Consider the following 72,089-nt stretch of genomic DNA (forward strand, 5'->3'; position numbering starts at 1 on the left):
AACTTTACATTTTTGACAACTAGCATGAACAAAATACTTTGACAGAGCCGCACTCATCATATGTTAGATGCCTAGGCTTCACTCCTTTCCTTGTATAGTATATTCTCTTAGTAAACGCTTAGCATTGCAAATTCTATAGAAAGGAGGTGTTTATTGCAACACAAGTGGGAACGTTTCAACTCAGCAGGATGCTTTGTCAATCTCAAGCTAATTTGGAGTGCTGAGCGTGCCCCCCACCCAGGGAATAAACGATTATGATCAAAGATTTTTAGTGGAAACCTGTCTATTATGTAGGCAGGCAATTCCACCTAGTGGCCATATTTTAGCACTCCAGTGCAAGCTGAAAGAAAAAAAAGCTTTTGTTAGGAGAGGAAGAAACTAGCAACATAATCTTTATTGCCATACCAAAAAGTGTTAGTCCTTGATCTAGCCACATATCTATAGAGGCATTCAGTGACATCGAAAACCCACCCCAGGATGCACTGTGATTGCTACAGAGAGCAACCTCAGACTGAAAGGTTCCCCTGATGGTGACGTCAGTGGGAAATTATTTTTGCATGTTACCATTTTTTTCACATTTATTTTACTAATCACATTCCATTGTACCTGTATTCAACCTGTAAGGGGAGCCAGGATTCTTAGAAGGGTCTGGAGAGACCCTCTTGGAAACTTTTTCAACTTTTTTTTTTTTTAAAGCACGTGCCGCCATCTTCCAAATGGCACTCCAAAGGTGCGGGGGTTTGATGTCTGAATGCTTCGCTATCAAGGCATTTCAGCGACACCATTGAAGTTGATCGCCTCCTATACGCTTTTAAAACAGATGTCTGTGGTGGGTATTGAAACCCCTAATGTCGATCTTGGTGTTGCTGAATGCCTTGACATCGAGGCATTATAGCAACACCTTTAGGGTGCAGAAAGTGAACGTAGATCACTTTCTACACCCGTTTAAAGCCATGACAGTCCTGGCACGTCAATTGTCACTAACTGGATGCTTGTGCATTATGTGCCCGGTCAGTCAACCGTCATCAAGAGGTTAAAGTAGTTATATATAGCAATTTAAATATCCATTGCATGGTTAAGATCTTTATGATGTTGTATTGATGCCCTGATGTCACAATTATATTAATGAGGCCACACTCCAAAGATCTTTTATGACATGTTTAAGATTGTTTTAGATGTTTTAACGATGCCCCGATGTGTCAGGATGACATCATAATGATGTCAAACTATGTTATGTCTGTCCGTGAGCTGGTAAACTGAGTAGGTTCCTATTCGCAGGAAATTACACAACAAAAAACGAGGAGATGTATCCAAAAGGTTAATGCAGAAATCCAGGTCAGGTCACAAAGCTGAGGTTGAGGCAAGCAGCAAGAATCACAGTTCAGTTGAAAGGCAAAGGGTCTGGTACACAGACAATCCAAATAGTAATACAACACTGAGGTAAAGGTAGTAGAACCAATTGTGTATAGGGAGTTCAATACCTTTGAACTTGGCTGAAAAGATGCATCATCATGGAAACCTTGGATTGTGTTCCTCTCAGTGCCAGCATTGTCGGCAACAAGAAGGACACATCGCTGTGTTTGCAAGCAGGGAGCTGGCGGAGCCGCTACAGAGTCTCTGTTCACCACGGGATCAAGGAATTAGATAGGTGCCACCTCGGCTATCCCAAAGGATAGCCTTTATGACACACTACAAGTTTAATATATTAATATAATGTATAATATATATATTAATATAATGATGTTACATTCAAAGGATCAAGACAAGATTAAAAAAAACTTCAAAATGACATCATGATGATGTCACACTATAAGGATCAAGACAAGATTAAAAAAATCTTGTATGACATGTTTAAGGTCTTTTTTTAGATGTTGTAATGATGTCCTGAATATGTCAGACATGATGATATAATGTTAATGTCTCATTTCATGAATCAAAACAAGATGAAAAAGATCTATTTGTAGATGTAAAACTTTTTAGATAAAGTAATGGTGCCCTGATGTCAGAATGATGTCACACTACAAGGATCAAATCAAGATTAAAAAGTTATTTTATGACATGTTTCAGAAGTGGTAAAAATGCCCTATATATGTATAAATAATAAAATCATGATGCCATGCCACAAGGACCAAGACAATATTAAAAAGATTGTCTACTGCATAATTAAGATATTTTATACAATGTAAAGATACCAGGGTTGTATTGTAATGATATAATTGTTTGTCACATTTAAAAGTTCCTTTTAGCTTTTGTAATGGTGAGGTAATGATGAATGATGATGTCACACATGAAGTATGAAAACAAGATTAAAAAGTTTTTCTATGGCATGGTTAAAACCTTTTATAGATGTTGTAATGGTGCATTGATGTCAGAATGACATAATATGTTGATGATGTCATACTCCAATGATCGAAACCATATTAAAAGCATATTTAATATATTTTAGATGTTGTAATGATGCCCTGATGACAGAATAATTTAATGATATAAAACGATGACATAGCAAAAGGTTACAATGATAATGCACAGCATATTTAAAAACTGTTTAGATTGTTGTAATCTAAAGCATATCTAAGACCTCTTGACAACCTTCCCTTTGGTGAATAGACTCCAATGGCAGTGACATCCTAACCATGTATTAATTAATAATATAGGGAGGGTGTTGTGAACACACTGCGGGCATTGGTTCTAGCTTGTTTTTATTTTACTGCTCGTATTTCTTTCATCTCTTGTTGCAGTCACACAGTCCCTTACTATCTTTCTCCTACTTTATCCCCCCCACCACCACCAAGACACCCTAAAGTATGTAGGGAGTAGTTATGAAATCAATTGCAACACTTTCCACATCCACAGCATTCCCTGAGCTGAGTGGAGGTGAGGGTACCATGCGCAGAGAAAGGCGTTTGTCCGAACATCTCCCCTGCAAGGTATTTAGCTGGGGTGGGCTGAAAGAAGCAAATGCATATGGGGGATTTTCCAGACTTCTGCCATGGATTTACAAAATGCACAATATGAAAATTTAAAGGGGCCACACAGCTACTCATAAGCAATTGCAATTGATGACTGGAGTGTCCCTTTAAAGTGAAATTATAAATGCTCCAACTACAGATTCGCACATTTCACTTCTTTATATCCTACTTTGATTAAAACAATAGTGTGCTGTATTCTGTAGATGATCTTACTGAAGTTGCTGCTGTTGGAATTGGGACGGAGCCATGGCTCCATCTCACATTTAACATTATGCAGGATCAAAATCAGGGGCAATTAAGGTACATTCCAGCCACCATATGCACTGTATTGCCTTAAAAGGCTCATCCTTGGTAAGAACATGAATGGAATTAGCAGAATTCCCTATTATATCACCAGAAGTACAATGACAGAAGTCATGATTATGACATTGCCTTAATGTAACTGCAAATTCCTTTAAATTATTCAGGTGAGATTGTTCCACATAAGAGACGTGCAGAATGTAATGGCAATTAAATAAGAATCACAGCGCTTGTAATATTATCTTACCGATTCAAGATAATTACAAACCATTTGAGTATTAGCGGATCTGTAGAGCGAGACATTGCTCACTTTATGCGGCTTATCGCCACGACCAGGATAGCGAGATACGTGCTGTTCTTATTATTCCTTCATTTGCAGCCGCCGAGGACTCCTGTAATCTACCTGCTTCCCCAGACATCAGAACACTTAACTGGATCCACCTGCGCAGGACAGATTACGGGAACAAGGCGGAGGGGGCAGTTCACTTACCAGGACCCTTGTGTGATTATGTTAAAGGGACATTGATGCTTTGTTACCTATACAAAGCTTTTATCTAAAATGCTACTAAACACCAAACATTTTTAATGGCTTCACACAAAAACACCAATAGCGCCTTTTAATGGGAAGTTGCACCACAGTCTGGAGTAAGGTTGCCATATTAGCCATTTTTTTCATTAAGCTATGGACCACCACCTGCAACATCCCTCCCCGCGTTATACGGAATGGTTATAAATCCCACATGCATGTATGTATGTATGTAGCACATGCCAAAATTACGTGTGTCCTATAAGAATACCTGAAACAGCAACCTTAACCTGGACCACATAATGGAGGTAATAAAATTTTTCCTACCTTTCAGCAGTCAGGTGTGGGTTGCTGTCTTTGGTAATAGGGAATCGCCTAGAGGCCTGTCAGAATCTGATGTCTGTTGCTTGGAGGGTGGTGTAGAAATGCACAGGACCTCAATGTTTCTCACAATCAACCGGCTGCAATTCCATTTAAGATGTTGGGTCTCTTTGCTGAGGAGCATTTGCCTACCCTGGCTTGTTATTACTACCTCATTTCCGGTTTTAAAACAGGAAGTGGAAGTGGTCAACTGACATGCAATTGGTGCAGCAACAACTATTAGCATATTGAACATTTTAAGTTTACCTTTTGTTAAAACTGGGACTAGCGTATAACATGTACAGACATCCCGAGTCAGACAGAGTAACTATTATTTTATCTGCAGACTATTTTTGCTAAAACAAATCCCTGTTTTCTGCACAGACAGCGTGCGCCAGGTTTGTCTGCCTCAGTATGGCCGAGAGATTCCTGCGGGGACAGAGTGCTGGGTCACAGGCTGGGGATGCACACATCCAGACAGCAGCTTGGATCACTAGTGATATAGATCAGAACACAATAGTATGGTTACCAACACTACTGATTTGGGTCAGGTCAGTCCCAACATTTACTGTGAAACACCACAATACCCTCAATAATCACAGTCTTATAATAGAGCAGAAACTGACTTTGGAGGTAAAAATCACCTTCATTCCTTTTATTATATAGGTGGCGATGTGGAAGCTGCTGGACTGGTCAGGGGTGATCCTCTGATCTCCCGAACTATCCAACCATGCACACGTCCCGCCAACAATAGGCAGCTTGACAGGTTTGCTTACCTTTGTAGTTGCAGTGAAAGTTGTGCCCTTTCTTTTAAAAAATGTTCTTGTCAACCATTGGAATGATCCGATCCATAGATATTCAACTTATTACTAAAGTGATAAGACCACTTTTGCACAAAGTTTATACCCCTAAAATGTATAAACCCCTGCTGCATGTACAGTATTTGTTAATTTTGTTACATATATAAAGGGATTGTAACAGGTCAGAGCTGTAAGATTACGGTATTATGTTATTAAAGAAAGCAATAAAGTGGAACACACCTATGTAAATTCTCCACAGCAATTTCATTCCCAGTAAAAAATGTATTTTCTGTGAAATATATCTGTTTAATAGGCAAAATATTAGTAAAAATGAACAATCGGCTTTGTGTAATATATAGCAAGAGACCCACAATTTGCTTCTTTAACCTTTACAGTACACGTGCCCCAAAGCCTGAAAAAAGCTATGGTTCTCATTATAAGCACCAAAAAATGTAACAGCTCCTGCATCTATGATGGCGACATCACTCCCAGAATGCTTTGCGCGGGATACCTGGATGGCAAGGTTGACACCTGCCAGGTGAGAGACTGTTACTTAGAAGTTAGCTTTGTATCAGAAATAGTTGGATGAATTTAGTGTTTGAGTGTGCGGAATACCTAAACTTGCCATCTAGCAACAAACCATTGTGAGCTATCTATTCAAATATGTACGTTTTATTCATGATTATCTGACATCTCTTCCAATACTTTCATTTCTATGTACACAGACAAAATTATTCAGATCCTTTGCCAGTTCTCACATATTGCTGAAATACATAGGGTGTGTTGAAATTTAATTCAGAATCAATTATTGTAAGGTTACATTGTCTATTGTTTGATTTTATAAAGAAAAAATATTAAACATGTCTTTTGCATTAGAATATAGTCCCCATACTCTGGAACCTCCAAGTTTATGAAGATGAAAGAAGCATTTCAGCATTGGCCTCCAACTATGAGCCATTAAAGTTGCTGTGATATCTTAGGATAAAGAACCTTACTATCCACCATGCTGTGGATCTGAAGGAAAACAAAGAGCATTCTACAGAGGTTAGAGATAAAGTATTCCAAATGCATTGATGCACTATAATCAACTTGAGCTCGCGCTGCACATGATACATAGGTCTGTACGATCCGTGTAAGAGAGTAATGTGAGGGAGATGACGCGTATTCTAGGTATAGGTTTTTGCATTAGGCAGAGGTTACATTTGGAAGGTAGGGGATTCCAGCAGTCAAGGGTTGTTGGACCATCCATAATAGGCAATTGTAATTATGCAAAAGATATAACTGTCCTGTTATTTATGAAAATGGGTTACATGGTAACTGATTCCAAAACTGTCTCAAATATTAATAACAAAATTATTTTTCAGAATCTGAATTATTACAATATTACATACAGAGGACAGCAATCATGATTACATTCCTAGATACAGCTACTGTGCTTTTATATAACATGTCCTGCAACTGGACCAGCCGGAGCTTGTGACCTCTGAGCTCAAACAGCAAACCTATTCAGCTGTGCTCTGCTGACCTGGCTTTCTTGTTTCATTAGATAACAATCTGTTCGCTGCTGACTGTTTAACCAGAGGCCCTGTTTGAGATACCTTTAATTATCAGCAACATGAGCAGAATGCCTTCAGATCCCCCTGCCTTCCAACCCGAATGCACATTACAGAAGTGGTGGGAATGTAAAATCTAATAAAAAGTGGACTTTTTCTTTCTACTATGTGCCCTACATGTATAGAGACAAAGATGGGGAATAAGGTAAGTGCAACGAGTAAGAATATTTCTAAGAATATTTGTATTACTAATTTAAAGTCTATGTAGCTTTAAACATTTATAAAACGTATTTTAGTGTTTATAATAAGAAGATGCAAAATTCTCAATTCAAACATTTCAGTTTTACAAGATATGGATACAAGGATACGAAATAAGTAAACAAATTAAGTAAAATTTTGCTAAGTCTCATTCTGTATGTAAAATGATGTAATTAATCCCAGAAGTAGTATTTGGTATATGTTTATGAAGTGATTGTATGATATATACGTTATTTCTCACATTTTGTCCATGAGATTCAAAAAAATACTTTTAAGAGTCTTTTGGGCAGATTGAGAGTATCATGGGCCTGGTGCTGAGGATTAATCGAAACTCCTCGGCATTGATGTGTACCGGATAAAGAAGACAATAGTGCTCGGCAGATAATATAGGGTAGAATTTAATGTGATTGGAAAATGATGGGATTGGGAGTACATCAGTACACTAAAAAAGGCATCATACACGGGACATCTGAAGTCACATTTTAGTACCACTGATCCTTTTTAATAAAATATGCAGATTGAAATAGAGTAAATAACACAAAACCTCTCACTGATTCCTGGGCCTAGAAGGTTTTGTCCTCTGAAGTGACTACAAATTCAGGAGGGCGTTTTATCTCTGGATAAGTAAAAATTAAATAGTAATTTATTCCTACGATAAAGTACCAGGAAACAGATAACCAAATACACACCAGGACAGGCTCTGCCACACCGACACCCAAACACACACCAGGACAGGCTCTGCAACATCGACACCCAAACACACACCAGGACAGGCTCTGCAACATCGACACCCAAACACACACCAGGACAGGCTCTGCAACACCGACACCCAAACACACACACACCAGAACAGGCAATGCCACACCCACACACAAACACACACACACCAGGACAGGCTCTGCAACACCGACACCCAACCACACCAGAACAGGCTCTGCCACACCGACACACAAACACACACACCAGGACAGGCTCTGCAACACCGACACCCAAATACACACACCAGGACAGGTTCTGCAACACCGACACCCAACCACACACACCAGAACAGGCTCTGCCACACCGACACACAAACACACCAGGACAGGCTCTGCCACACCGACACACAAACACACCAGGACAGGCTCTGCCACACCAACACCCAAACATACACACATCAGGACAGGCTCTGCCACACAATACCCAAACACACACACCAGGACAGGCTCTGCCACACTGACATCTGGACGGGCTAAGCTACAAAAAAAAAGTATTTTCCGTACTGCTTTGTCGTGGACTCCCACTTTTGTGTTTTTGCCCCCTTGTGTATCGCCCCCAGCAGCAATATGTGTATTTATGCCCCCAGTCTGCCCCTCGCTTTAGTATTGATTTATGTAAATGCCCCAGCTGCCCCGTCTGGGGTATTGATGCCACCAGCCCAGATAAAATACTGCCCTGCAGTATGGGGGATGTATATCTAGCTAGTTGGTTCGAGGCAGGATTTTATCTGGGCTGGTCAGCAATATGTAAAAGTTATGTGTCCTGGAAAACATGGCTGATGTGGTCTCCCTTGTGTACTGCCAGCTAGCCCCACATTTTATATTTATCCCACCCCCCCTTTAGTATTGATTTATGTGATGCCCCCAGCCAGCACCCCTTGTGAATTAATGCCCCCATACCATTGCATATTGCCCCCTTTGGTATCATGTCAGCCAGTTTAATAAACTGCTGAAAGCTGTGATGGTGATGCTATACCTTTTATATACTGTTCAGCCCAACTGCATACAGATTTCTAGATATGATAACAACTTCCAGTTGAATCTTCAATAATATAACATGCTTGACTCTCACATTTTCCCTCCAGAGCCATGGATCCTTGCCAAAAATTAGCATCAAAGAAGATTTGGAGAACATGGAAACCTCTGTTAAAACAGGTAGAATCATTCATAAATCAGAAGCGTTTGATTTGTTCCTGTATAAACTGAATAGCCATTGAAAACATTTCTCCTTGCATGTAAGATCAGTCTGACATATTGGAGCAGCCTCCCCACTGAAACAAATGCCAAGCCAAAACTAGAGCTGACTGGCAGTAAGAATATCACAAAGCAAGAGATGTGTTTGGCATAACACAACTCCTGCAAGGCAAATAGTAAGTGGGGTAGTGAAAGGGGCAAATTGGGGGGGTTCAGTAGAATCTCTATGTAGATTTGCAAGAGGGACATCTTAAATAAAAGGTACCATGCCATCAATAAAGTGCATATGATGGCTGGTGTGTCCCTTTAATGTCTTTGTGAGAGATGCACTCAAAGGCGGTCTGGCACCTTTATGCCTTGGGAAGGTATGCAGGAAAGGCTGAGTTACCCCCCCCCCCCATTGCCCCTTCTTCTGAGAGATCAAAAGAAGACAGGTAGATTTGAGTATCATCTACATAATGATGATATTGGAATCCAGAGGAAACAGAAAGATTAAATAGGTGGGTAACTGATTGACAAATGAGGGGGGAGAGAGATGTGATGGTCAAGGGGACAGGTTTTTAGGTGACAGGAAGAAAGAAGAGTGGCTAGCTCTTCTTTAGTTGTAGGGGAAAAGACAGTTAGTATGCGATGAGCAGGGGGGTGATGGTGTAGGAGGGGGTTGCAAAGACACTGTCTTTGAAGTGGGCAGCAAGATCTTGGGCAGTGAGAGAGGTTTGTGGTGTGGGTATGGAGGGACAGAGAAGGGAGTTGAAGGTAGAAATAAAGGTGTTGTGGGTTGGAAGAAAGGGAGTGAATCATGAATTTGTAGAGAATAAAGTCTTCGCTCGATTTTCTGAAGTAGCGTTCAGCTGTGCAGCAGCACTTCTGAAGAAAGCATGCAATTCTAAAATGCCATGATTGGCGTCTCAGTTGTTGAGGGTAACGTAGGAGCTGTCGAGATGAGACAAGTGTATTGTTATAAAAAGAGGCTGCTGTGTCTGGACAGGAAAGGATTAATAAGGAAGGTAAGAGGTTCCAGTGAAGCTGACACTTTAAAGGGTATTGTCTGGCAGCAGTCTTTAAATATAAGGTGAGAGCTGCAAAGTTGTTTTGTTATAGTAGATATGTTTGTTCAAGAGGACCTTTTTGGACAGCAATCCAACAGTTTGCATTGTAAATGTATTTTAGTTATGATTACTAATTAACCAGGGCCTGCATAGATCCAGAACACTTAAATTGTCAACTTTTAACATAATGTTGACATCTCTGGAAGCTACCAAAGTTGTTTTTTAATTACCACTGGAATTTTCAGAAGACTCAATGGGTTCATTTTAATTACCTATTTAACAAATTAGGTAAATATTTTCAAATCATAAAATAAAGCATTAATTATACTGATTGTCGAGGTTTATGTAGTGCAGGTGTAAGCAAGAATTACATTTAATGTGTACTGAAAGGACAATACAGTATGTTGAAACAGTGTTTGTGTTTGTTGTCTTTTGATAAGGTCAACTTATACCATTTGAAACATTTTGGTGTTTTCTGCAAAAAAACATCACTTCACAATTAAATCTAATGGAAAAAATATACTATGGTTCAACATTTTGAGGTCAATTAGCCGTTTTCATGGAAAACAACAACATTTCATTAGCTAACACAACATGCCATTGGAAGTCAGGAGTGATGGTTACTGATGAACGGCCTCTGTACGCATATGAAGCTATTGCATTAAAAATCAGCTGTTTCCAGCTACAATAGTAATTTACAACATTAACAACGTCTACAGTGTATTTTTTATCCATTTGATGTTATTTTAATGGACAAAATGTGCTTTTCTTTCAAGAATGAAATGTAATGACAAATTGTGGTGTATTTGTCTACATTAAACACAATGCTGTATACATTCATGTAGGTTAGCATTGACAAACACCTGTTTTTTCTTCATTAAAGCTGATTCTGAGATGATTCTTTATGGCAATGCTAATGAAGCCCGTTCCTCCAGTCACTTTTATGAATCTGTGTTTCAGGCTGAGCGATTAAGACTGAACCATTCACATATAATGTTGGGTTGTGTGTGTCTGTTACGCTTGGCGAAGACATGTTACCAGGAACTGTAAATGAATACATAAAGTGTATACATGGCAGGTAGTAGAATTTGTACATGAAAAGAGGTAAAATACTAGCATTTAACATACCTAGTTTTCAAAAATATATTGCTTGATGGGGTAAATTGAATTGGTCATCTTCAAACATGTCCCAAATAGGACATGGGCACATGATGACCAGATTTGACAAAATGGTTTTGAAAAAAGAATATGCTACCTGTACTTTTTGCCCTATACAACAAACAGAGCATTGGGTATTTTGAAACACAGGACAAACATTAGACTCATTAGCTTTTTTTCTATTTTACTTCATAGTTTATTTTTTATAGTAAATTAAATAAAGATAAGAAATTAGTAAATTACCAAAGTAATGGTATCAAAGAAAGCCTAAGATAAACAATATATAATGTGTGTGAATGAGAAATGAGAGAGAAGAAAATTACAGCTAAACATGGGCACAAAAAAATAAAGAAAAAGCTTGGTCCTTAAGGGGTTAACATTCCATTACCAGCAAAGATTTGTATCACTAGACATTGGAGGAAATAACCTTATGGCTGGAGATAACTGGTCAAATTAAAACTCCAAAACTGACTCATTGGATACAAAGGGAAAAAACTGAACAAAATATTGCATATAGATTTAACAGCTTTATGAGATACTGTACCCATGATCCAAACCAGAATATATATATATATATATATATATATATATATATATATATATATATATATTTTATTTTTTTTGACATATATGTGAATTTTATTACTACCTTAAGATATTTTAGCATGCCAAAACTAATGCCTTGTTTTTACCACAGGAAAAGCTGGTGCTGCTCCCTGCGGTGTGCAGAAGAGCCTGGTCCTGCTGATCATTGTAGGCGCCCTTGCAGGGATGGCTGTCGGAATTTACTTTCTAGGTACATTTATTTTTCATTAAACAGTATGCGGTTGTGGTATCAGAAAGCTAACAATATGTTGTGCTTTAAAATTTTTATATATCAGCCGTAGATTTTCTTGAAGCCTTTGATACTGCATGTACTTACTTACTTACATCACTAAACCTGTAAAAACATGTAAACATAAATCTCTTTGTACACAATGCAGTAGGTGTACAAACTATACTAAGGAAGACATTGTATGCAGTGCTTTTTATAAGAAGTCCAGCACAGTAACACTTTAGAACACAACTTATTTCAAGATTTAACTACTTTTATTTGTATCTTTATGTGGGGATTAAGTATTTAGACAACCCTTACCCCAGCTTTGGTTATAAAAGGAGGCTATTGAGAATGTTTGTTTGAAAAACTATAATGCAGTACCGGCTGCTAATACATGTAGGCATTGCAGACATAGGTGCGAAGATGGATCGTACTGCTGAGCTGCTAGAAGAGCAAAACACAACAGAATAGAATTTGATGGCGGCTTGAATTTATTCTGTCGATTTGTTCTACATGCTGTATGACCTCAAACTTTAGTTGATCCTTGGACTCACAGTTTAAAAATACTATACTGCTTGAAGGCATTTCTTAAACAAAAAATTTAATAATGACAGGAAGACATTGTATAAAACTTACGTTGTAGGAAAATACCAAGTTGAAAAATGATGCCACTAAACACAGTTTTTGTGCTATCCATACAGATTAGCAGATACTCTGATCAGCCATAACATTGTGGCCACCTGCTTAATATTGTGTAGGTCCCCCTTTTGCCACCAGTCGCCTAGCCATTGCAATTTGGCCCTTGTAGAACCTTACTCATTTTTCCTGCTTCTTACACATCAACTTTGAAGACCAAATGGTCACTTGCTGCCTAATATATCCCACCCACTGACAGGTGCCACGATATCAAGATTATCCGTGTAATTCACTTCACCTGTCAGTGGTCATAATGTTATGGCTGATCAGTATAAATCCCATTTTATTCTAAAATAATCTTAGATGCTGGGTAACCTCAGAGTTGATTAACATAAAGTATTACAAATGTAGCCAATCTTTCCCTATTTTACTATAGTGTCCTAATTTTCTTCCCTCGATAACTTGCCCTAGAATCATAGTTGGATGTTAAAGGAAGAAAGCCATAACATTTATCATTGTATTGTGTGTGGCAGATCCAGCTCGTAGCGCTATTTAAACCCAGGTCTCACAAAAATGCCAAATTCACTAAACTGTGTTTTAACATTGTTGATTGGTTCCTGAGACATGAAACTAGTATTAACACTGGTGAAGTGTTATGTGCTTTAGTGCAATGCATAGCTTGGGTAAACTCATCAGGAGAGAAGGAACAACAAAATTAGGATAGGCTTATGTGCTCCCTCAACACACAAACACCCCTCCATCACTGGGCCATTGCGATCCTATGTAAAGATGGCTTGGCCTTGTTAACCCACTCAGATTATGTTTTGCTATATCAATTTCTCTGAGCATCCGCTGCTTAGAATAAAATGTAGATGTTTTTCCCAAGGAAATACAATTAAAGAGTGTCCACCAAGTCCTTCAGCACAGTGGCAGATATCATTTAACATTGCAAAATCATACCAAGGGAATTAGAAGAACTTTGTTATTATCAGATGCTGACCAACTATGGTTTGTTTTCAAACCAGTATATATTACATATATTCATTGAAATGGCTTCATAGTCAAAGTTCAAAAGAAAATATCTCAGAACTTCTTCTTCAAAAAAAATCTTCATTTAAGTAACAGAGGAACGCATTTTTGGTGAGGATGGATGTCATTTCTCTCTCATTTTATATAAAATGGTTCTACAGCATGAATAATGTAGTTTATTTTTATTGTTTTGCACAAGAAGGAACAGCTGAAGTACATTGAACTTGCACGTTTTTTCCATTTTCTCTTAGATTTAGCAATGAAAACACAGATCCCTTCACTGCTAATGAGACCTCTGTAGAGAGATGATGGTTGGTTCAGTTAAACCCTTTGCCAAAGTCAACACGGAACTAAACAAGCAGTGGAGTCATCAATGCCTAAATTGCTTACATTTTAGCTTCACTGCTGCAAATGCTTTACAGAAATGTATTCTTTTAGGAATTAGGTGCAAGTATAAAATATTAACTGCATTTTTTACATGTTTTCAGTGCAATATTTCATGAGACCCCACGTTTACCAAAGCTCTGTTCCTTTGCAAGATGCTGAGGTGACTGCTCGCTGCAATGACACAGACAATGAAGTTGCCACTCTCCCAGCTAGAAAAGGTTTGTAGTTCACTATTGCATTGATTGATTTTGTATGAGAAAACAAAATGACTGTTTACTTTTCAAATGAATACACAGTAATGCCAAATGTATCTGAATTCTAATATTATAAGATTAAACATTGTGGTGTTTCTTTTAGCGAGGTTCATACCTTTCAGATAGTCGACCAGAGGTCTGATGACCAGGATATTCATTGGGCTGATTCTCAAGATTCCTTTGCTTTGATTCTACAAATGCAATAGTTGAAAAAGTTGTTTATTTAAGAATTAAAAGCATAAGCTTATGCACTGAGATTGTGCCAACACAGAAACATATAAAAACAGATTGTAATGAATTTTCTGGGTCTAATCATTCATGTCAAGTTTAATCATGACCAGTCTGACACAATTCACTAAACTGGAGCAACTCGTATTCCCTCTAGATTGTAAGCTTGCGATCTGGGCCCTTTACCTCACGTTTCAGTCTTATTTTGTCCGTAACTTCCCTTCTTGTGCTCTGTACTAAAGCGCTGCATTTTGTTAACGCTATATAAATAAATGGTAGTAGCAATTATAATAATAATAATAATAATATATGCTGAGGTTAACTCAACTAGGAATTCCACCAGTTTTCTGGAAGGTTTAACTTGACTGCAAATTCAGTAGAAAAAAGATGGATACATGCTCCAATGTGAAAAAAACAATTTGACTCCTCCAAAGAGACTAGTTGACCCAGAACTATATTCAAACTCAAGAGATGTCAATTCTAACTCAACCCAAGTCAACTGTTAACTTGATATTTCAATCTGAACAACACTTAAGTCAACCGCATCTCATCGTTGCTGTTCAAGCATATCCAAGCTATCTCTGTAACTCTATTAACACCTCTGACTTAAATTATGTTAATAGTTATAGAAGGTGGTGAGGTGCCTTTTGGGTCTAAGTAGGCTCATAAGTATAAGTACATGCCACATTTCCCTTAAATTTGTGGACAATTGGCAAAGATAAGTATAAGTGATGAGGAGTTGAGAATGATTTATCCTAAAGGGTCATCAATCACATCTCACACAGGTCAACAGTGTCACTACAAAAAGAAAAATATCCAGAGTAGATATATCAAGTAGATATAAGCATCTGTTCAAGCTTTTTTATTTTACTACTAGCATTACGATTGTAAGTAAAATAATTCAACTGTTATACTGCTATTAAGTTTCAATAGGAAAGAAATTCATCTTTGGTGTGTTGTAGGGAACAAAAAAAGGCATTTAATAAACTGTTTTGCATCTCCTCAGTTCAACTTGTCCTGGGATCCTATTGTCCTATTGGGTGTACAATAGATATAATAGCCTTACAGAAAACGTGTTTAGATTTTAGCTGTTTTACACTGTAGTATATATGGGACGGGGTTTTTTTCTTTTCTGTTTTAAGCAGCTGCATTACATATAAAATATCACTTGAAGAGTATAATGCATTGCTCAAAAAGAACACCAACTTTATTACTGAGCAACTCATCTGGGGGTTTTAAACAAGCCTCTGGTCACATAGAAGTGTTTGAGCCAGTTGATGATATGATTTGGATTGACAGGAAGGTTAGTAGAGATATGGTTAAGCTTCAGTTTCTACACAATAAAAGTACCAGTATCAGGAATCCTTCTTTAATAAATGATTTCAGTATCTTTCAGAATAAATACAGAAACCTTCTTGTTGGAAGTGCAGGTGCAAGACAGACAAGAATGGCTTCCAACATGTCATGAGAGATGGAATTCAGCTTGGGGGACTTACATATGCCGACATCTGGGATTCATCAGGTAGTCTCCATCTTGTTCAAATTCTCCAAATATTTAGTGATATTTCCATATTCTATTACTATTACAGTGAAGTATATCATTAAGGCAGATATGTAGATAAACATTACAGATGATCAGCCATGCATTTCACTCTTCTGGTTCATTGCTTCTTAAGTTTTACTCAAAACTTTCATGAACAAAGTCCATTGAGGAACACAGAAACACAAATGGTTTCTTTCCTAAAGAAAGAGAAGATTTACCAACAAAGTCCTTGTGGTAGATAAACAAACTATATCATCAAGAACAGAAGACAGAACACATGAAAGTGAGACATAGCCCTAGTCAATAACCTATGTACATTCAATTTGCAGAATGTAAACCAAAGATGTAAACAAAATGATCAGCCAACATACAATGTTAATCATATCATAGCCTTGCATTTAATCAGAAGAATCATTGCGTTGGCTGGGAAGGTACAACCCAAGAGGCAGCTGAGATCTGTGCCTTCTATAATGCCCTCGGTAAATAATATCATTCTACAACTATTAGAGGCAGCAAGTCACTAGATCTGTATTATAAGAGCACACATTTTTACTTTATCTGCTGTCTCCCACCACAGAAGAATAAGCACAGGAGGCCATAAACAGCACTACTAATAATATTCTTAAGCTTCGCAAGTTTATAATTAATATGAAGTGCAAAGTCAACATGTATATTGATTTTTGTTCTTATTTCAATGAAGGTTGATGCATCACAGAAGTGTGAACATGACAAATGTCAGTTTAAATCAAAGCCAGGAATTTGTCCAAGTTCCCCCCGGTCAGACCGCTGCAACAGAGCATATGTGGCAAACTAGGTAATTAGACATAAATGGCATACAAATGACACAACCAGGCCAATAATGCACTTTAAAGACACAAGAGGAGATGCCTACTACCAGAGATGACCTCTAAAAGTACATCACATCTCTGTCTTTCGTTTGAATGCAAAGACGGACTAAGAGCTAGGTTTTACGGCAGCATAGAAGCTATTCTGGATAACTAGTTTCTGCATGGAACACATTTCTGCTTCTACATTAGTTTTGTTTGTGTCGTTTATGCACATTGTGCAAGGGTATTACTCAGGTACTCTAGGCTTTTCTCACTTTGACTAATATGTTTGTTTTAGAATTTAACAGTGACAGCAATCCTTTTCAGGTTTATGTTTACTTTTGTTTTGCAGGCGCGGATGTATTTCTGGCCATATTGTAGGAATTATGTGTTCAGGTTAGTGCCGACGTATTTGATTCCACAATTACTTTTAGGATTACACTGTGGTTTTCTCTTTAAAGGTAAATGCATGGCAGAGGCTTTCTCTCCCTGTCGCCCCAGATCTTTGGCTTGCAAGAGATGTATTTAGCCAAACACATTTCCTGCTTACTAGGGCCTACGCACGGTATACTCATGACCTGCCAATTGAAGCACTGGCTACCAAGTGTTTCATGGGATCTAATGAGAGCCCCCCTCCATACACACAAATACATATGGGCAGAAACACTGCCACTGATTTTTAATGGGAGTGATTGGCTGCCTCAAGCCAGCCGGTTAGTCTTGATGTAAAGCATCAGCCCTTAATCAGTCCTTGGTCTCATCTTAGGTTGAAAATAGTCATATGCCTATTCTATGCATGTTTAAATTCCTTTGTTGCTTCTATCACTCCTGCTGGGAGACTGTCTAAAGTATCTGCCATCCTCTCAGTAAAGTTCTTAATATCAAGTGTGCATGGCTTAATCTGTGGCACTTAAAGGGTTAGTGACACCTTCAGGAATATGAGATGTTTGCTGGTGTCTCCCCCAAAACTCTTTAGGTTTTTTTTATTTTTTTTTATCTAAAACAAGCAAATGTTAACGCAGATTTAACCAATATATTGCTATTTACATGTTTTGTCAGTCTAATTAAATGTGCCAGTAGGTATCTATACGGAAAACCACAGGACCTTCCTACATCATTCCCTTAAAGACGTTAAAGACAGCCCTATGCATAAGTATCACTTACAATTCTAAAAAAATTTGTAAAACACTGTAGACAGGGCACTAACACAACAATGTCCAAGCATGAGCGGAAATGGATAGTCAGTGAATAAAGCTAGGTGGCCATACATATGATGGGCAGGTGCAGTCTGGCCCAAGAGGCAGGGGTGCAATTGCCCCCAGAGCAGGTCCAAAATCATTCAAAAAGGGCCAGTTTGAATTAGTGTGGCACAGCCTGGCCCGTGACCCTCCAGCCGGGCTGCTACAAACAAGGCTCCAAGTAAGGTAAAGTGGAAAAAGAGTGAGAGGGTAAGGTAGTTATGGAGGGAGTATGTATGTATGTATGCATGCATGTTAGAGTGAGATTGTATGTGTAAGTGTGTGTTAGCATGAGTGTTTGTGAATGTGAGCTTGTATGTGCAATTGTGTGTTAGAGGGAGTATAAGTGTGTAAGCGTGAGTATATATGAGTGTTAGCATGAGTGTGTAAGTTTGTGTATGAGAGTAGGGTGACCACATGGGCCATTTTTCCAGGACACACAAGTTTTTCATATTGATGACCAGCAGAGGTAAAGTGCAGCCCTGTAGTATGTGGGATGTAAAGACTAATGGAAGAGAAGCAGTCAGTTATACACCCCCCACACTGCAGGGCAGCATTTCATCTGGGCTGGTCAGGAATATGTAAATATGATATGTGTCCTGGAAAAAAGGCAGATCTGGTCACCCTTTGTGAGAGTGTGTGTCCTCCGCTCATGGGGGTACATGGGTGTATATGGGAACTTTTCAGGGCTGGCTCCCTGGAGTTGTGTTTGACTTCCCTCCTGTGAGTGGAGGTGTGACTGTGACTAGAAGGCAGGGCTAGCTGTGCATAGAGGTGGGGTTTGGCTAACATTAAAGGGGATTAAGTGGGTGGAGGTTAGGCAGGGGTGGGACTTCAGCAAGGCGTGGGTGTAACCAAACACAACCTCCCTGAAAATACTGACCTGAAAACCAAATTACTGGCAATTCAACCCAGAAACTAGGGGTGACACCCAGCAGGTTCCTAGTATGGGCAAATGCCTAACATGACTGATAGATACATACTTCTACTCTCACTTGCCTCGTGTATACATATCCATCATTTCTTTTGAATGTATATCAATATACAGCCCTAAGCTTGATAAACAGAAAACAATATGCAGTTCTGTCACATGTATTTAAGCACGCATGGTTAAGGTGGATTACAGTCATCATTAATGCAATAACTATAGAGTTGTAATAATTGTAATTTTTGTCTTAGTTATCTGCCACATTGATAGATTAACACATACTTTTATTAAAGAATATTACTTGCTGTAAGTGATTCTGTTCTCCATTGCCTTACTGTAGAATGTGGATCTCGCTCTAAATCTTCCCGAATTATTGGGGGAAGTGACGTTGTTTTGGGTCGTTGGCCATGGCTGGTCAGTCTGTATCTTAATGACAGGCATGTCTGCGGTGGATCCATCGTGGCACATCAGTGGATTGTTACTGCAGCACACTGTGTGCACAAGTAAGTAACTCTCGGTGTATATATTCCATGCAGTGAACCCACTTTTATCAAATCTTTAGCAAATCACTGTATTTTCCCGTATATAGGTTATCCGCACTTGCAGTCCGCAGCTTTATATTTGGATTAATTTAATTTATAGGCTGCAAGGTAGTTGTATAACTTGATAAGCTTTGTGGAAATGTGAGACTGATACAAAAGGGCTTTTTTAACACTGAAAGATCTCACTGTAGCCATTGGTGTTGGAACTGGGGCAGAACAGATTCAACCTACAGTATGTAGGACCAACCCAGGGGGCATCAATTGACATTCCAGCCATCATATACTCTTTAATACATATGAGATCTGCCCGGTCTCTTTAAACCCCTGAACAGGGTATTTTCTGCTTTAAGTTATAGGTCTCCTCAGCTGGCCAACTGGTCTGTATATTCAGGAATTGTCAGCCACCTGCCCATGAGACAGAATATCCTGGTTTCTACAGTGGAGAAAATTGTTTACCACCAGAAGTACAATGACAGAAGTCATGATTATGACATCGCCTTAATGAAACTGCAAATTCCTTTAAATTATTCAGGTGAGATTGTTCCACATAAGAGACGTGCAGAATGTAATGGCAATTAAATAAGAATTACAGCGCTTGTAATATTATCTTACCGATTCAAGATAATTACAAACCATTTGAGTATTAGCAGATCTGTAGAGCGAGACATTGCTCACTTTATGCGGCTTATCGCCAGGACCAGGATAGCGAGATACGTGCTGTTCTTATTATTCCTTCATTTGCAGCCGCCGAGGACTCCTGTAATCTACCTGCTTCCCCAGACATCAGAACACTTAACTGGATCCACCTGCGCAGGACAGATTACGGGAACAAGGCGGACGGGGCAGTTCACTTACCAGGACCCTTGTGTGATTATGTTAAAGGGACATTGATGCTTTGTTACCTATACAAAGCCTTCATCTAAACTGCTACCAAACACCAAACATTTTTAATGCTTTCGCACAAGAGACAACATAAAGTAAAACTGATGAACTAATATTATAAAACATCAAAGTGTCCGCATAAAATAACCAACTCAGCATTAACAAACATTCACTAGAACTTCAGAACTAGTGTGGCCATTTACATCTTGCTGTCCACCACCTACTCTTCTCTTTGTTATAGGGAATGTATTATATCATGTAATTGATTTCCTTTTAAGTTTATACACTCCACATACTGCATGTATGTATGTAGCACTATAGGTGGTATCCAGCAACATGCCAAAATGACGTGTGTCCTATATAAATGGGCAGTACGGCAGCCTTACCCTGGACCACATAACGGCGTTAATAGCATTTTTTTTACAATGTCCATTACCTTTCAGTAGTTTTTTACAAAGTAATTACAATGTCCATTACCTTTCAGTAGTCAGGTGTGGGTTGCTGTCTTTGGTAATAGGGAATCGCCTAGAGGCCTGTCAGAATCTGATGTCTGTTGCTTGGAGGGCGGTGTAGAAATGCACAGGACCTCAAAGTTTCTCACAATCAACCGGCTGCAATTCCGTTTAAGATTTTTAATTTAAAACAGCAGGGCAGAAATTAACCTGCCCAAGATGGCAAGATTTCTGTGGATTTGCAGCAGGGTCTCCTCATTAGGAATTTGTCATTTAACTCATCCCTGCATGGCCTCATTTTCTGATTGGTGAAGCAAGAACCAAAATGACACTATTTCTTTAAACGCTTTAATACTTAGAGTATAGGGTACTGCTTTAGCACGCAATCTACCTTAAGTTTTCTACTTTAGTATCCTCTAGTTTGTGTTCTGGGCCTTTAAACGTATCTTGGTTCCAGCCTTTCAGTGTACTGCGTGCACTACTGTCCATTCCTTCCGGCATTTCACTGGCCAAAGACGGACACGTTTTTCAGGCATGGGCTGGATGGTATTACTAGAGAAGAGCCGAGGTTTCTTTTGTGACTTTGTGATACTGATAAATATTTATGTAACTGAATTAGGTACTTACCTTTTTTACACAATACTGCTTGTAAATGCATGGTCTTCTATTTATATATACAGATTATTAGGGCTGTAATACACTGTGATTGACTCATGGCCTCCGAATATTCTAAACTCCTAGATTTACATCTTAATAAGGGACGCTTATGAATACCTACTTATACCAGGCCTAATACATGTTATTCAGCCAATACTAAAACAAAAGAATAGGGTGGCTGAATATATCCCAAAACACATTTTCATTTTGGCTCTTGTGAAAAATGTAATTGGAATATAAATAACATGTTGCTTTATCTGCACAGACAGCGTGCGCCCGGTTTGTCTGCCTCAGTATGGCCGAGAGATTCCTGCGGGGACAGAGTGCTGGGTCGCAGGCTGGGGATACACACATCCAGACAGCAGTAGGTTAACAGCTTGGATCACTAGTGTTATACTATAAAACAGTAGCATGGTTGCCAACAGTCCTGATTTGAGTGAGGTCAGTCCCAACATTTACTGTGAAACACCACAATAGCCCCTTCAATCACGATCTTATTACAAAAGTGCCGAAGCTGACTTTGGAGGCAAAAATCACCAAAACAGCAATTTTCTTTACATTCCGTTTATTACCGGTATCTTGTATCCAAAGTGGGACAATTTGTAAGCGAGGGGCCGGTGATGTATGATCCAACAAATAGAAGCTGAATGCTGGGATGTGACATCATTTAATACATTGCCATGTGGGAGCTTATGGGCTTATGGGATGCCCTGATCTCCTTAACCAGCCCATGATCCATACTGCAAAGGCATGATAATGGGACATTTTGACAGAACAGGGGGGACAGTGCCTGAAAATCACGACAGTCTCACACAAATCAGGACATTTGGAAGGTATGAAAGAAGGAAGAGTTTGCTTAAACTTTTTGGTGGTGGTGGAAGTATCTGCGGCGCATACAGAACTATCATTTCACCTTCATGCTGCTATGAGTGGTATAAAAGTGCCTGTAGTGATGTTAATTCCAGACTCCACGCTCACTTTTCCAACCCTGCACAACCGTATAATTTTATCTTTTAAAAAACCCTAATTCGTATATTTGTTACAAGAAATGGTAATAATTTAGAGCTGTAGGATAATTTTGTTAAGGAAGTAATTTCGGCGGCATATACCTACAGAATGTAAAATCCCCACACCAATTTTATATTTAATTAGTTTCCAATAAGATAAAAAACTGAAAGACTCATTATATGATTGAAAATATTTTCAATGTGATGAAATTGAGTATTAAAATTAAGATTCATATGTTTGATTGTGCTGACCATATTTCAAAAAATAATGTGCAGCAAAAAGAAAACAAGTGTCAATTTGCTTCTTTAACCTTTACAGCACACGTGCCCCAAAGTCTGAAAGAAGCTATGGTTCCCATTATAAGCACCAAGAAATGTAACAGCTCCTGTATCTACGATGGTGACATCACTCCCAGGATGCTTTGCGCGGGATACCTGGATGGCAAGGTTGACGCCTGCCAGGTGAGAGACTGTTACTTAGGTGTTAGCTATGTATCAGAAACAATGCGATTCATTTAGTGTTAGGAGTGTACTGAATACACAAACACGGTTCTTTTTCTTCTCAACTTTATTTAATGCTGAAAGTCTACACTCAAGATCTAAACTTCTTCTCTACTTCTTTCCTATGTAGACTACCTTGCAAAACTATTCAGACCCTATACCCCTTCTCTCATATTATAATACACAAAGGGTGTGTTGAAACCAATTACTGTAAGATGACATTTATTTGGTAAAGTTCTGTAAAGAATAATTTAAAAGATATGACCATCCATGTACTCTGGAAGCTCCAGGTTTATGAAGATGAAATAAATTGCCCTAAAGGACATGCAATTACCTTAGCGTTGCCACTTGTGAACCATCAAAGTTGCTGTCAAATTTAGAGTAAAGAATCTTACTGTTGAAAGATCATCGGTCAGGCTGTGGATCTGAAGGAAATCAAAGAAAGAGCATTACGTAGATATTACATATAAAGTATTAGAAACACACAGATTAGGAGAAAGGGTACGAAGTAATATCCAAGTACTTGAATGACCCAGAGAGAACAGAATTCCGCACTCAAATTAGGATATTTAACAAAGTAGAGGAGGAAAGTTTATTTCAGAGAGGAAATGTTAAAAGAAGAGGTCATAGTTTAAAACTGAATGATTTAGATGTAATGTAAAGAAAACCAGTAGACGAGTAGAGTAAAAAGTTTGACCCATTCACAATATACCGCCCAGATCATATAGCAAGTTGAAGAGGTAGACTGCTTTCTTGCTTGAAGATGGGTATCAACCACCAAGTATGAGAAGCTTGCTCTAAGCCAATCTTGCGGAGTGTGGTAGGGATCAACAGGATCGGAAAAAAGATGTAACCCAGACTCAAATACCAAGGATTGGACAGAACATCAGCTCCTAGAACAGCCGGATGAAATCGTCTAGAAAAGAAGAGTGACCTGCTGGTTGGACCCGGCTGCAATCAGGTCTATTAGCGAGAGACTCTATTTCTCCACTAAGAGTCCGAAGACACTTGGAGCACGCCACCACTCTGCTTGGTCTACCTTTACTCCACTCAAGTAATCCACCAGATAATTCTAAAGTCCTGGAAATTGCCGGCTTATTCCATCAGATATTCCGTTTCTCTCAGAAAACTGAGACTCTTGGTGGCTCCTTGTTTGTTCAGGCAAGCTGCACCCACCCTGTTTTAGATTTGTACTAGAACCCAACGATTCTTGGGTTCCGGTATGGGAAGAGGGCTGAGCCTGAAGAGAGCCATGCTTATAGCACAAAGTTCCAAGAAAATTGGATGACAGGTATCTCAGATGGGGGTTTCACTGACGCTGGAGATGAAAAGGGTTGAGCTGGGCTTCCAGAGAGACTAGGTGCAGTTAGTTCTTGGTCCAGTTGACTAACCAGGCAAATATTTGCAACATCTGAAGGGACTTGTCTATTTATAATCAACACTTTGTGGGAACTTGCAAAAATAAGAATGTTGTCAAGGTAATGGAAAATGCTGATTCCCAAGAGTCTGTGGTAAGCAATGACAGGTACTAGATCTTTGGGAAATGTTCTTGGAGCTGTGCTGAGCCCTGAAATGGAAATTCTGGTCCTTTACTGCAAACCTCAGGAGCTTCCGCTGTGCGGCAAAAAAAGGAATATGAAAATAGGCATACTTTACACAGATGGAGACCAGCCAATCTCCTGGACGGATGACCAAAGTAATGGAGGCCATTGATTCCATTTTTAATTTCCAGATTAACAAGAAGTCATTTAGCTTGTGAAGGTTCTAGAACAGGTCTCCGGTCTCCTTATATTTTCCTCTGTACTTGTCAACAACCCAGGTGTCTGAGTAGAGAAGACAAGATACAACACTTGGGACGTTGACTGGTGCCCTCAACAACCCTTTTGGTAAGGTCATCCAGATCTTTTTCAAACAGTGTTTCACCTTGGAAAGGGAGAGCAAAAAGATTGAACTTGGATGAAAGATCAGCATTCCAGGATCTCAGCCACAGAGCCCTTCTAGCTGCTACAGAGAGAGCCATAGAGAGTGCTAAAAACAAAGATCCATGCAAAAATACACAAGACAAGAAACTAACAAGAATACTCCCACTTAAGGAACATAAAGAAAAAAGACTAACTCGCCAACAAGACTGTAATCCTCCAAAAAAAAACCTGGCATTTGAGATCCACAGCCAACGTCCAAGCAACGTCAAAAACCTGGTTGGTGAAAATCACTAATGCATATTCACCGCAATGAAAGCTAAATACTTCCAACTAAAACATTTACATTTTTATAAATTAAGCAAAATAAAACCAGTCATATTACTATAGTTGATTTTGAGTTAAATTATATTGAATACATACTAATAGGGACAGTTTAATGATCTGATCATATTTGGTAATCCAGACATTAAAAATCAGTATTAGAAATTATTCTGCCAATACATTTTGGGAGATTATTTTTCATCTTTACTACAACGCATTGTCTTTATGAAGTACACATATACTAAATTCCATAAAGTTCCTCTTACAGTTATAAATTCCAAGGGAAATCTCCACATTGAAGCATTCCTTCTTCATCACGCTTCACCATGAATCATATATCATACATGTCTCTAAATGTATTGGTTGCTTACCGGTTGTTAAAGTAGACATTTGTACCATATGACCTTTTTTCCCTTCCCTGACCTTGTTCTTGCAGGGAGACAGTGGAGGGCCCTTAGTATGCCAAATAGACTACAAATGGCGCTTAGTTGGAGTAGTGAGTTGGGGAATGGGTTGTGCAGAGCCCAACCATCCTGGGGTGTACACAAAAATAGCGTCCTTCCTAGACTGGATCCATAATATCATAGAGGTAAGTGAAAGACTAGCTCGTCTTGTACCATTACTCGTATAAGTGATCATATACGCACATTAAACTTATAATTTCTCCTACAAAATAAGATGTTAAAATAACGATTATACTGTGTTACAGGATGACTAAAAGGGATATACCAAGAGCCACATCGTCTGCGCAGATAGATGGATTGAAGAATCCTGCACTGTAAATGAAGTACAGGCATCTTTGTGCTCTGGTCTAAAGATGGATGACCTGAATAGTGGTTAAGCATCTTAAATAACCAAGCTGTGCTACGGCCATCCTCAGAACCTGCCCAGTCAATGTGTAGTCCAAAGGTAACATGCGCCATACGCTCTTTTACAGACCTACAACTATGAGTGGCTCTGCTGATGTTGAAAGACTCGCTTCTCAAGAACAATGGATGCTACACAACTGGCTCAACCTAAAGAGGCAATAATGTTAGAAGTAAAGTTAAGTCTCAGATTCTAGATTAGGGTAAAAGACACCAGCATACAGCTTAAACAGGTACGGGTTAAGATGGCACCACGATAATGACAGCTATGGATATGCGGTTTGAGTTGGTAGTAAAAAGACTCTGGCATGGTGTTGATACAATCTTTCGAGTATAAAAAAAAATAACTGGAACATTATCATTATAGCCCGAGGATTTGCAGAATAGAATACGTTAAATATACGACGTATAGGAGTAATACAAATTCTGGCTCGCATTGAATCATAAAATGTTTGTGCGGTGAATTTTCAATTATTATAATTAATTGCTCTAGTAATTATTCTCTGTCACACTGATGGTTTTTTGCCCTGTTTTACTGAAGTGACATAATAAATCATATTTAACGAGATTTGACAGTCGTAACTTCTGTGGGGAATTCTATCTTTCCGCATCACACTACCCTTTTTTCAAGCAGTATGATAGTTCAATATGGCCAGTTTCCAGAACAAGGTTTAATATATAACAGCCCATTTAAAACGCAGACTCTGGAGTGGCATTCGGTTTTAGTTTAATTAATCGCAAGAACAGTTTGATAAGCTTTTGTCTCAGGAATCTGCCCTGCGAAGTCCAAGCTCAAGGACATTGTGATATACTTGCCATACTTGCTTTAACATTTTCAAAGTAGTTTACTGGTTTTAGTTTAAAAGCAGCGCTTTAGCCTCTAATTTGGAATGATCAACAAAATACTCTGGAGTTTAAATTGGCAGACAGCCAAGAATAAATCGCAGCTGATCGAAGGTTTTCCATATACCGGTCCCTTTCATGCAATATATATGCATTTTGATGCAGAATTTCACTCATTCTTTGATAAAATGGCTTATAAGTGTTGCTAGCATCGTTTGATATTGTGTGTTATAAAGTTAACCAATCTCTCACCTGCGGGGATACAAATTAACTTTGTACGTTTGCAATTTAGGAAAAGATTTGCATCTGTGGTGGGATTTTTATTTAAATTATCCCCTGAAATTGCACATTTTTGATAACTAATATGTTCAGAAGACATTACGAGTGAAAATCTGTTGAATAGTAGGCAGGCAATTCCACCTGGTGGCCACTTTCTAACGCCGCTATGCAATTCTTAAAACACGTTACTGATGGGGGGATTGTACCGACAGACAACTTGGTCTTTAGTGAGGTTTCATATGAAAATGAAAACATTTAAACAAGGAGGTGTGAGGACCCCTACCATATAGTGACAAATCATATTAATGTGAAGCCAAAAGGTGAGAAAGGCATCACTACTTGTGTAATAAGAGTAGTAAGTGGAAATATTGGGTCCCATTGGTAATCCTGGGGGTCTGTTATAACCCACTATATAATTACAAAGCAATAAAAAACAGACGGTAGGCAGGTGGATTAGTTGCACATTTTAGAGTACATGCCCCTGATCACCAAAAGCAATGCGGTACTCACTGGGCACAATTTCAAATAATCGACAACTATGGAAAGGATAAACGAGAGAGGCACGTTTCTTAAGAACAGATTTTACTGGCGCTCAAGCAAGTTTTGTATGTACAAAAAATTACAGAAGGTATGCAAACGTTAACTATTTAATCCTGGCCAAAGCTGCAGCTCTCCTCTCCGTATTTTGAAAGAGGGCCCGTATTAAGCTTTTCACTTCATTGGTGGAAAACTCGACAGCGAGTGGCCCTTTTCCATCGGCCCACCTGCAAGATTAAAGAAACAAAATATTAAAGGGAATCGGCACTCACTCAAGACAGGATTGGGTAACTGTTAGAACAAGAGGTCATAGTCTAAACCTGTTTAGATAATGTTAGGAAGTTTTAGTTTACTGAGAAGATGGTAAAGGTTAATATAATAAGGGAATTCAAAAATACACGAGACAGGCATAAAGATATCATGAATCTAAGACAAGTTCGAAGAATGATTAAGACCAGAGTCTTGGATCAGGTTAAATGGACAAACTAGATGAGCTGAATGGTCCTATCTGCCGTTTTCTATGTTTCCGCCGTTCTAAACCTGCATTGCGGTTCTCTAAGATCTTATTTAGAACGCACTGCGGTCAAGGATGGTATTAAACAGAAAACAAGACAAGGAAAAAATACCATCTTTGGGTTGAGTAGGAGAGAACCTAAATAAAAGAAATGGGTCCACTTTTAATCCATTGGGTTATACAAATGTGCTACTCAGTGAGTGAAACACTTCCATTTATTGGCACCAAAACGTTTTCCCGTATACAATTGCAAGCTACATTGCCATTGTCGCCAATTAATGTTCAGTAGGCAGTGTGATAAATTAAGTTTTATACAGTGAATAAGACCAGGATTAAGTTAAGACATTTTAGCAAGATACACTTCATGGAATGGATTCAATGAAAACATACTAATACTTCTTTTTAAAGAGACAGTACAGAATACTAAATGGTATTACACCGACGGGCAATTTGTTGAAAGAGCAATTACTAACAGCGGGGCAAGCACTGAAAATATTCAAAGAGTTACTATGGTGATTACCCCACATTTGGCACTTTGTGCCATATAAATAAATAGCTTTTGTCTACGTTTAGATACAATTTAATGACATTAGCTGTACACCATTACCATAAACAATGTGACTGCTTATTCTGGAGTATGGTAAAGAGAGGTAAGAGAAACTCACCGATCCACAATCTCCTGCAGACTGGCCTGCAAGATAATCATAAGCTCTTTAAATTTCATCCACTTCTGCACATAAAGCGGAACCTCCTCCTGGTACTTTTTGTTCTTGCTTTCTTCAGGCAGGGGTGTGAATACCAGGGGGCCTTCCTCAATCATCGTACGGCAAAGTGTATATAGCCTTTCTCCATCCTCGGTGGAAATATCCTTCCAGAAAACAAAATCGGTTAAATGAAGAGTAATTCCTAAGTGATCAACAAAAGATACATATCTAAAATAATTTAATATACTACCTCTAAAGCCGCAATTTTGCTGATCATTTCTGCGATGGCCGTGTTCAATAAGGTGCCCATGGCTTTGCAGTATATCGCTAGAGGAAGAACATCCTGCCAAACCTTCCCCAGGCAACTCAGCTGGTGTATAACCTTAAAGAGAAAGTCAGTTTAACGCTGCACGGCTTCACATAAAAATAACGCTATTCGTTAATCCATGAGTAATGTGGCATGAATGTTAATATGAATGTTAATACACATCACATATTTAGATAAGACAAGAGTGGCCCTCCAGAGTACCCCTTAAATCAGTGACTTTAACTATACCGAGGTAATGGTTACGTGTGGGAAACTCTTCTCGTTCTCACATTTACTCTTTTCTCTTATCTCTTACCTGTCTAATCGCCTTGTGGGCTGCTGTGTAGTTCTCTTCATCTTCCATATTACAGAATTTTTTTGCACTTGATAACCTTTCAAGCAGATCTCCTTTCTGTGAACGCATTTGGGCGAGGAACACCTCGGTGCCTGTTACCAATCAAAATAATTTACTTTAGCATGGTGCACATGCCAAGATTTAGCAGTCCAAAAAATGCATGTTCTTCTAAAACTATGTTTGCAATAATAATAATAGTACGTTTCTCAAGATTAACCAGGAAACAGATTACAGGATTACCGAGTCTTCTGAATCCAGGAACCATGTCAACGAAAGTGGCAGCTCCGTCACTAAGAGGAGAGGGGAAGTGGTAGCGGAACTGGTGGCCCAGTGTGAGCAGATGGTGTGCAATATACATGCAGTTGTTGTGGTGGATAGCGGACAGCTGGGGAAGCTTCTGCAGGTTCTCTCTACAAAGCAAAAATATTTTACCAGTTAAGAGTTTAAGTATAAAGAATAATAAATATAAGAAGAATAACGTATACAAAGTACACAAGCGGTGTTTTACCAGAGCGACCAATGGAACATCACAATAAACAAATTTATTTAAATACTATAGTTAGGAAAACCACATTTCAAATGTCAAAGCAAAATTACTTTTTAACTTCAAACACGGTTACAAAATTTGTAAAAAACAAAAAAAAACACAATTGGTGAGTCAATGAAACTATGTATCCGTGTGCCTATTAAATGATGTGATGATATAAGGATCAGAATATATCTGTAAAGCTTTAAAATATAATTTCAGAAGGATTTTCCTATAGTAGTATATTATGAAGAGCAACTTCCTCCTTTGCACCCATCTACATCAATTTTCTATTCCCAGGAAATATTGTAAAATGCTCCTAGTTCTCTCACTCTACCACTTATTCATGCACTAACCTTTTGCTGTCTAGAGTACTGTAACTCATTGCATACCCGTCTTCTGCTTCCCTATATCTCTGATCAACGATACGTCCTCAACTCAGCCACCAGACCACCACCTACCCCCACACTAAACTTAACATCCTCACGTCCCATAAATTAGTGGATTAACTTAAAAATCATCCCTTTCAGGGCTCCTCACCACGTATCCCTATCTTTCATTCCATCTCTGATAAGACACCATTCACCTGTACCTTCTCTACATCACATGCACTGCGGTCAGCTACCGTCCCATCTCGACTAAAGACTTTTTTCTTCCCTGCTCCATATGTCTTGGACTCTCTATCATCACACACTTCAAAATAAACCATTGGAACGGCTTTTTGCAGCACTACAGTAACATACAAACATTGTATGTTAAAACACTTGCAAAATGCACTTCATCCTCTCGATTTGCCCCTCTACAGGGCAGGAACCTCCTTTCCTCATCTACGCTTACCTATTTTACCCCAATAACAATGTCTGTAAGGCTACTGTACTTCGTATACAATTACACCTATTGTACCGTCTCCTTTAGCATACATATATTCAGCAATATTGGAGCACTCTGAAACTCCAAGCGAATGGGACTAATGTAATACAAACTACTAAAATGTTCAGCATGAGATGTGAATTTCATGGCGATGCAGAAAACACTCACTTGTGATACGTTGGCACAACATCATAGAACAGATGGAAAATGTTTCTGACAGTGTAGAATAGCTGGATGGCGCTGAAAGGAAGGAAATATGGTATAAAGAGAGAAAATAAAATAAACACACAAAAACTGCAGGTGTGAACCCAAACAAAAATAACACACAGCGATTGCAAGAGTTTTATGTCTCCTCTCCCTTCTATAGATTCACCTATTGTATTTATTAAGGTATCATTATGGTATATTTGCTATAGCGCGTGTATCATATCAGAATGCTAACATACGTTTATCTTTGTCCATGAAGAATCATTTAATCTGAGACCTTTTTTTCTTCTAGATTGATAAATAAAATGCATCACCTCTGAATAAAGACCACATCATTCTACTTGAGCTTAGTTAATAGGGTTATGAGTTTTAACCAAAGCACTGAACTGTTCATTGTGGGCTCGAGTCCCCCTACTAACCAGGGCCTGTTGCTGGCTGTAGCTTCAGAAAGGGTCTGGTAGGCGAGCGTCATTAACTTCTCGACAGACTCACTGATCCGGCAGCTTGGCAGGGAGAAGGAGTGTTGGCTCAGCTTAACCTCGTTCTCCAAAGCCGGGGCTTCTGGGGCGCGGTTCCTCTGCCCTTTCACCTTCTCCGCATCTTTAGGGCTCTTGAGCTTTGGCAAGGACACCTTGGAGTCCGGAGTGATCTATGAGTTAAGGGGAAATTTTCTCAGCTCAAACTTTCTTATGCTTTTAGACTGTGTATTCTCTATTGGAGTGTTATAAAAATGTATCCCAGCAGCAAAGACAATATTAGCACCTTGGTGTGTTGGATATTTATTTCAAGTAGAGGATTAATCGCCCATTAATCTTGCACAAATTTCCAAATATTTATAATTTAAAAAAAACAAAATGTTATACTCACATAAAAGCAAGAAGGGAGAAAAGAAAAAAAAAAAACGGTTTTATAATATAAATAAAAGAAAACACTAACTTAATGTCCAAGATTTACCAAAATACACCAAATGAAAACTACAGCAAAATCCATAGGGGGGAACTGTTTATTAAGAACTGGGAAACAGATAATCCTGAGCTCATCTAGTAAGATAAATGATGGATGCCTGATCGACAAGATGCCTGTAACATTTGTTCATCTTCATACCTCCATGTGCCTGAAATTCCTGAGTTCCAGAAAAAGTCTGGTTAATTATTAAAAAAATAATAAATAAATGGGAGGTTCAGTTAAATGACCAGGACTTCATTGTGCATTATTAAGGGCCAACTCGATGAGATTCTCCTACGACCTGAGCTTGGGTGACCCTGTATAGGTAAATGCCGTATGGCTGTTTTCTATGCAAGGTCATCTCACTCCTTGCGGCAGAAGCTCAGAGGGGCCACACAAACGCACAGTGAACTCATGTTTTAGTGAATAAATTAAAGAGGAAAAGCAAGGGAGCACGGCCTACCTGTTCTGGCATTCAAGGGTCTAAGGTCTTATTTTTGTCTACAGTTGAATCGGAGATCCAGATAACTTAACGTGCGTGTCTAACGGTACGGACGTTTGGCCCTTCTGGTGAAACGTATGTCCAGACAGCTTAAAAACCCTAAACAAAGATGTTCCTAGCCCTTTCCCATCTGACGTGCTTTTGCGTCACCAACCTTTATGGTATTATGTATTTCCGAGGTCATCAGGTTTCTGGCCGTTACTATCACATCCTGGCACTTCTTGCTGGCGAAGTGAGCATTGACATTTCGGGCATATTTCAGGAGCTCTGTGGCATCTCCCTTCAGATACTTCATACCCTTAAGGGCATTTTCAAACTCCTCTGTGGACTTAATGACCTGGTTGGGAAAACAAGACATACGGCTATTACCCAGTGCCAAAGGAGAGCACGCCGGACTCTGATCCGAGGCTGAAAGAAAGTCCTCTAGTAAAAGCATTTCATATACAATGAAGAAACTTGACAGATACTATACAAAAACCTGTGCATACAGACAGAGGAATAAGACAGAAGAACAAGAAACGGCAAGCGAAGAAGCAGACTTGCGGAAAAAGGAGACAGGGACATGGAACCCCCCCAGTAGGGTCATCATATATTCAGGTCTTTTCTTTTTTCTTTCAATAGGATCTAAAGTGTGGGTGGGTTGTCTTATAGTCAAAGTCATCTTATAACTGAGCAAAAGTGGTAATATACACACTTATTAACCTCTCATGTACGCAAACCGTGGCCAGTGCTAAACAGTCCTGTGAGCTCGAACTACTTCTGCTAATTTCTTGGGAACCAAATTCTGCCACCAGAAGCCCAAAATAACATCCCACACGGCGTCACGTCAAACATGCCTATAGATTATTATTTTATGACATGTTAGGGTACATCTTAAAAACATATCCAAAGTGACGATTGCACCATGAGGTTACCAGAAAACGTATAAAGCTCAGATATCTTACTATACAACCTGTTAATTTCATCCCTATTACATTTTGCACCCAGTTCCAAAACAAGTTGGACATACTTAAAAGATAAAATAAACAGGGACAGTCAGGAGCATGATCTACGCATGAGGCAGATAGCGTTTATACACGGTAGTCATTCTTCATCAAATAAAAAGCTGCCGGCATAGCCGTGTTCTGTAAGCTCTTCTTATTAAGTTGCAGTAAGTTGCGGCTCCTCTAGAACACGTTTTGTATGGAACAAGATGATCAGAAGTCTCAGTACCTCGTCGTACTGCTCGAGTTTGCTGCTGTTGGTCGGGATAGAATAGACCAAACAGTCTTTGATGACCGACTCCGAGATCTCCTCCCAGATCATATCCCCGAGAACCTCAGCTAAGACCAACTTGACCGATCCTTCACCTCGCTGGTAGTTTTCGAGCGGCACATCTGTTAAGAAGTAAAACCCATAACCAACACGTAACTTCACAGATGTGTGATCAGAAAAATGTGATTTGTGAATAAAGACACTTTACACGGCCCCGCATTTCCCAGCAAAGAAAAAACTGCCTCACATAAAAAGAAAAGGACCTTCATGTCACTATTGAGTTATACCTCAATACCTCCACCAGAGGGCAGAATATTCTTTCATATAAAGATAAATATCCATTTCTTTAATAAGTATCTTTGTAACAACGCTAGACTGTGGCTTATATAATATATAATATAAACGGCTCCAGCCAAAACCCAACTGCCTAGTATTGAGATTAAGTAAGCTATGCCCAATTTATACGCTTAGATTAAAAATATTTTCCTTCGTCTTAGATAAAATGTCTTCTCCATACCCAGTAAGTGCTTGTGAAGTAATTCTAGAACAAGTTGCAACTTCAGGAACACCGCTGCCGGAGACGGATGCTCCAGATCTGTGTCCATGGTTTCAAAACGCAAGATGACTCCTTGTGGTTGCGTGTCCACCTGGGCATGTAGGGCCGGGTACGTTACCAGGGGTTTAAGGATGTAATTGAGCAGTAACTGGCCTGGGAAAGAGAAGGTAAACAAATGGAATAGAAGATGGATTCTGGGATATAAACGTCATGTCCCACACTTCATAAGCTTATATTAAATTAAAAGACAAATCCAATGTTTAAATAATGAGTACATACAGAATATCACAACTTACCAATATTTAGTAGAATTCTGTAACATATTTGGGGGCGAACTAAAAATTACATTCATATATCTTTATTTGAGAGAGCGGTGGATTAATGGAACAGCCTCCCAGCAGAAGTAGTAGAGGCTAATACAGTGAGGGAATTTAAACATGCATGGCATAGGAATGGTTTTTAAACGTTGGTATGTTTACATAAATTGAACCCCAACGTTGTTTGCATCAAAGTAGAGCTGAAACAACGAATCGATAAAATCGATAATAATCGATAACGGAAATCATCGATAACGATTTCCGTTATCGATTAATCGAGTGATCAATTCGTTGTTGGAGCACTCGGCTCCTTTTACTTACCTCCGCGAGCGTTCCCCGCTTCTGCTACACGCTCTGCAGTCTCCGCCTTCTTTAAGCTACGTGACGGATGTGACGCGTTCCGGAGGTAAGTATTCTTCATGTCTATGTGCACGGATCGCACAGAGCCACTCGCACAGAGCGAATCGCTCTGTGCGAATGGAGCCACTCGCACAGAGCGGTTCGCTCTGTGCGAGTGGCTCCACTCGCACAGAGCGGTTCGCTCTGTGCGAGTGGCTCCACTCGCACAGAGCGGTTCGCTCTGTGCGAGTGGCTCCATTCGCACAGAGCGGTTCGCTCTGTGCGAGTGGCTCCATTCGCACAGAGCGGTTCGCTCTGTGCGAGTGGCTCCATTCGCACAGAGCGGTTCGCTCTGTGCGAGTGGCTCCATTCGCACAGAGCGGTTCGCTCTGTGCGAGTGGCTCCATTCGCACAGAGCGGTTCGCTCTGTGCGAGTGGCTCCATTCGCACAGAGCGAACCGCTCTGTGCGAGTGGCTCCATTCGCACAGAGCGGTTCGTGAGTGTGGGTGCAGGGCAGAGTGGGGGTGGGGGTGCAGGGCAGAGTGGGGGTGGGGGTGCAGGGCAGAGTGGGGGTGGGGGTGCAGGGCAGAGTGGGGGTGGGGGGTGCAGGGCAGGAGACTGGGTGCAGGGCAGAGTGGGGGTGGGGATGCAGGGTGTGAGTGTGGGTGCAGAGCAGAGTGGGAGACTGGGTGCAGGGCAGAGTGGGGGTGGGGATGCAGGGCAGGGTGTGAGTGTGGGTGCAGGGCAGAGTGGGTGCAGGGCAGAGTGTGAGTGTGGGGGCAGGGCAGAATGTGGGGGCAGGGCTGGGTGCAGGGCAGAGTTAGAGACTGGGTGCAGGGGCACAGTGCAAAGTGCTGGGTGCAAAGTGCCAGTGCTGGGTGCAAAGTGCCAGGGCTGGGTGCAAAGTGCTGGGTGCAAAGTGCCAGGGCTGGGTGCAAAGTGCAAAGTGCTGGTGCAAAGTGCTGAATGCTGGGTGCAAAGTGCTGGATGCAAAGTGCCAGGGCTGGGGCAAAGTGCTGGGTGCAAAGTGCTGGGTGCAAAGTGCCAGGGCTGGGTGCAAAGTGCTGGGTGCAAAGTGCTGGGTGCAAAGTGCAAAGTGCTGGGGCAAAGTTTCTTGAACAGTAATAGTCCACCTCTTTTCAGAATGTTTGGGGTTATTTTGTTTCATAAATATTGTGTTTGGGTTCTTGTACTTTGAAAATATTGTTTTTTATTACATCATAACAAAATAAGAATGTTAATGTAAATTTTAAGTTGTTTTTTAACATCCAGTTCATTAAATTCTTTTAAATAAACGAAAAATTTGCATATTGTTTTTTTTTATCCGATTAATCGATTAATCGAAAAAATAATCGGCCGATTAATCGATTATTAAAATAATCGTTAGTTGCAGCCCTACATCAAAGACACCCTGCAGATTTATCCCCCAAAAAATAAAAAAATCAGGTCCTTACTGAAGAATTTCAGCTTCGTGTTGAGCTCCCCGAGGATAGCCAAGGACTGCAGGACAGAAGCCAGCAAAGGAACAGACGTGGACTCATCGCTTGAGGGCAAAGTCCAGAGATGGAGCTCGGTTTGCAAAACCATCTCCAAACTGGTGTTTTCTGAGAAGTCGCAGGGTACAAGATGGCGGTTAGTTTAGAAGAGCAGAACAGAACATACATTCTCAACTATCAATGTCAATGCCCACCCATACGGAAACCCAGTCCCACTAAGCCCTTTTTGGTGTCCCAAAAAAATGTGATAAAACAATTTTCGGTACTTTGTCTGTGTCCTGATCAAAATTATAAAAAAAAATGCCTAGTGTGCTTCGCAGCGGTCAATACAAAACTGGTGATGTGCTATCGTGAGGTTAGGTGCTATCGTGAGGTTAGCACATCGCCAGTTTTGTATTGACCGCTGGGAAGCACACTAGGCATTTATTTTGTAACGCACACGCTGGCAAGGGCCACGGCTCGGTGGGCTCCAGACAAGCCTCAGGGCTTCAAAGCTATCACAGCCTTAACGCCAGAGGACCAAGCTTTCCCTCTCTCACGGGTACTCACTTGATCCTAGCCAAAAGGCCGAGAAGCGATACCACAACAAACCAGGTGAAGAACGCAAATTCCACAAGCATCCCGAGGGTTTTAGAAATGCCTTCTTGCTGCTCCAGCCCAACACATCTGAGGTTCGCATTATCCACTGAACAACACTAAAGTCTATAGGGATTAATGTCTGCCAAAACAGGCAAACATATTACAGCTTTCTTCGTGGACTAAGAGCGTGGGATTCAAATTCAACCATCACAAAGACACCATGGGTGCCAAGCTTCAGCTATTCCATGTTTGCTTAATCTCAGACATCATAGTTCCTCTTTGACACTCTATAACTAAATGGCGGGTTCAACACAAGTAAAGTCTTTAATTTGGCTAGTAACGAGAGGCAGGTACCTTTGGACGGCGGGAGCTTCCATACAGCCAACTTCTGCCACTCTTCCCCGAGGTGGTAGAGCATGTTCTGTTTCTGCACGGTCAGCTCGATACCGAGAGCTTTCAACATCGGGAGCTCAAATCCCTTCCGGGACTTCAACACTTTAAAGCTGCTCTGGGCCTGGAAATGGATGCATTTACAATTATACACTTATATATATACACACACACCATTATACAATTTATATATATATACCATTATACAATATATATATATATATATATATATATATATATAAATAAATTACACATACACACTATACCCAAAAGAGAAATGAATAGGTTACAACAAAACCGGAAGAGCAGGCGCGGGGAGTTGAGGAAGCCAAAAAAGCTTAAACATCTCTCCAGCTACAGTATTTTTTTAATCACTTTCCTTATGAGGAAGGCAAGCCCAGTTTGATGTCTGGTTTAGCGCCTGTCACATCACCCTCCTCTAGTCACCGACACATACGAACACGTCCAACAATCCATTACATTGTGTTATAGCTACCTTATATACAAACATTGAAATCATGAAAACAGTTATATCTTATCTTCCATGTATTTGTTTTTATTCAATACATATACATCTATAATGAAACTTTTTTAAACAAAACATGGTGTTTCTGTGAGAATCCCTTTGGTTTGTACTTAAGCCCCATCACCGACTAACTGCTGATGGAGAAGATGGAAAAAGCAATTCCCCAATCATTCAAAATAAGAAAAAAATAAAAAACGTATTTTATGAACATAAATCGGAAAGTTTAGTAAAGCTTTAAAACTTTCACTGGACAGATTTTTGATTTGTCTTACTTACTGGTCACACTCTAGACTGAAAAAAAAAGACTCCTACAGTGCTTCTTCATGAAGGTTTATTTGTAACAAGTAACATCACAAAGATAAAAGGTAGCAGGGACGACAACATTTTATCTTTGCTGTGTCACCCGCAGTAAGTTTCTTCGGGTCTCCGTATTTACGCCGGTTGGTTCGGCCGTCTCACTCACATTCTGACTCATGCCGATACAGCAAATGCACGTTAATAAAAAGAATTACCTTTTCAAGATGTTGGGCTGCAGTGATGTAGTTTCTTTCAGCCAAAGCACAATTATATTGGTCAATAGCGCTGTCAAACTGAAGACAGAATATTCAGGAACTTAAGTAGTTATAAAGGAGCAATATTATATATTGATACAAACACACACCTAGAGATATATATATATATATATTTATATTACACATTATACAACACTTTAGAGCTGAAACAACGAATCGATAAAATCGATAATAATCGATAACGGAAATCGTTGTCGACGATTTCCGTTATCGATTAATCGAGTGATCGATTCGTCGTTGGAGCACTCGGCTCCTTTTACCTACCTCCGCCAGCGTTCCCCGCTTCTGCTACACAGCTCTGCAGTCTCCGCCTTCTTCAAGCTACGTGACCACGGATGTGACGCGCTTCAACTATCAAGATTTCAATAAAGTTTTCAATTTGAAGGTTGGAAATGGAACGAGTCCGTAGCGGAGGTAAGTATTCTTTATGTCTATTGTCTATGTGCGAGACTGGGTGCACGGCAGAGTGTGAGTGAGTGAGTGAGTGAGTGAGTGGTTGGGTGGTTGGGTGAGTGAGTGAGTGAGTGTGTGGGTGGGTGAGTGAGTGTGTGGGTGGGTGAGTGAGTGTGTGGGTGGGTGGGTGAGTGTGTGGGTGAGTGTGTGGGTGAGTGAGTGTGTGGGTGGGTGAGTGGGGGTGCACGGCACAGTGGGGGTGGGGGTGCACGGCACAGTGGGGGTGGGGGGCAGGGGATGCAGGACAGGGTGGGAGACTGGGTGCAGGGCAGGGTGGGAGACTGGGTGCAGGGCAGAGTGGGGGTGGGGATGCAGGGCAGGGTGGGAGACTGGGTGCAGAGCAGAGTGGGGGTGGGGATGCAGGGCAGGGTGGGAGACTGGGTGCAGAGCAGAGTGGGGGTGGGGATGCAGGGTGGGAGACTGGGTGCAGGGCAGAGTGGGGGTGGGGATGCAGGGCAGGGTGGGAGACTGGGTGCAGGGCAGAGTGGGGGTGGGGGGGCAAGGCAGAGTGGGGTGCAGGGCAGAGTGTGGGTGGGGGGGCAAGGCAGGGTGGGAGACTGGGTGCAGGGCGGGGTGGGGGTGCAGGGCAGAGTGGGAGACTGGGGGCATGGCAGGGTGTAAGTGTGGGGCAGGGCAGAATGTGGGGGCAGGGCAGAGTTGGAGACTGGGTGCACTGTGCAAAGTGCAGGGGGCACGGTGCAAAGTGCAGGGGGCAAAATATTGTTTTTTACTACATCATAACGAAATAAGAATGTTAATGTAAATTTTAAGTTGTTTTTTAACATCCATTTCATTAAATTATTTAAACTAAATGAAAAATTTGCATATTGTTTTTTTATCCGATTAATCGATTAATCGAAAAAATAATCGGCCAACTAATCGATTATTAAAATAATCGTTAGTTGCAGCCCTACAACACTTTAGTGTATACATATACACACATATATTTTAGTCATATATATAATAAATATATATTTAGTCGTTCCTAAAACTTTTTGGCTGATTTTAAGATATTACAGCGGAAGCATGTCATTTCAGTTTGAGAAAGTAGTGAGGTGAGCGGCATACTTACATACAGACAGACAAAAAGCCCCATTCATTCACAAGTCATTCATTCACTCTTAAGCAATATGCGTATACACACTATACCTATCTGCAGGGGAAACATTGCACAATGAGTATATTATGAAAACACCAGAAGAAAAATATATTTTTGATAGGCAGAGAATATAAACTTTGGGGCATATGTAGCTACAAGTTTAAAAATATCACTATTACTTTGCTTTAAGAATACTTAAAATACCGTATAAAACGTTTCATACGTGTGTACATTTCTCATAAGTGACATTTACTTGTTAAAGAAAAATAAGGAGCGATCACAGGCCGATTTTCAATATTCTCTAGAGATCGTGTTCTACAAAATCTGAATTTTTTTAACTACGCTTAAACTTTGAACTGATAAAGCTTACGGAGCTTGCTGGGGAAAAAATATCAGACTGGGTCTCATGTAGAAGCCGTAGTTCTGGCACAGAGGTAAAAGCAGAGCGCTCCGTAACAATATTCCACGGGCTGCTGCGATGATCGCACCACTCATCACTTTTCACCAGGATTGTTCTTTATACATAAACACCACCCTGAGTTGTATGCGTGTGGCAATGCCAATGGAGACCTTTCCTCCACAGACTTTAATAAGGCATGATATTCCTTATCCGAAAGCAATAAGGAGTCCGCGTGAAAATATACAACCGTGTAAACTATTATTTGACGTGTGTTTATCTTGAAAACAGTGCGAGTTCCCTTTCATAGTGATGTCAGGGTAGAGATGGGTGTTTGGCAGCTCATTCTCCTACAGGCTATTATTAAAGTGCAACCTGTATACATTAGCAGATCAAACAAGAACTGGACGGCAAATGGCTTTCATCTGAATATTTAAACAGCCGGTATAAGAACCATTACTACTAAAAGCGGTACGTTGGCGATCTTTGCCGGAAGGTTAATGTTCAGATGGATGCGGACAGTTTCAGAGCGCCATATACATCAATGCCCTCTAGATTGTAAGCTCCTTTGAGCAGGGCCCTCTCCTCACCTGTTGTCTCTGTTAGTCAATTTGTTATGTTCCATGCTACTTGTTACATGTCCTGTCTACCCATTGTACAGCGCTACGGAATTTGATGGTGCTATATAAAACAATAAATAATAAATGCACTCACCTCTTGCAGCTGACTCAGAACACTCAGAATAACATTGTTTTTCTCAAGCTGCTGTTTCAATTCAGTGAATTCGCTGATTGCAACTTGAAGGTCACTTTGTACCTAGATTTAAATAAACATAAAATAAATGTAAAATTAATTTAAATATTTGATATAATAAAAACACACTTATATATGACCATGGACACATATTATCTCTAAAAAATCTATACATGAAATGTGCTTATCTTTACTTGCTCCTGCTTCAATTCACTTTTTCTGGGTCACTCCAGCAATCCTATACACTTTAATGCATATGATAGCTGAGAGGTCCCTTACATTTTTGAGGGGTCCCTTGTGTAAATGCGTTTATGTTCTGTAACCCCCCCCCCCATGAATCTGTCTCTTTGCTGGGACCCAGTTATTTTCGGTGCCGTGGCTTGTTTAACAAGACAAGAATCGGCAGGACATGGAGTAGGAGGATAGCTGCAGCTTTTAAAGAACGCATGTTAAAGTATTCACAAAGTATTTGAATATACATTCTTCTTTGGTGAGGCTGTCAGGGATAGTAGGCATAGATAGTAAGGATCTTCGCCCCAGCCATGAGTTATACACTTTTTGTTTTGCCTTGACACACTGCGGCGCGGCTATTTCCGTGACCGCTGCCTCTTACCTCATTCTCTATTCTTGACTTTAGGACATCCACATCGCCGACGAGTCCGTGCACCTGTCTCACTAGATCTTCGGCGCTTTGCATGCTGGGAAGGAACTCGTCATACTTTTTATTGATCAGATCACACACCTCACCCTGCGGAGACAAACAAAGTGATCTTCAGGTTTCTTTACAGGACGCAAATCCGTGTTATATAAAGTTAAAGAAGCAGTGCGCAGGTCTTTCCACCTTTCATCCACCGGCAAATACTTTCTTCATACTCTTACACTTGGATAGGTTAAGTACTGTAACATGCATCCATCATTGAAGAGGCTTTTCGGGCAACAGACAGCCCTTTAAAGTGGTAGAGAGCGTAATTAAGTTTTTGTCTAACATGCAGTGGTCATGGACGAGTCCTGAGATGATTCAATCCTCAAGCCTTTCACTAACACAGATACAATTCAGTTCACTACCAGAAGTGGATATGGTCAGCTACACATTTTTATAACATATAAATGGGGATTTCTTTTCATACTCTTGACAAGTCCGTTCCCAATAAACTTCAATTTAGGATTAAAGGTCTCTGGTTGAAATCCACTCGGAGATTTGGAAGTAAGAACATGCTTCCCTCCTCATAGTGAGTCAGCAGCAGGCACGACATTTCTTCGGCAGTCTGGATACCTAGCTGTAGACCAGTAAGTGTCCAGAACACATTTAAAACAAAAAATTTAATACATAGTTCTACTCGTTTTTGACTTGACTTCTTCAGGGGTAAATCAATCACGCATCTTCAAATAAAACTAATCTTTCATTTGAACTTGCTTGCTTGCTTGATTTGCCCCTGAAGGAGAGAGACAAAAAATCCAGCAGGCAGTGAAAATGCTGACCCTTACACATTTAGGTTTAAATGTCGCTTGTCAGTGTGTTTTCAGCTTGTAATAAATATTATATATCTTAATTTTTACTTTATACACTATAGGGGCTCTTTTGTTATGTTTTCTTTGATATTGACAGTTATTGAAGTATCACAAAATCCTGTTTACTTGGAAAGCAAAATTTTTTAACAGCTTCCACAGATAGCTCTATAAAGAACCAAAATGTTGAAAACTAAGGAAAAAAATGGGAGAAAAAGTAGTAAGCACATCTCAATGTTTATATATCGGTGCTGAAATATTAACGTGAATATGGTTTAATATTACATCTTGAAATAAATTAATCCTTAGCAGGCACACTTAAATACCCTTTGTCATGAAGGGGTTACCCGTGTTACTGTACAGAAAGCTGCAGCACTGAAGAAAGATGTGTTTTATGTCGAATCGTCTTTAACTGCAGACTGGGGGGGGGGTAATACATGAAAATAAAAACATGATTAGGAGGAAAAAAAGCCGGCTACTAAACTTTTTGGATGGCTCCTGAATCTGAACCAAATTGGCTGATCCCTGGTTTAAAACATTACATAACCCATGACTTAAATAAATAATCGTTAATATTACGCGTCGGTCTTGTGTAAGTCACGTGATGTGGTAATCATACACGACAAAATAAATGTAAAAAAATGGGATTACATATTTATAAGAATTGATTTTGGTGCAGATTTCCAACGGTGATCCTGTCACCATGGCAACCAATGAAATGTTACTACTGACTGTATCGTATTTTGAATATGTATTTCAGTGCTTAGTCCCACTTCATTAATCCTAGCTCTTTTATTCTTTTTTTTTTTCACAGCAATGTATGCATTCCATGATAAAAACATCCAAAAATCATGCCTTGATTCTTTAAAAAGGGACAGGTGGGGATAGCCCAGTTGGGGTCTGATGTGGGACCCCACAATACGCATGTGCAGAAAGCACTCACATTTGCTCAGTTTTCCTGCTACTGATTGGCTGTTTCAAGCAGCCAATCAGATCGGCAAGAAAGCTGGAGGACACAGGAACTAAAGGAAACATTGTTTTACTTTAATAAGTGTACATTTGCATTATTTTGTGGGATATCGCCATGTTCAGTACCAAAAAGAAGTCACAAAGTGTCTTGTATATGTTTGTAGGTTACCCATAAAGTATCCTTTATTTACAAAGTTTAAGTGAGCGAGCGAATAACCACATATTCTTTATCCTCAGATTGTACAGCACTGCAGTCTATGATGGCGCTATACAAGTCCATAAATAATCATTATTACAGGTTCTATCATCACAGGCAGCAGAGCTGGGATTATTTGACAGATACAGTTTATTTACCTCAGTGACATCGCCGGGACACGTGACTAAAGAGCTTCTAGCACTTCATTAAATAGTTTAATACGAAATGGATATAAAGCGGCCCGAGCATGTCTGCACTGAACTCAATGACCATTTGTGGGATAAACACACAGCAGATGGCCGCTGGAATGTCTCACCTTCACTTCTTCCACCTTCCGGGACAGGCGACTAATTTTGGTTCCCAAATCCTCCTTTTCCAAGCGGCCAGAATGGGCCAACACCTCCGTGACGAACGACGCCATCCTCGCTCACCCGGTTCCCGGTGCTGACGGGGCCGATTTCAAATCGTCACTGGCGGGGATTCAGCCTTACGAAAAGGGCACGCTGGGGAAAGTAGTTCTGCGGGTATCAGGAATGTAAGGGGACGGGAAAAGCTGAACTACAACTCCCGGTATGCACCGCGGCACAAGGCCTGACAGATGAGAACGGAAATGGGACCCACAGCAGAACTGGCACAGTTTACTGGGACTTGTAGTCTTTTACGTTGGCTCTGTGAACAACAACAGTACCGTGCTGGACTACTTTTCTATGAACCCCATAGTATTTAGCTCAAAGAGTTAACGGAGGATTTAAAACTGTCAAATATCGCATACCTTTATGTAAAGTAGCTATTTATAACCCACAAGTGTCAATACAATCTTTTCATTGCTTGTTCTAATATGACGTATATATAGCCCTCAGTGTGTAGGTAAAAGTCACTCCTAAAATACGAGCCCATTGCATACCTCCAGATACACCTCAAAACAAGTCTGAGCTGGCAGGAGACTCTTTAGCTACTGAGTGACACTGCTGCCATCTGGTGGCGGAATCTGATATACAGCATGACCAAGAACAAGGCAGATTTACTATACGTATTGTAAGCAAACCAGTGACAAAAGCTCTCCATCCTATGTGAGTTTATATATGTATATGTATATGTACTTACCTTAGGGAGAATCTGCAGTCCTCCACCTCCACGGTCTGACAGTTCGCTGATTGGCCGCTTTAAGACAGTTCGACTACCATCGACTACCCCATTTTTGTAGCAGGGGGGACTGCCACCCCAGGCAAGCATAGTCTCTACCATTAATAATATTGCCATCAATTCGTTTAGATCTCATATCTATCAAAATTTACTTCTCCTTCAGTTTTTTTTTTTGGCCAGAGAAACCCAAGGTGAATTTAAAGTGACCTTATATGGTGTGCATGATACGATGGTGGTCTTTTTTGCTTGTCTTTCTGTCTCTCCTCCAAAAACTGTCCTAGATTTTGGAAGGTTAAGAGCAAGCAGAACATGGTTAGTGTTTCACATTGATAACTCTGTCCCCTAATCCCCTGTCCCCTTTGCTGCCCCAAACCAGTACGAATACCATGCCAATGAAGACATAGATGTCTTGTGCATACCCTTCACAAATTGTCAAGTTTCTGTTGTCCACCTGTCAGGTACCAGGCTGAATTTTACACATTGGGGTGATTGCCTGACTTTCTGGGCACTAAGACCACCATGGTCATTAGCAGTAGAATGGATTGAGCCGTTGCCACAAGTCAGTTTGAAATTTCTGCCCAAAGTTCACTGTAAGTGCTATTATTGTGATGGAAGCATCTAGGAGTAACAACAACGCAGTGACGAAGCAAACTCGCAGAACGATGCCGCCGAGTGTTGAAGCGCATAAAAACAATCCTCTGTAGCATCACTCCAAACTGCCAAACTGTCTCTGGAAGCAACATCAGCACAAGTGTGTGTCTGGATCTTCATGTAATGGGTTTCCAATGTCTGAGCAGCTCCACACAAGCTGAAGATTACTGTGTACAACACCAAGTGTCGGCTGGAGTGGTGTAAAGCATGTCACCACTGGACTTACCAGAATGCATAGTGCGTACTGTAAATTTGGTGGAGGAGGGATAATGGACTGGTGCTTTTTTCTCAGGATTTGGGCCCCTTAGTTACTTACTTACCAGTGAAGGGAAATGTTAATGCTTCAGCATACCAAGATACTTTGCACAATGCTATGCTTCCAACTTCGTGGGAACAGTTAGGGGAAGGCCCTTTTCTATTCCAGCATGACTGTGCCCCATTGCACAAAGCAAGGTCCATAAAGACATGGTTGGATTATATTGGTGTGGAAGAACTTGACTCTCTGCAGTCTTGACTCAACCCCATCGAACGCTTTTGGGATGACCTGTAACAGAGAATGAGAGCCAAGCCTTCTCGTCCAACATCAGTGCCTGACCTCACAAATGCTCTACTGGACAAATGGGCAACAATTCCCACAGAAACACCTCAAATCTTGTGGAAAGCCACTTTTAGGGTGACCTTTACCATCAGGCTGGGTTCCACCAACAACCCTATATCCAAATTGAAGACATAAAGCAAACTCTGGAGTTTTTACATTCCAATGGGCAAAAGGCATCCTTGATGGCATATAAATCAAATTTCTTCAGATGATATTAGCTCACCTAGCTTTCTGGCTACTTTTGTTCTGTAGTATGAAAGATCGCACTGGTTGGAATCTCCATATGGATGTGTAGACACAGACAAACACATCACAATTTTTTATTTTTATTTAGATTTTATTTTTTTTATTAAACAGAACATTAGGATCTGGATTTTTAATACCACAGCAATGTTTCACATAAATTGGCAAATGTTGATTAAGCTGCAGTTTACCTGGAGATCTGGTACCTGGTAAACATCTGTGTTACAGAGTACTGGACTGTGTTTGTTGCATCTGTCCTACGTTACAGCAAGTGGCACGTACCCCTGAGAGCATAAATGGTTTGGACATTTATCAGAAACAGATCTTAAATATCTAAAAAAAAAAAAAAAAGTTTTGTGTGGGGTTTAGGAGACAGAACACACGTGTCAAGAAGGTTAACCATTGATAAGAAGGTTAAAAAGTAGGACATTTAGGGACGGAAACACTGAACAGAAGATAGAAGAAAAAAAACATCACATTTAGAAAGATCACCATAATTAAAATAAAACCAAGGATTGTGACAGTTTCCTGGAAATTATAGTTTAATTTAAAAGTAAAACTGCCCTTTAATTTCCAAATGTTTAGTCATGTATTGGGGTATCAGGAAAAGATCAATTCATTCTTTAAATAAAATGGGCTTAGCTTTAACTGTGTGTATGTTAAGGAATACACATTGTTGTGTGCAGTGTGAAATTACGGATACACAGCTGTATCAAAGGTCAAGATCATTACTGACAGACTCTCGGCTCCCTTCTTCCGCTATGCTGTGAAATTCAGCCTTGTCGTGGCTGGCCTGACCGGCATACCCATGGACTGTGTTACCATCCTGAGGGATACAAGTCTGATACATATTGTCCCAGTAGAGGCTGAGAGTGGACCGATCGTTCTGCTCCATTTCTTTGAGCTCTTGCATCTCCTTTGCGCTTCCCCAGGGTGTTTGCACGTCAAAAGTCTTATCAAAGTGGCTGTAGTCAACACGGAAGGCGCCTTTCTCCAGAGTCATGCAGGGCTCAAAACGATGACCCCACAGTATTTCATCTTCAGTGTAAGATGTCTTAGCCTGACATGTCATACCTGTATTAAACAAGATATCGAGGTGCAAGTTAAAAGCTGTCTCAATAACCATAGTATTTGTTAAAGAGTCAGTAAACTTTTTTTAAGCGACTTGGGAATGAAAACTAATGCTGGCTTGTCTGATAGCAGCCAAAGTTGTTTTTCTGTAGCTGTCCGACTGACAGCTGATGACCTCAGCCCACATAAAAAGCCAATCCGAGAATATGATGGCACTATATTATTATTATTATTTATTGTTTTATATATAACTATAACTAACATATAATAAATGGGAACAGTTTTCCAATTATATAAGCTCGTTTGAGCAGGGCCCTCCTAACCTGTTGTTTCTGTAAGTCAAATTGTGAAACATTCATGTTATATACTACTTATTATGTCCTGTCTACCCTTTGTACAGTACTATGGAATATGATGGCGAAACGAAACGAAGCTACAACTGTATGCACAGTTAAATTTAAACTTTTCTAAAAGCTTATTTAATCTATTTAAGCTTGTGTTCCTAATTCAGGCATTTGTAGATGAGTTGAATTATTCACCCTCTTATTTCATTATGATGACCAGAACTGTTACTCCTGCAAGAAGAGTGGAACTAGGCATACCATTGCAGGGCCTTGTAACCTCTATCCACCATAATCTCTGGACCAGCTCCTCCAACTTGGACATCCATTCCTCCTGGGGCTCCTGCTGCTCTCCCAGGAACAACATTTGCAAGTCCATCTGGAGCCAGTGTCTTTCCTCAGCGGTTGGGAGGGACTTTCCTCGGTAGGCCTGCTCCCATTGGAGAGCCACCAGGGCTCCCGACGAGTATCATCCCTCCCTATCAACTCGTCCTTTAAAAAACAGCTATGTCGAGCTGGACTAGTGTCTCTTGTGATTTCCTCCAACCGCCTCCCGCCAAACCTTGCAACAATGCGACCCTTCCTGGGGGTCCATCTGCTTCATCATCTGCTTAGTAGCTTGTGCCATAAGTATTATCTCCATTGGTTGATTGGGACCCAGCAGGGATAGTCTCCATCGCACGTCCTTTTGAAACTCTGTTTCCTCAGAACTTCCCACTGATGAGGTGCTTGATCAATTGCTTTCCATGAGCTCAGAGATGATGGCAGTTTGGTCTTGTTGCTTGCACCCAACCCTTGAGCCCCCAGCAGGTCCTTTAAAGTGCCCTGTCTAATAGCCGGCACTGCTGCTCCATTCTCAGATTCACACTCTGGGATGTCCTTTAGAGAGGGAGAGCAACCCGCCCCTGTCTCCACATGTGGTGGATCTCCAAAAGTCTTTCCCTTTTGCCCAGAGAGTTCAGTGATATAGCTCCCCACCCACATGTCCTCAGTCTCAGGGAGTTACCATGACATTCCTCCAAAGTTAATCAGTACACCCAGGCCACCAGTGACAATCCCATCTAAGTATCCCAAACAAATTGCCCATGCAAGAGCCATACTCACCTGGCTGACTTCTGCCTCTTCTACAGAGGTTGACAGAGGCGCTTCCACTGGGTTTGTAACATGCTCTGGGGCCCCCAATAGGGGAGGGCAGAGGTCAGCGGCCCTCTGCCCTGATGCCAACCCTCTGGCTGGGGAAATTGTGTACTCCTCGGCTGTCATTTTGGCTCCTGAGACTCCATTGCACGTCCTTAAAGCTTCCCACTGATGAGGTGCTTGATCATATGATCTCCATGAGCTCAGAGATGATCTCAGATTTGGTCTTGCTGCTTGCCCCTCACCCTTAAACCTCCAACAGGTCATTTAAAATTCCCTGCTTAATAGCCGCACTGCTGCTCCATTCACCAATTCACACTCTGGGATGTCCATATGTGGTGGATCTCCAAGACCAGATTATCTCTGCCAAAGTCTCTCTCTCATTTGCCCAGAGGGTCCAGTGATATATAGCTCCTCACCCAAACATCAGTTGAAACTTGATGAAGGGTGAACACAAAGACTCTTTATTGAGTTACAGGATACACAGTTATATACACAGACCTCACTGAAATCTAATATCGGTCCCTCTCCTATCCTTGGAATTTCTGCTATTCCTGAAGCAGCTAGCAGGAGCTAAGGTTGGTCTCGTAACAGCCCTCATAGCGGGTTAGTCTATAGAAGTCTGGATTGGGCAGACTAGACTGGGTTTCCTGGACACCCTGTGCCCCCCATATGCACAAGGTGACTTAGACATAAGAGGGGACTGGGAAATTGAGAAAGGGGCTTCCCCATGAATCTGCCACAGCCCCCTATCAAACTGAAAGTTACCCCTATACATGTATGTCCTTTGGCTGCATGAAAGATGTCCTAAAACATTACCTGCATTATGACACCACAGGTATTCAAGCGGTATATACGTTAATGATTTTTTAATTTTTTTCACCAAAATTTGCCCCAGGAAGTGCTACGTTTTGGGCATTTTCAGACATAGACAGTTTTGCCCCCACACATCGCTATTGTGCTAGCTGTGCATAATGCATAGATCAATCAGTAGGTGACATCCAAGAAATCTCCCTGATTTAACTATGCATTATACAGGACCATCCAAGCTCTTCTTGCAGGAGATTTTCACGGAGTTGGCATTCATAATTTTATTATTATTATACTTTATTTATAAAGCGCCGACAGATTCTGCAGAGCTTAATGCATAATGAAATTAGTAAATTGAAACTGTATCTCTACTGCAAACTCATCTACCAAGTCCCATGTTTCTGGGGTCCCAGGAACTGATCTACACTGACCTGTCACTTATGTAGACTGAGTGGTGTAGTTGGTTTTCTCTATGATAATATACTTCACACGTCAGCTATTCCATTGCACTAGATCATGTACAGTGAACAAGAAGATCCCTGCTTAGACTACTATTTAGCTTTAAATTAGCATTTTGAGATACATACAGTAGTTATGTTCACAACCATTATCCATTTCATTGTAAGTACATTCATAAAGTGAAAAATATGTTGGAAACAGTGGCAACTCAAGCTTAAGGGCCTAAAGGAAATGTTAACAGAACAATCTGATTTGAGGGTTATGTGTAGCCACCTTGATAGTACTAAGTTAAAACCAGTGTATATTACTTGTTGGAACATGGGATCTCAACAAAAGTGTATTTTAAACGTTTAGTAGCTAACTTTCATAGACCAGGGACAATTAGTGTGGCCTTTTGAGTATATATCCCCTTAACCCCTTAACAGTTTTATTGTTTTCTTTCTCACCTGTGGCTTCAACAATGCCCTCAAGTATCACTATAATTTCAAACTGTTCCCGTTTCAATGACTCTGCATTCATTTCCCAAAAGGGACTATGGTCGTTGATAAAATGGCAGATGATCTGAGGCTCCACAAGAAAAAGACGGTCTTCTCCGGTATCATAACCGAGGTTAATCTCTGACTGTTCCAATGGAATAAACTCCCCTTCCTTAGTCTGACGAGATTTGATCAGTTTAGCCCTTATCTTGGCATCGACCATGTGGCTGTCTCTCAGATCACCAATCCTAAACATTAAGCACAGCTTTTCATCTCTGTGAGACACGACACATTTCTTACTGAAGATCAATGTTTCAGCCCTTTTTTTAGGCCTGGAGATCTTAACAAACATACAGCCCACCATAAGAGCATCAATCACTGACCCTATGATTGACTGAGCCATAAGCAATATTACCCCTTCGGGACAATAGGCGGTTACCATCCTGGTCCCATAGCCAATTGTCCTTTGACTTTCCAAAGAAAAAAGTAAGGCAGAAAGGAATGAGTCTACATTGTCAATACAAGGCTTCCACTCAGGTTCTCCAATGTGATTCACATCATCTCTAAGGAAGGCGTCCAAAAAATAAATAACTGCAAATCCAACCCAGGTGACAACATAACACAACATGAAAACAAAAATGAACCAGCGGTACTTTAGATCCACAACGGTTGTAAAAATGTCTGACAAAAATCTCTTCTTTTCATCAATGCGTCCAAGGTTGACTCTACACTTCCCATCCTTGGTAACATACCTCTGCCGAGTCTGGCGGTTAGTTAGGTTGAAGAGCTGTCGATCATCATACATGAGCTTACAACGCATCCTGTGAGATTTTGTGGTGGCAGGAGCTGATACAACGCTACGAGTAGGTGTCTTACTTCGCATGGGGATATTTGGGACACTGAGAGCATGTCTGGGGTACCATTTGCTACTACCGGCTTCCCGAGATAGGACCTCCTGCTTTGAAGCTCGTTGGTAACGGGGTAAGTCTTCAGTGTTAATTGACACACTTTGTCTCTTCTTGGTAGGCAGAGGAGCGGCAGAAAGATTGGTGGGGTCTACGGCACTATATCTCCTGTGGCGTGCTGCTTTAACACTACTGGAATAAGTCAGCGGGATGAAGCTTGAGATGATCCCTCCTTTCTTAAGAGCACCAAGTTCATTTCTCTGGTGGTAATCATCACAGGAAGTAGCGGAGACTACCATGGTTTCAGGCTGAAAAAAATAATAACAGTGAATATGTGTGTGTACATAACTTATTTTCTCTCACAATAAAGATAACTTATTTTTTAGACAAATCTTAATAGAACAGAATAAAAAGCATTGTTTCAGGTTGCAAAGATGTTAACATGTGTACATGCATAACTTGTTTTACCTGACAATTTTTCTTGGCCTAATTTATGTACCAGGTCACCCTTAACATTGACTGCACAATCAAAATGAGCAGAGCACATGTAGAAGCAGCATCTGCCTGTCACGCTTAGCGTACCAGATAAGATGCTGGTGCAGGGTAGGACACTGTGTCCCCGCAAAAAAATGCTAATCCTGTTTGCCCTCCAACAGGTTCCCCTCAGGTTGAGCCTTTTGGGTTTGAGCAGCTATGAGACTTTCTGATGATCTTCCAAGACCGAGGACAAACTGTAAGGATGCACAAGACATAGTCTGGGAGCCAATGTTTAGGGTAAACAATATATCAAAGGTGAGGTCAGGGATCCAGAGTTCAGGGTAGTCGGGATATCCGAGGCAAGGTCAGGGAGCCAGAAAACAAAATAGTCGAGGTGAAGTCGGGTCAAACACAGGAACAATAGTAATAAATGGGCTTTGGTCGGATACACTATGACTAGCATGGGTAAAACCATCAGGTTGAGGAGGACAAAAGGCATCAACTATGAATTCAAAAGGAGTGACGTCACTCTGTACTTGACATACGTCTGTGGCCACCTTCTGTGGCTTCTGTAATACCAAGATGCCAGAGGAGCAGAGGGACAGGAGCGAAACCCAGTGGTGGAAGCCGCTGTAGGAGTATCCTTCAAGCGGCATGGGACACTGGATGGCAGATGTCCCCTAAGGCGCGTGAGATCCACGGACCTCACGGCATCGGACGGAGGCTTACCCCAACGGCAGACCGCTGGATGTGACACTGCCTTTTCACAATTCAATTCACTTCGTATACAGTTCTGTAATTTATCATTTTGTGGATAACCTTTGTACAGCATGAAATACATCATTTCTCCCAAACCGTTTGTCATGTTACTACATAAGAATACTGCAAACTATGTGAAAATTGGGCAACCATTCTTCACAAGGTGATTCAAATACACCAGAAACAAAACATTAACTAGTAATTTCAAGAAAACTTTCAAAATGCTGTTTTAACACATTTTTATAATGTTTTTATATTTTCAGCGCTTAAAACATCATATTTACCAATTTATTTTCATTCGAGCTGGCTCATTTATTGGTATTTATATTTTCTATAAAAAATATTCCAAATTTGTGTAACTGTTACACATATTAAAGGTTGTCTGTGTGGTAGAAATGCCACTGAATCAGTAGAGTAAAGCAGTTGGTACTTTTTCCACCTGCAACCAGAAAATGTGGTCGTCTTTACCTTTTGAGGGAAGGTCCCATATCGGCTGTTGTCCGTAGGAGGCCGGGGTAAATAAGCTAACATGTGCTTGGCAGTTGGTGTCTGCACAGGAGGGATGGAGTTCCTCCTCACCCGGGGGTCATCTACTTTCAGCCTGTTGTCAATAATGTGATTCCGCACACAGGAGCCATTATCCTGCTGCAGGTCCACACTGCTGTCCGGTGCAGCCAGAGCCATGGTGGGTCAGATGATGACCATAAAACTTCAAGGAAGATCATTGTACATTCTCTGTAGGATCCTATAAGAACAGATTAAAAAATTAGGAAAAATATATTTCTGAACATATCTTAGGGGCGAGATGTTATTCCATGTATAAGGTCATTAATATTATTTTCCAACAGAATGAGAAAGACTAGTTACAGATAACCTGTATTGCACATTGACATTTTACATTTTCTGTAGACACCTTGTATAAATGGTATGATAACTGCACGCAAATATATATTATTGCTCAAGCAATTTACGCCTTTAACCCTTTCTGCACTAAAGGAGTCCTGAATACATCAGAGAGCTAAACCCCAACATAAAATGAACTATGAATAAGTCTTTGTATGTCAATCACATACTTTTTTCATAGTAAAATGGGTTTTATGTATGTAATGTTTAAAATATGTATTTCGAATGCTCAAGTTATCCTTGGAAAAAAAGCTAAAGGTAAAGTTATCTTTGGACAAAAGCTAAAATGTAATGTGATGCATTCTTCTCGTAATTGGGTGATCAGCACGATGTCTGGTCCCAAACGTGACCAAATAACCTTTCCAATTGTGTCTTACCAAGCGTTAATAGGATTAGTTACCTAAGAAGGCAGAAAACAGTTAAAGCACAAAGAAATCCATGGGTCACATTCTCTCTGAAGCATTACAAGGTGCCATACATCTTTAATGATTGACTTATATAAAGTTAAGTAAGGCGGTATAAAAAAATATTATACCCATGGCAGACGGTCACAAGATCTTGCTTACATTGCCAATCCATCAGAAGTGGTTATACTTATAGGCCATTGTTAAAGGATGAACATTATGCCCTAAATAACTCCTGTTTTTTATTCACGCAGGTTACTTAAAGGGAACTGTCACATCAGAGACATAACTGAAACCACCTTTGTTAAATTATTTCATGTTCTGTTTTTACATTTATGTGATACAGTATGTGACAAAGTGTGTTATGTCATTTTAACCGCTCCGGATTTGTTGAGCCGTAAGGAAGGTGGTCTACATTTTATCTTTGGGCAAGCGGCAAAAGAAAATCCTGATTTATCTCCTGAGGAAGCCGGTAGTCCGGTGAAACGCGTTGACAGAGAGGGGTATATTGGGAAGCTCTTGCTGCTGGACGGTGGACTTCCCTGTGCCTGGTTTTATGCTGATTACTTTGTAGATACTTTTGTACATTTCATCTGTTGTAAGTGCAATACTTTACCTTATCCACTTAACCGAGTGATACTGTGCCATTGCTACTGTGTTTTTATATTTTTTAGCTATGAAGAATTAAAGAATATTTTATGATGAGCGCATTTATGTCCTTGGAAATGTGAGTGCGTTACGTACCTGCAATACCGCTAAGCCCCTATTTGCATGTGGAGTTACACTGTTTTTTGTCAAATATCTCTTTTTCCCCTCTGTGGATGTGCGCCCCATTTGTAAGCGTTGTATAGATTATTAAGTGTTGGAGGAAGTATTGTTTGTTCATTTACACCAGTGGTGTGTGTTTGCTTTTCTTGTTCTTTTGAATACTCAACTGGCAACTTTTTTCAGCTGGCTTCCAGATCCGGACCGCGCCGCAGTGGCCGACTTCCTACAGACTTGGCCTCCATCCGGGACTTATGCTTCCCCCCCTCTTCGCTTTGATTCCTCGGACACTTCGCATCAGTCAATCACTGATTTCTAGGCTTATAACTAGGAGTTGATTAATTGTTTTCGATAAGGAGACTTGCATGTGGAAAATATGTTGCAATATGCAATGTTCTGCAAATAAACTGATCTCAACACCCAAGTGAATGGAGATAACTTTCCTCTAAAGCCCCATGAGTTTTATATACAGTACAAAACGAGATTCAGGGTCACAAAAGTGCTTGGATTTAGAAAAAAAAAGAGGAAGGTGGGAAAAAAACTGCTTAAATTAGACTGCAATATGGGATTCATTCTAAAGCATAGATGCCAGAGAATCAACAACAAAATATATTAAAAATCACTATTACTGGCACAGTCAGCACAACACACTTTGCAGAAGAATCGCCTATTAAAGATTAACCTCTCTGTGCCCACCGATCCAGATCTTATTCTTCATAACCATAACTTTTGTTTTAGAGAAAAAACAATGACAATGGAGTCTTCAGACATAAACATGTTTTCCAGGCTACAAAGTGCTAGATCCACCATTAACGATTCATTTTAAAGCTTTCAGAACAAGCGAGGAAAGTGAAATCACCCCGTAAATACATATTTCTAAACACAAACAACATAGCGACACGGATAATATTGATAAAAGCCTTTTTGGTAACATAATAGCAGACAGAAAATAATGCCGGACATCTGTGCTGCAAATGTCTAAGCCGCTGCTTACTGGAGAGAGAGTCTTCATTAACACAGAATATCGCTCTGTATATGACGCATGAATAATCTATGAATAATCTATGCAGAGAGGGAACAGGTTTAGACCCTGGATTATGAACGTCCATAATCCTCACCAAATGAGGGCTGAAGCTCATCAAAAGCTAAGATTACTTTGCAGATAAAACAGAGTCTGTTTCAATGGCTCTTGCTTTTAGATTTAGTTGTAAATGTTTGTTTTCAGATGGATTTAAGACACCATGTTTCACAGCTAAAGGTGATTTCTGCTATTTATAGCAGATTTATAGACTGTCCGTTACCGCTGAGACTTGAGTCCATTATGCTCACTGGCACGCATGCTCTGATCTCTGGATCAGCCACACTTTGGCATGTTATGCCATGCACGCCTGAACACCCCTGAACACACAGGTAAACATTCAACAATTTTAACCCCTTCAATCCCTTGTGGACGTACTGGTACGTCCAAAAAACGCATCCCAAGAATCTCCTATGGACGTACCGGTATGTCCAGCCCCATTGACAGCCTGGACTCCTCCTGATACCTTATAGTATGTTCCCTGGTGCTGGGAAAGTATGGAAAATCTATATAAATTAGGTATTTCTGAAATCAGGACACCTGAATTAATAAACTTGGAGGGGATTTTCCATCACTTTACCTAATTTTGTGAGAATTCAGAGGGAAAATTAAAAAAAACTAGGTGTTTTTTTTTCTATTTTTTCACTAGTTTTTACTAAATTTCTCATTCCAAATTTTCAGCTAATCATCCAACTATGGTATCAAAAGAAAGCTCTATCTCTCCTTGAAAAAACAATATATAGTTTACATGGGTACACTATTCACAGGAAAGGGGAATAATCGCTGAACTGACATAGCGCAAAAATGGCAAAATTGCTCCGGGACTTGAGGTACCAAAAACGCTGGCACAAAAAAAATGAGCAGTAATTTCAGGAAGAATTTGTCACTTTCCTAAATCTCGCATTTCATTGTTTAGTATACATAATAAACATGTGTAATGTTTACAGATAAATTATGATATATATATATATATATATACGGTATATATATATATATAAGACATCAGTGCACACACAGCAAATACTATAAAAACTAAAAAAAAATATTAGGGATTCCATCACACTATATGGCCAGGTACTGCTGCGCCCGACACTACGTCAAAGTACCCCGAGTTTGGAGAGTGCTAATTTTTCAACGCTATATTGCTTATCAAGGAGCTGAATTGGTGGGATTGCACTGCATTTTACCCATTACTGAGGCACCTGTGTGGTAGGGGGGCTTTTTTTACCCTAAGGTTTGGTCAGAACTTGCAATTATTCACAAAAAAGAACAGAAAAAGGGGAGCACACTTGAGGTGCTGCTGAAATGACCAGCATCTACACACATGGAACTTGGAAACGCTGATTAAGTTAAAACAACGATAAGCCATAAGTTGTTTTTGTAAATAATTGAAATAGAAGACAATGTAACCGACCCAAAGGTATTTACAAACCCGGAAAAAGCTCTAAAATATAAAAGTATCTAATAAAAGGCTTCTTTACAAGAAATCTTTTACAGAAAAAAGAAACTTTACATTTCACTCTATACAAAACTATACTAAAGTTATAAAATGTTCATCGGACATTAAAGAAATCAATAGAGTTACTTTGTGAGACAAACAAAATATATCCTATTAAAATATATTCTTAACCACCACAGAGCCACGACAAATGAACCATTCTTCAAATTCATCTACAGACCTACATTTACAGTTCTAGAAATTGTGTCCCGATCCACATGGTTCACAGGGGTTCATTTTTTGATTACTATAAAAAATAGAAAAATAAATGTGAAAATGGTAGCTTATTTTTTTTCAGAGGAGCCATATAGGCAGGAATGGGCTAGCCTGAGGGGCAATGGGCCCGTCCAAAATTCTTCAAAGAAGGCCTATTCTCAGAGGTGTCAGCACAGCATGCGAGCAGCTATAAGGAAGAGCTCAAGGCAAGGGGTGTGATGTGATGGAGTATGTTTTAGTGTAAGTGTGTGAGAGGATGTGTGTATGTGTGTGTGTTACAGTAAATGTGTACGTGTATGTGTTAGTGCTTATCATGGCGGGGCAAAGGGTTAGGGCCCACTCTGTTGTACCTGCCATCCAGGCCAGAAGGTGCCAGCCGTCCCTGGTATGTAGGCAAGATAGACATATAGGTGGGTAGCTAAACTGTCATCTAAGTGTCAGAAAACATTTACTGTATAGAGACTTCTTCTGAGCTCTGATATTTACAATACTGCAAGTGATGTGTCACAGGGATAAGCCTTACTATTCCTGTCCAGGGCCTCTCTTTTGACCCATATAATCCCTCCGTCACCCTCCTCGGAAACAACCAGCTGTGTCGATTGAAATGCTTTGTTTAGTGATCTGCTAAATCTCCACTTCACTTGATTGAAGTTATTGCAGGGATCTCACTTCCGTGTTTATTCTGAGAAAGCTGGCCCTGGTACAATTCTAGGAGCAGCGCAGGGTTAAAATTTCAAAATGTTTGTTTTGTTGCGTAAATTTAGTTTGTCCCAATAAATGTGATATTTTATTTTCATTGTTATCAAACCACCAGGTTTCACGAGGCTATTGACTTTATTGAGGATGTACCTTCTTCCCAAGCAAAACAGAGTAATATTATTGCTCCTGGCGTGGCTGAGGCAGAGTGTATGAATACAGAGGGCTCTTAAACAAATCGGTCATTTGCCGAATGGTGCTGTAGAGTTCTGTATAAATATCTGGTTATGGAACTTCATGTTACATCTGCATACTATCCTCACTTTAATGGTCACACCAAAAAAACCCAAGCCGTCAGAGCAGTACCTTCAGACATTCCAGTACAAGGACCGTTCTAACCGGTCACCTCTCATGCCTTTGTCAAAATTCGCTTTATCACGCCAAGACCTTGCCCAGCGTTATATGGGTTTATGAAGTATTAAGCTGCAGCTGATAAGAAAGGGGGTTAGTATCTTGTTGGTGCCAATAACTGTGTGAAGCAACAACCTCCTGCATTTGCAAGGGAGACACCATGAACATTTAAAGGGACTGCATGGTTATCACGTACGTTTAAGTGCATATGATTGTTGGCGTCACCCTTATGGGTGCTAAACTTGTGGACTGGAAGAGATATGGCCCTTAGGATCTAAATGTTGAGTTGATGCTATAAGTGTTCACCACCATTTGTATGTCACGTGTCTTTCCCGTTACAAGTGATTAAATGTATCCGTATCTTTAACATGTGCGTTTCATATCATTATGATAAAGGGGAACTATCACCGCTAGAGCTTTTTATTGAATGCTGGGATTTGTGGTCAAATGCATAACCATAATATCAATGAACTTTGACTCCTGATACTACGTTGGGTTCTCCTTTCATGTCCCTCTAGAAACACAGCTAAAACAGATCAGCTAGCAGGATATAAACAAAAGGGGAGGAATAATCAACCCAACCGTATGAAAAGAACATTTTTCCCATGACATACACATGAAGCGATTTATTCGCTAAAGGGAGAGTTAGTAGGGGAGTTTAAAGGAATGTTGTGGTCTCAACTCCCTCACTTCACTACTCATTTTGAAGGGCCAACCCTGGCAAATGTATCCAGCAAGAAACCAGCCCTGTATAATGCATAACTCAATACGTGAGGAGATGTATATATACATGACAAAGTTTTATTTAGTGTACTAAACTGTAATATTTGAGAAATGTTAAAGACTTGCCTTATAGGTCACCAGTTTTGTGGCCTTTTCATTTATTTTGCTTATGGCTGATTTTGTTTATTTTTCGGATCCTTTGTTTTTTCCATTTTATGTTTCTAGGAGAGCCAGATAGTTCTGTTTTAAAGTATATTTGATCATTCTAGTATTTTACTTCTTTTAGTTTTGCATCTACGGAGTTAAATGGCTTTTAAATTTCATCCAACCAAGACTTCCAACAAGGAAAGTAAATTAAATTCCAGATTACACTGCAGTTTCTTTAAGCTTGAAGTCGGAGAGAAGAATTGTAACATCCAAGAGCTCTACAGGATTTAGCAGGATTAAAAAAAAAATCACAGGAATAATTATTTGGCATTAGTTTTTAGGCTTCTATTTTTGTTATCCGTGTAAACATATACAGTGAGGATAAATGGAAACTAATCTTTCATATGATCAGAGAGGTGAGTGGCGTTAAAGAATCTACCGCTTGTATCCCAAATAAGATGAGCGCAGCACAAAATTGCTAAACCCTACTGCCTAATTCTGTCTTATTTTTATCTTCAATCTCATGCTACTGTAATAATTCAGCTCCATTATCTGCCTTTAATCTGCACAGAAAAGAAGCCGTCTCAAATAATGCAATCTTTGAGTCTGCTCAAAACATGGTTTTATCCTTTTTTTTAAGCGACTGGTTACAATGTTACAGCAAACAGCAACACGATCATGGATTCACACCAATAACAATAATTATTTGATTACAGTTATATGTTTTTGGACATTTCACTATATGGACAAAAGTATTGGGACACCTGACTATTACACCAACAAGGACCAATATGAAGTTGGACCCCCCTTTGCAGCTATAACAGCTTCCACTCTTCTGGGAAGGCTTGCCACATGATTTTGGGGTGTTTCTGTGGGCATTTTTGCCCATTCATCCGGTAGAGCATTTATGAAGGCACTGATGATGAGAAGGCCCAGCTCTCAGTCTCCCACCTTTTCATCCCAAATGTGTTCTATAGGGTTGAGGTCGGGGCTCTGTGCAGGACAATCAAGTTCTTCCACACCTAACCATGCCTTTATGGGCCTTGCTTTTGCACTGGGGCACAACCGTGCTGAAATTGAAAAGGGTCTTCCCCAAACTGTTCCCACAAAGTTGGAAGCATAGCATTGTCCAAAATGTCTTGTATGCTAAAGCATTAAGATTTTCATTCACTGGAAATAAAGGGCCCAAACCATGAAAAACAGCCCCATACCATTATCACTCCTTCAATAAATGTTACAGTTGGCACAATGCAGTCAGGCAGGGAATGTTCTCCTGGCATCCGCCAAACCCAGACTCACCCATCAGACTGCCAAACAGAGAAGCAAGATCCATCGGTCCACAGAACCGGTTTCCACTGCTCCAGAGTCCAGCGGCTGCATGCTTTACACCACTAGATCCGGCACTTGGCATTGTACTTGGTGATGTGAGGCTTGCGTGCAGCTACTATGGAAACCCATTCCATGAAGATCTCACTGCACAGTTTTTGTGACGATATTAATGCCAGTGGGAGTTTGGATCTCTTCAGCTATGGAATCAGCAGAACGTTGGCGACTTATACGCACCATGCACCCCAGCACTCGGTGACGCGGCTGACTGGCTTTACGTGGTTTCCGCTTCATGGCTGAGTTGCTGCTGTTCCTAAACGCTTCCACTTTCCAATAACATCACTTACAGGTGATGGAGGAATATCTAGGAGGGATGATTTTTTTAGAAACTGACTTATTGCGAAGGTGGCATCCTATCGCAGTACCGCGCTTGAATTCACTGAGCTTTTCGTAACAACCCATTTTTTTCACAAATGTTTATAAATGCAGACTGCATGGTTAGGTGCAAAATAAAACAATGGGTCCAAATAAAACACCCAAATTGAATAATTAAGAGGTGTGTCCCAATACTTTTGTCCAATATAGTATTATAGAGTATCTATCACAAAAACAGTGCCTTTAAACCGGCTATTACAACAATGGGCAAACATCTAGTTTTTCCAATTAGAAGGTTAGGCATGTTCTGGTAGAAGATGGACAAGTAGGCCTCCGTCCCTTTTTATAGTAGGTGCAGTTATACTTTCATCCTCTCTGAGTGTGACCATATATCTTTTAGGAACGGCTTTTGTAGGTTGTGGGATGCTAGTAGCGGTGTGGCGATAGCGGGGGGTGTATCAGTCACATGCATGTATATGTTCTGACCTGACAACTTGACGCTGTGCATATGCTGTAAGCACAAATAGATGTATGCTTAGGCACATAAATATTTTAGATTTCTTGGGGAAGCAGATAGCGCCACACTCTCTCCAAAACTGCTAACAAACATCGGCATGCATTTGTATGCACATGCTTTCCCTCACATATACATCCATACATGTTCACGTGTACCTTCTTTAGATATAAATAAAAAATATTGTATGATTGTGGAGGTTTGAAAAGTCCCATAATGACATTAACTGATATAGGACAGAAATCTGAGATTCAGGAGGATGAGGTCACCTACCATCTTACTCTGTAACTAGTGTTTTCTGTGTGGAGAACACAACCTGGTTGCCAACCCCTTGTACTCTTGGGGTTGCCGGTATAAAACCACCCATTAATTAAAACTGAAAACACAATACCATTGGCACCAGTTTCATCGCCCCTTGTACTGGATCCCCAGAATCACTGTGTTCTCTGCCTGCATCAGCCTCCTCGGTTAGAGGAAGACGTTGTATGGCATAGTGCTTTCATAGTGTTAGAGTCAGTGTGTATGATATAAGATGGTGTGTATGCATGTGTATTAGTGTGTGTTGTTAGCATGTGTGAGCATGTGGCGTGTGTGAGCATATGATGTTCGTACATGTGTGTATTACTGTAAGGTGTTAATGTTTGTGGGAATATGATGTATGTGCCTGTTAATGTATGGTGTCAGTGTATGTCAACACAGGAACGCATTTAACATTGGTGAATACACAATAAAGTTATTAGGGAAGTAATGCAGACTAGACAGTGAGCCTGGACTAATGGCTAATGGTGGTTGACCATGATGTCCAACACCTGGAATATTTGACCCATGCCACAGTTTGTTATTATTTCTATAGTGAAATATGAAGTCTGTACTCAATACAAGACACAAAAAACATCCACATTGTAATATTATTTTATGCACATTACCAAACTACATTTTATTCCACTGAGGGTAGGCCAGGCCTCAGTCGACAACACAGCATGAACTGAAGGCAGGAGAACCGCAGGAGACGTGGTCAAACGAGCCGGGTCAGAACCAGAGGACAATATCAGAGCTGAATCAGAATCCAGAAGCCAAGTCAAAACAAGCCGAGTCAACAGAAAGAGAAGCGGAGCCAAATCAGGAACCAATAAGCAAAGTCAAGGGTAAGCTGGGTCACAACATGAAAATCATGTAGGAGCACAAACCTACACCAACCAAGGGTACTGAGAGACTGAAGGTGCAGAGCTAATATAGGCAACCTGGAGGGAAAATTGAGGTCACCAGAGGTCATATATGCGCATGATCGTGCACACGCAAGTAACAATCATGTGACTGCGTGTTCAGCCAGGAAAACTGCCTTGAGATTTGCGAGGTAGCAGGTTGGGAGCCGGTGCCAGCTACCTCCGAAGATTCATGGCTGGTCAAGGAGGTCACCGGAGTGTTCAGGAAACAGTGGAAAAGGAAAAGATGGCAACCTTTGCTGCTACAAATTGCTGCTTGGGTGAATCCAGTCCTCATATCCTGTACAGATGCTTAGGGCTGATGGTAACTTTGCACACACTTTGCCTGTTTAACAGAATTTAAATAACATGGATACTAAAAAGGAACCCCTGGTAATATCAGCATGATATAATCAGTCATTCATCACACGCACTGATAATCAATCTGAAGAAGAGACTTAGATAGTCTCGAAATCTTGCAATCCATTTAAAATCAGTTAGCCAATAAAGGTATCATCTTTACCACATTTACATTCAATGAGTGGTTACAAGAGTGATTTCTGGAGTCTATACAGATCCCAATTAGGTGTCTGGTTGTATTACAACAAAAAGGAGAAAAAAAAAAAGTTTATTGCACTACAGAGATGAATACAGCGAGGGAGATAAAGACTCCGTCAGATAGGTATGAGGTTACGCAGAATATCAGACAAGACCAAGGAACAAATAAGGATTTACAGCAGAAAATAAACTTGCAGACTAGATGGGTCAAGTCATTCCTATATGCTATGAAATGCAAAGTTTCTATGTGAAAGGGTAATATTTTGGCTTCTCTTTCACACAAGACAGCCTCACACACCATTATCAGCACACCCCACCTTGTGTAAAATGTATACTGTATTTGGTTGATTATAAGACGACCCCCTCAAAATCTGAATATTAATTTAGGGGGGGGGGAAACAATATAAGACGACCCTGTAGGAAAAAAGTTTTACTAGTTAATATTAATTCATGTAAACTATTTCTTCATATTTAATAAGAAGATAAGATATGATTGAGAGAAAAAAATGTTTTTATTTGCCAACCTGCCCCCCCAGTTAGGCACATCTGCCCCCAGAAGTGCCTTATACCCCCTATATGCCACTCTGCCTCCCTGATATGCCTTATACCCTCCTATATGCCACTCTGCCCCAGAGTGGCATATAGGGGGTTAAAAGGCATTTCTGGAGGCAGAGTAGCATAAAGGGGGTTAAAAAAACATATCACGGGGCACTCTGCCTCCAGGAAAGCCTTATGCTCCCCATATAACACTTCCCCCTAACTTACCACTGCTTCTGACTCCCTGGTGTCTGGTGGGGGCAGCGGTTGGAGGCCGGCTTTAGTTCCGCCGGCGCTTCTATCACTTAGTACCGGAAGGTCATGTGACGCCGGGGGTTCTATGACGGAAGTGCCAGCAGTAGCGGGGTTGTCTGCGTCCATCAAGCGGACGTTTGCCGGCTGCCAGAGAATTCCCTGCAGCGCTGCGGTTATCTGAAACTTAGTCTCATAGTCAGACCTCCATTTGAGGTCTGATTAGAAGACGACCTTGATTATAAGACTCGTCTTATAATCGAGCAAATACGGTAATTAGGGAAGGTGACAAAGATAGTAAGAATCATTTTTTCTACCTAGTTAGAGTGGTTAACCCAGGCTTTATATGTTATTTTACTGCAGAATACTCTTATTTTCAAATCAAAACGTAAAAGGCTTCAATCATCAAATGCCCTATTTTTGATCACCAGCAACAGAAAGGGATTTGATGGATTTAAGCCCTTATTTCATCCTCAATTACTGGGCTTCTAATTGGAATTTTCCATTACAATCCACTGCAGGCTGATGTAATAAAATGATGTTTTGTCCTAAATATGATTTGCATTAGCATTCTGTTTTAGAATTCCTCAATTTGAAAAAGAACCCCAAAAGTGACCATTCATGTTGAACAGAACTCACAGAGGCTACCAGTGATATCTCTATGCCACTACCAAGTGACCCTGTAATGCAGAGGAAAGGACAAACAATGTCCAGTTAGCCAAGCATGCTGGGAATTGTAATCCAAAGCTGCTATATTTGCGTGTAGATGCTTAGGTTAGGTAGATGCTTATGCATGGGTCTTGGTTACGTAAAGGTCCCTTCAGTGGCCAAAGCTGGATTCGGGCAAAAATATAAATAAATAATAAAATAAACATGGTCTCAAGACTGCCCATAACATTTCTATGTTGCTTAGTTCTATCATGTAATTTCTTTCCATATATATATATATATATATATATATACTGTACTTGCAATCTACTATAGAAACATCCCACTGGAGAGAGAATATAATATATATTGCCTGCTACTGTTACTGTGTACTGCCCGTAGCTATATCATACATGCACATGGTGGTGTATGTACCAATCCACGCCGCTTATCATAGAATTCATAAGTTGTATGCCATTCATGGGTGGAATGATGCCGCTTGTTCATACACAACTAGCTAGACTTTCAAGACTGGGGAACATGTAAGAAAATATTACTGAACACATTATGGAAATATCTAGATGTATAGCCTAAAAGCCACTAATTTGCATTTCAGTAAACAGGTTGGATACCCATTCTTATCCTCATCACACCTCATGGTCCTCTTGTAACATGTAGTCCATCAAGCATGTACTGAACACCCTCAACTCACTTTGGAGTCATAATGCAGGCAAAGCTCCGCACCATAAAGCACACTCTCATGGTAGTTATATAACCGCTAAGCAGCTAGGAAGTCTGTGGAATTAAAGAAGGCTTACAAAATGTGTTTATGGGGTATTTAATGTGTTCTCTACAACTGAAGACCTAAATATGGGAAGAACCTTGGAACACCACCCCTGAGTTTAGGTGAAAATATAAAGAATTTGTTATTGAAGTGAAAATGATGGGTTTGTTTCCTTGATCTTTGTTGTGCACGACCTGTTTTACATTTAGATGAAGGCACAAACCAGACCTGCTTTCATACCACATAATACAAGCAACAGTAACAAGCGAGTATGGTGGATTATGGTAGGATATAACAACAGATATAACCAGTGGAAACGTTTTATTTGGGAGCCGGGAGTTAAATTGAGTTTCTGATATCCTGACGCCTAAAATTATTTTTCTACTGAGCAGTACTTCACAACCTAAAACCAATTGCAACTGATTTCTCAGATGAAGCTCCTCACGTATAAATGTTCCCTTTAATTATTATCTCTTGATATAACTGTTTCATATCAAATACAATGTTCTGAATGGCTTTTTAGATCCATCAGAAGTTCCTCCAAGGTTACACATGATACAGGTTATGAGACACTGATATAGGTCAGAGTAGTGTCCACCAGAAAGTGATATGTTCTAGAACATGCGCCAGGAACACCAGGAATACAGTGCTCAGTACCTTCTGTATTTACACAGGTCTTAAAGTAGGAATGTTTTTTGGAGCGCTATAAAACAAATTATACGACTCAAAGGTTCCAAGAAACATAAACAATTGGTTTTTAGTATTGATCTACTGTTCTTAATCATGTATTACAGCACGTTATATCAAGAACTTATAACCAGGCTTCAGAATGAGTTTAATTACAACAAGATACTTTTCAAAGTTTCAGTTTTCGACTTGTGAAATTCAAAAGGAGCTATTATACAGAATACGATGGCGCTATATAAAGCAATAAATAATAATAATTATAACAGGGCTTTTGCTTGCTTTAAATGTTGGAACTATTTGCAAATCAGGAAAAAGAAAACCGAGCAAAACATGTCAGACGTTTCTAAAAAGACAACAATAAGCAGAGAAAGAGTCCTGTGATACGGAGCTAATGTTATCTTAGAACCACTGAAACCATTATTTCATCAACGAAACTCACCAGGACCAAGGTTTTAAAGAGAAAGTTCCCCCTACCTCATGGTGCTGTCTTGCAAAGTCCTTAAACTACCAGTTGACAGTCCCCTATGGAAACCAGCTGGCTGATCTGGCCGCAGAAAAGATCATTTAGAATCAGGAGGAATCGGAGACCCCCATATATCACCGATGGATGTGCAGATGCTAGACGGTGCAGCACTGTCACCGAGGCTTCCCCGCGGAAGGAGGTCACTCAGTAATCTGTCTCAATGTCAGGCAGAATTATCGCCAGATGATTTAATCAGTGGCAGAGCTGCAAGCAGCAGCCTGGGGCGTGCAGGGTTAATTTCATGCAGTAGAATATCTATTTAACCTCCTTTTTCTCTTACGTGAAAAGGTTAAGGGGGCAAATCTGCCACTAAAGCTGCACATGGCTCCCAAATCCTATGATCATGTCACATATGGCTACTGTTTTAATGGTCAAGGATAGACTTGAAATGTAACTGCAGGGCCCTCACCTGTTTCTGTAAGTCAAACTGTTATGTTATATACTACTTATTTCCAGTTTACACATTGTACTGCACTGCGGAATATGTTGGTGCTATATAAAACAATAAATAATATTAGTAAACCAAGTATAACTGAATAAAGTGGATGCAGACTACATACACAGTGGGGTTTTCTGGCTTAGGCAGACTAGGAACATGGGCAAGGAACATATGACCACAGACTGAGCTATGGTTTCACAGAAGGAAAGTGCAGTCTGACTTGACGGGTTGAATGGTTGTCACCGGTCATCATTATATTTCTCTGTCCTGAGGGAAGGTTATAAGGATGAAGAGCCCCAAATGGAGACTCCCCTCCCTGTTCTTCTTGGGCTGACGGCTGCAACTGGATATTGTACAAGTCCATGCATGTGTGACTTTCCTCCTTTCCATATTTCCATTCTTTACATTAGTGAAAATGCAGCCTAATGTGTAGCAATGCAACATCGTGTGTAGCTTGAACATGTCAATTTTAGATTTATGTTTTAGCTTTTGTACATCCCCAAAGCTAAGTAAGCTTTAAAATACATATTATTGTGAACACATATCGGTTTGTTTAAGTTGTGTCCTCGACAGCCAACTTATTTTGTCGATTGCTTTCTGATTACACATAAATACACTCACTGGCCACTTTATTGGGTACACCTGTTCATTTGCTTGTTAAAACAAAGAGCTAATCAGCCAATCACATGGCAGCAACTCAATGCATTTAGCATGTAGACGTGGTCAAGACAACTTGATGAAGTTCAAACCGAGCATCAGCATGGGGAAGAAAGGGGATTTAAGTGACTTTGAACATGGCATGGTTTCAGAAACTGCTGATTTTCACTCACAACCATCTCTAGGGTTTACAGAGAATGGTCTGAAAAAGAGAAAATATCCAGTTGGTGGCAGTTGTGTTGCTGAAAATGCCTTGTTGATGTCAGAGGTCAGAGGAGAATGGGCAGACTAATTTCTAGATGACTGAAAGGCAACAGTAACTCATGTCAAACCTTGAAGCAGATGGGCTACAGCAGCAGAAGACCTCACCGGGTGCCACTCCTGTCAGCTAAGAACAGGAAACTGAGGCTACAATTTGCACAGGATCACCAAATTTGGACAATGGAAGACTGAAAGAATGTTGCCTGGTCTGATGAGTCTCGATTTCAGCTGCGACATTCAGATGGCAGGGCCAGACTTTGGCGTAAACAACATGAAAGTATGGATCCATCCTGCCTTGTATCAACAGCTCAGGCTGGTGGTAGCGGTGTAATGATGTGGGGGACATTTTCTTGGCACACTTTGGGCCCCTTAGTACCAACTGAGCATTGCTTAAACGCAACAGCCTACCTGAGTATTGTTGCTGACCATGTCAATCCCTTAACGACCACAGTGTACCCATCTTCTGATGGCTACTTCCATCATCTCAAACTGGTTTATTGAACATGACTGAATGAGTTCACTGTACTCCAAGGGCCTCCACAGTCACCAGATATCAGTCCAATAGAGCACCTTTGGGATGTGGTGGAACGGGAGATTCGCATCACGGATATGCAGCCGACAAATCTGCAGCAACTGCGTGATGCCATCATGTCCATATGGACCGAAATCTCTTTCCAGAACCTTGTAGAAAGTATGCCACGAAGAATGAAGGCAGTTCTGTAGGCAAAAGGGTGTCCAACCTGGTACTAGCAAGGTGTACCTAAGTGGCCGTGTGTGTGTGTGTGTGTGTGTGTGTATATATATATATATATATATACACACCCCATATAAGACGACCCTGATTATGCAGCGGAGGTTGTCCACTGGCAAAAAAAACGGTTTCAAACACTGGAATCAGGTTTTTCATACAGAATCTCCACTGGTTTTTATGGTCAATTGACCATGTATTTTCTGTGAAGTTAAAATTCCTGGGGTTTTGTTGGACTTCCCAGAATACAGCCAATGACCTACATGGTTTAAACCAATGTGAAAAATGTCTAAAAAATGTGTCCCTAGATCTAAACAAAAAGATTAAAACATCAAATTCAAAACAACACCCGCGGCAAATAATAAATATGCGGCTGTACATAAAAATCATTCACCTTCTCATCTGCTGGTATGTTTAGTATCTTTCAGGATAACAGATCTAAAAAGGCTTTAAAGGAGCAAGCATGCCAATTCTCGGACAGTTTCCGGCCAGTCTGTGCTAAGCTTTTGGCCCCTTAGGGCTGATATTATGCTGCCTGCTAGGACAGGTGTACAGACAGGTATAGGACAAAACCTACCATTCTGGAAGAACTTTCTGCCATTTTTAGCCACAGATACAACAGGCAGTAGCCAACTGTAAGGGTCTTGTCTGGGAATGTTTGTAGTTAAGTTGGTTGGGTTGAAGTATTGAGTTTAGCTGATAAAACATACTGTAAATGTGTGAATTTGTACATTTAATCCTAACCCTTAAACTACCGCAGTTATGTGTGATGTATATAGTTTGATTTAATTCTACCCAAAAGCTATGAAGGCACCATATTGAAGATGAGCAATTTCTTGATGTTGGAAGCACTAGAAGTATACACGTTCTGTCTGTTGAAATACTTTGTTATTGTGTATATGTAACTCAAAGATAATAGTTATAATCGTTGGTAATATTTAAGGGACACGTTTGTTTTAAGGGGTGACGTTGCGACTGATTGATAGCTTTCACTCCTTTTTTTTGGAACCCAACCAGTGATCTATGTGTGCTCCTCGCGCTTTGTTTTTGTGAAGCGTCAGTGAATTCTTACTATGCCAATGATAAAATGAAATATTCCCTGCACTACGACTACCTGACAGCCAAACATAAAATAATTATTTACAATTATTTCTCCATAAACCTGTTTCCAATTTGCTTTGATACATGAGCCCCCAAAGATGTCTTTCTCCGCTTTCTTTTCTAGGTATAAATATGCAGATAAACTCAATACTGCCTCTACAATAAAAAGTTATAATACACATTATTCCGCTAATTACAAAACAAGCAGAGCAGGTAACGATGATTTGCTCTGCTTTCATTTTTCTTATTTCCATCTTTCCTCGTAATACGAAAGCGAATGAATGAAGCAGTAATACAGACGTAGTTACCCCAAGGCAGTGTGTCTGTACCGGGAGCTGGTCTCTCGTGATTGAAATTGGACTTTTATGTTGTCGTTTAGAGCAGATTGAGCACGCAGAACACCGGCAGCCCTGGGTCAGAGGCGATGGTTAGATCCATGCCAGTGCCAAGTCAGTTTATTAATTAAATGAAATTAATGAAACTGTGAGTTTAATATGTCTTATGTATATAGGCTTTACTTACCCGGTAATACATACCTCCCAAGTGAACTGTTTTGTGTGGGGCAGTCCCAATTTCCTAAACTTTTGTCCTCACCCACTTCTAACACCATGCATGTCGACCTCCAGCAATGTATGCTGTATGAGTAATAAAAAACTAGCACCTATTCATCCCAAGTCTGGCCCTAAAAAGAGCCGTTCCTATCCTGCACTGATGAGATCTACCCGATGGAAACAAGACATTTCCAAGATAATGTCCAGAAGGTGGCGCTCTCTCGCCACTAATTCCTCGTTCAGAACTGAAAAACGACAATGAAGCCAAATAGACGAAAATGAGTTCAATCACAACATTAGAATTTTACATTACTATTATTTATTCAAAAGTTGGAACCCTATACATATCAACTATCAGATTGCTAACATTTGCTATCAAATACCCCGTAATACGTTTCTAAGGGCCGTATGATTCTCAGCACGCCGTCTGGATACACTATGCACATTTTGCCTGATGCTGGGATCACACAGTGAAACATGCATAGGGTAATCAGACAAATGATGCTGGACTGCACACTTTTGGTAATATGTATAGGGTGTCTGGTTTTGAACATGTAATAGATTCGTGCAAATGGACCAAAAACTATTTGGACAAATTTTTAGTTCTAGGTCCAACAAATTTGGTTTCCTGCTCTATCAGTTTGGCTGAAGAAGCGATCACATGCGCGGAAGTGCAGTAGATCTGCTATAGACTCAGGAACAACGATGACCTCCCTGATCACCACAATTTTAGCAAATGGGACCCTTTTTAACCCATGACATACCAGGTATGTCATTGGTCCTTTTGCATTTTTAACTACATAATATGCACTTATCTCTTTGAAGTAAAGACCGTGATTGAAATATAGTTTCAAAATAACAACTGAACTGGCAGTTAGTGTTCATTCTTTAATATTAGACCCTGCTGCCAATATATATTCATATTAGACCCTGCTGCCAATATACATTCATATTAGACCCTGCTGCCAATATATATATAAAATATTAGCCCCTGCTGCCAATATATATAAATATTAGACCCAACCTGATATATATTAATATTACACCCTTCTGCCAATGCA

General features: G+C 40.3%; 3 protein-coding genes across 3 annotated transcripts; 1 reads left to right on the forward strand and 2 right to left on the reverse strand.

Moving 5' to 3' along the window:
* The first annotated feature begins 6,701 nt into the window (after positions 1–6,701).
* On the forward strand, positions 6,702–25,814 carry TMPRSS5 (transmembrane serine protease 5). Its single transcript, XM_053452446.1, has 12 exons — positions 6,702–6,713; positions 8,610–8,679; positions 13,896–14,012; positions 15,663–15,798; positions 16,520–16,633; positions 16,999–17,042; positions 19,153–19,315; positions 19,705–19,886; positions 21,611–21,709; positions 22,672–22,814; positions 25,533–25,685; positions 25,806–25,814. Exons 1-12 carry the CDS (start codon positions 6,702–6,704, stop codon positions 25,812–25,814), a joined length of 1,242 nt encoding a protein of 413 aa, XP_053308421.1.
* Positions 25,815–27,649: 1,835 nt separating this feature from the next.
* Positions 27,650–44,458, reverse strand: ZW10 (zw10 kinetochore protein). Its single transcript, XM_053451580.1, has 16 exons — positions 44,271–44,458; positions 41,897–42,031; positions 41,245–41,346; positions 38,522–38,599; positions 37,448–37,607; positions 36,473–36,622; positions 34,323–34,514; positions 33,764–33,927; positions 32,706–32,888; positions 31,524–31,753; positions 31,066–31,137; positions 29,742–29,911; positions 29,463–29,593; positions 29,090–29,221; positions 28,801–29,003; positions 27,650–27,848 (listed from the first exon to the last, which is right to left on the reverse strand). Exons 1-16 carry the CDS (start codon positions 44,373–44,375, stop codon positions 27,728–27,730), a joined length of 2,328 nt encoding a protein of 775 aa, XP_053307555.1. The 5' UTR covers positions 44,376–44,458; the 3' UTR covers positions 27,650–27,727.
* A 2,792-nt stretch (positions 44,459–47,250) lies between these two features.
* Positions 47,251–52,087, reverse strand: LOC128470559 (G protein-activated inward rectifier potassium channel 4-like). The gene is made up of 2 exons (XM_053452447.1): positions 50,854–52,087; positions 47,251–47,663 (listed from the first exon to the last, which is right to left on the reverse strand). The coding sequence occupies exons 1-2, from the start codon at positions 52,085–52,087 to the stop codon at positions 47,302–47,304; spliced, it is 1,596 nt and encodes a 531-aa protein (XP_053308422.1). The 3' UTR covers positions 47,251–47,301.
* Positions 52,088–72,089: the final 20,002 nt, after the last annotated feature.

Source organism: Spea bombifrons, chromosome 12 (genome assembly GCF_027358695.1).
Source record: "Spea bombifrons isolate aSpeBom1 chromosome 12, aSpeBom1.2.pri, whole genome shotgun sequence".
NCBI classification, from domain to species: domain Eukaryota; kingdom Metazoa; phylum Chordata; class Amphibia; order Anura; family Pelobatidae; genus Spea; species Spea bombifrons.

What these genes read in the sequence shown, in the direction of transcription:
- TMPRSS5 (XM_053452446.1), top strand. An exon ending in GGAAACCTCTGTTAAAACAG is followed by an intron (nt 8,680 to 13,895) that starts GTAGAATCATTC and finishes ACATGTTTTCAG; the next exon opens with TGCAATATTTCATGAGACCC. An exon ending in GCAAGGTTGACGCCTGCCAG is followed by an intron (nt 22,815 to 25,532) that starts GTGAGAGACTGT and finishes TTGTTCTTGCAG; the next exon opens with GGAGACAGTGGAGGGCCCTT.
- ZW10 (XM_053451580.1), bottom strand. Translation starts at nt 44,375, where the DNA reads ATGGCGTCGTTCGTCACGGAGGTGTTGGCCCATTCTGGCCGCTTGGAA. An exon ending in CACGAAGCTGAAATTCTTCA is followed by an intron (nt 34,515 to 36,472) that starts GTAAGGACCTGA and finishes TCTCTTTCCCAG; the next exon opens with GCCAGTTACTGCTCAATTAC. An exon ending in GTTGTGCCAACGTATCACAA is followed by an intron (nt 29,912 to 31,065) that starts GTGAGTGTTTTC and finishes TTTGCTTTGTAG; the next exon opens with AGAGAACCTGCAGAAGCTTC.
- LOC128470559 (XM_053452447.1), bottom strand. Translation starts at nt 52,087, where the DNA reads ATGGTAGTCTCCGCTACTTCCTGTGATGATTACCACCAGAGAAATGAA. An exon ending in GGGCATTGTTGAAGCCACAG is followed by an intron (nt 47,664 to 50,853) that starts GTGAGAAAGAAA and finishes TGTTTAATACAG; the next exon opens with GTATGACATGTCAGGCTAAG.